General features: G+C 43.7%; 3 protein-coding genes across 4 annotated transcripts; all 3 read left to right on the top strand.

Annotated features, from left to right (window-relative positions):
* Positions 1 to 8,872: 8,872 nt before the first annotated feature.
* On the top strand, positions 8,873 to 14,109 carry chchd10 (coiled-coil-helix-coiled-coil-helix domain containing 10). The gene is made up of 4 exons (XM_044186295.1): positions 8,873 to 9,112; positions 10,209 to 10,428; positions 13,531 to 13,672; positions 13,900 to 14,109. Exons 1-4 carry the CDS (start codon positions 9,072 to 9,074, stop codon positions 13,917 to 13,919), a joined length of 423 nt encoding a protein of 140 aa, XP_044042230.1. The 5' UTR covers positions 8,873 to 9,071; the 3' UTR covers positions 13,920 to 14,109.
* Positions 14,110 to 15,678: 1,569 nt separating this feature from the next.
* On the top strand, positions 15,679 to 26,570 carry ddt (D-dopachrome tautomerase). Its single transcript, XM_044186310.1, has 3 exons — positions 15,679 to 15,881; positions 23,541 to 23,716; positions 26,105 to 26,570. Exons 1-3 carry the CDS (start codon positions 15,774 to 15,776, stop codon positions 26,175 to 26,177), a joined length of 357 nt encoding a protein of 118 aa, XP_044042245.1. The 5' UTR covers positions 15,679 to 15,773; the 3' UTR covers positions 26,178 to 26,570.
* Positions 26,571 to 29,562: 2,992 nt separating this feature from the next.
* gstt1b (glutathione S-transferase theta 1b) lies at positions 29,563 to 50,106 on the top strand. Of its 2 annotated transcripts, XM_044190043.1 has the most exons (5): positions 29,563 to 29,728; positions 31,629 to 31,716; positions 31,801 to 31,951; positions 43,295 to 43,471; positions 49,472 to 50,106. In XM_044190043.1, the coding sequence occupies exons 1-5, from the start codon at positions 29,617 to 29,619 to the stop codon at positions 49,664 to 49,666; spliced, it is 723 nt and encodes a 240-aa protein (XP_044045978.1). In that variant the 5' UTR covers positions 29,563 to 29,616; the 3' UTR covers positions 49,667 to 50,106. The 2 variants fall into 2 exon arrangements, 1 of the variants encoding a protein (XP_044045978.1); XR_006377434.1 differs by lacking the exons at positions 29,563 to 29,728; positions 31,629 to 31,716; positions 31,801 to 31,951; positions 49,472 to 50,106 and adding an exon at positions 36,456 to 39,234 and having other exon boundaries at positions 43,295 to 43,321.
* Positions 50,107 to 50,760: the final 654 nt, after the last annotated feature.

Genomic DNA, 50,760 nt, shown 5'->3' on the forward strand with positions numbered 1-50,760 from the left:
CCTGGGGGGTTTTCCAGAAGGCACCGAGACAGCAACAGGCTGAGGTGCCTGGCTTGCAGGCTGAGATGCTGACTGGAGACTAGCACGCAGGAGGTAAGCATGCAGGGATATGAACTGGGGACCAGCAGGCAGGGTTGCAGGCTGGGGTGTCTGGGTATGCAGGTAGTCCGTGAGCCACTCAGGGATGGCCTCCCTCAGGCCTCAATGTTGAAAGTTTTGTTTCTACCGAACATTTAATTGCCTCTCTGCGGGACTCATCGCTTATTTCCCCCCACATGTCCTTAAGGCACATCAAGTCACGGACCACTTGGTCCGCTTCCTCGGAATGGTCTGCTAGGTCCATGGTTGGTCGGATCATTCTGTCGTATGTGGTGTGGTATGTGGACCCAAATGCAGATGACCAGGAAGCTGTATGGAGTAGCCGGATGACTACAATGTTTATTGGGTTCAGTGGCTTACAGGCAGACAGACCGGTAAGCAGACAGGCAACAAACAGGTAACAGGCAAATGGGCAGATACAGGTCCAGGTACAAGAATAAGGGCTGACAGTGGTGGAAACAAGGAAGATAGTCCAATGACGCTAACCAAATCCAATAGGGAGCAGGCAAAGTTCAAAATCCAGAATCCAGACACGGTCCAAAGGGAGACAAAGAATCCAAAACAGAACTCACGGTAAGAATGCCGGAGAGCTGGGCACGGGAACCAGGTAAAACGAACAGTGCACCAACAGCTGTCAGCAGGTAGACACGGGACACAGAGGTTAGTACTGAGACGAGGGAGTTCATTCAAACAGCCAAGACAGAGAAAAGCAATGACAGGAGCTAAGCTAGGAAAGTCTATGGGTCTTATCTTGATGTAGCGCTGGTAGTAGGATCCACAGGAGGAGACGGGTGACAGGAAAGCCAGGAGCTGACGAAACACACAACGGAGAAGTCCAAAGTCCAAAAGGGGTTGTCAAGAGAAGCTGTGGTCAGGTTGAGTTCTCGTAAGAGGTTTGAGACCAAACAGTGAGTGAACCGGGAAAGTGAGACTATATAGTGTGGAGTAGATGATTAGTGGCAGGTGTGTAATCAATACTCAGGTGAGTGCGATCTGTTGATTGCAGTGGGTGGAGCTGGTGGTGTCTGTGTTGGCTCTCTGACAGTACCCCCTCCTCCAGGGGCGGCTCCTGACGCCCGCTGACGGCGACGGGGTCGGCCTCGGCCTCTGGGTGCAGGACGATCCGGATGAGCACTGTGAAAGTCCGTCAGTAACGCCGGGTCGAGGATGTCGTCTCGTGGAACCCAAGATCTTTCTTCGGGCCCGTATCCTTCCCAGTCCACCAAGTACTCTAGCCGGCTGCCCCGTCGCCTGGAATCCATAATGGCCTCCACCCGGTAGATTAGGGGTTCCTCGATCACATCTGGAGGAGGAGTTAGGGGTAGCTCCTCGGGTTCTGTGGAAGATGGAGACACAGGTTTTAGGAGGGAGACATGAAATGAAGGGTGAATGCGGTACCTTGGGGGGAGCTGGAGCCGGTAGGTGACGTCATTAATCTGCCTCTCGATGGGGAATGGACCTATGTAGCGGGGACTCAGCTTACGGCAAGGCTGACGGAGACGTAGATCCCGAGTGGAAAGCCAGACGCGATCCCCTGGATGATAGACCGGGGTAGGGGATCGGTGGGCATCAGCAAACTGCTTGTCTCCATACAGCATGCTGCAGGTGGATATGAGTCCCACACTCTCTCGCTCGCTCGAAACCAGTGGTCAATGGCTGGGACTTCAGAGGGTTCCTCTGTCCAGGGGAACAACGGGGGTTGGTAGCCGCACTGGAACGGGGTGAGACCCGTGGTGTTCTGCTTTAGCGAGTTTTGTGCGTACTCGGCCCACGGAAGGAAGCGGTTCCAGCTGGTTTGGGTGTTGTGACAGTAGGTCCGAAGATATCTCCCTATCTCATGTATCTTCTGCTCAGTCTGGCCGTTGGTCTGAGGGTGATAACCGGAGGAGAGTTTGACTGCTACTTGGAGGAGTTTGAAGAAAGCCTTCCACACACGTGAGGTGAACTGTGGTCCTCGGTCAGAGACGATTTCTTCCGGGATACCAAAGTTGCGGAATACCTGTTGGAAAAGGGCCTCTGCGGTTTCAAGAGTGGTAGGCAAGCCCTTCAAGGGAATGAGCCTGCAGGCCTTGGAGAAACGGTCCACCGCGACGAGTATGCAGGTGAAACCGTCTGATTTGGGTAAGTCTGTGACGAAATCGACTCCGACGTGGGACCAGGGTCTACGTGGTATCGGAAGGGGTACCAGTTTGCCAGCAGGAAGTTGACGTGGCGTGCGGGAGATGGTGCAGACTGAGCATCCTTCCACGAATTGGGAGACATCCCGGACCATACTGGGCCACCAGTAACGAGCCTGAAGGAGCGAGAGAGTACGCTGGCTGCCTGGGTGTCCAGAGCCCGGAGAAGCATGCGCTGAGCCCAGAAGGTCTTTACGTAGGCTGGTTGGGACGTAGATCTTACCCTCTGGGCCTACCGGCGGAGCAGGTTCCGAAACTGCAGCGGCCTGTATTTGGTCGTTCAGGTCCCACTGGATAGGGCTGACAAGTATGGCTGGAGGAAGGATGGGTTCTGGTGTGAGGGATTCCTCGGGAGCATGGATTCTGGAGAGGGAATCCACTTTCACGTTCTTGTCTCCGGGTCTATAGGTGATGGAGAAGTGGAAACGGGTGAAAAAGAGGGACCAGCGGGCTTGGCGAGGGTTCAATCTTTTAGCAGTACGGAGGTATTCCAGGTTCTTATGGTCGGTGATGACAGTGAATGGGTGATTTGCTCCCTCCAGCCAATGCCTCCACTCTTCTAATGCCAACTTTATAGCCAGCAACTCCCGGTTGCCGATGTCATAATTCTGCTCCGCCGGGGACAGCTTCTTAGAGAAGAAGGCACAAGGATGGAGTTGAGGAGGCTCTCCGTGGCGTTGGGATAGCACTGCTCCCGCGCGGTAGTGGAGGCGTCCACTTCTACCACGAAGGGGAGATCTGGATTAGGATGAGTGAGCACGGGAGCAGTGCAGAAGGCTCTCTTTAGCTCTTCAAACGCGGCTCGAGCTTCGGGGTTCCAGGACAGTGACTTGGGTTTACGATGGAGCAGGGAGGTGAGAGGAGAGGACATGAAACTGAAGCTCTTTATGAATCTGCGATAGAAGTTTGCAAACCCTAGGAAACGTTGGAGTTCCTTAACTGATTGAGGAAGTGGCCAGTTTTGGATGGCTTGGATCTTCCCCTGGTCCATATGAATGCCCTCTGCACTGACGATGTACCCAAGGAACTGGCCCGTGGGGTGATGGAACTCACACTTTTCACGTTTTAAGTAAAGCCGATGTTTCCGGAGCTGTTGGAGAACCTGCGTGACGTGGTGGCGATGTTCAGCCAAGTTCCGGGAGTAGATGAGGATGTCATCAATGTAGACGATCACAAAACGATGAAGAAACTCCCGGAATACCTCGTTCATGAAGCCCTGGAAGACCGCTGGAGCATTGGACAGCCCGTACGGCATCACCAGGTATTCGTAGTGGCCTGAAGGGGTGATGAACGCCGTCTTCCATTCGTCTCCCTCCCGGATTAGAACGAGGTTGTAGGCACTCCGCAAATCCAGCTTGGTGAAGATGCGAGCCCCACGGAGTTCCTCGAGGGCGGCAGGGACCAGAGGAAGCGGATAGGGGAGCTTGACAGTTTGGCTGTTGAGGGTCCGGTAGTCAATGCAAGGCCGCAAGCCACCATCCTTCTTTCCCACGAAGAAGAAGCTCGAGGCCACAGGTGAGGTAGAAGGTCGAATGAACTTCTGTTGGAGAGCCTCCTCGTTGTAGTCCTCCATAGCCGTGCGCTCTGGGATGGACAAAGGATACACGCGTCCTTTAGGCGGTGTAGCCCCAGGCAGCAGGTCAATGGCACAGTCCCATGGCCGATGTGGTGGTAAGAGGGTGGCTGCCTGTTTGCTGAAGACATCCTGGAACGCCACATAGTCAGATGGGACGTTGAGATCTGGCGGTGGATCCGGACTCTCCACACGAGTGGCATGTACCTGGACAGGAGAGTGACTGATCGGAGGTTTAGGAACCGAGGAGATGCACTGTTGAAGGCAGGCTGGACTCCATCGCAGAATCTCACTGGACTCCCATCTGACTTCCGGAGAGTGTTGAGCGAGCCTTGGGCATCCCAGGATGACGTCGACGGTGGGGTCCTCCAGTACCAGGAAGGAGATCTGTTCTTTGTGCAGGCAACCAACACGTAGGATGATGGGTGGTGTTTGATACTTCACTCTACCACGTCCCAGCGGTTTTCCCTGGATGGTTTCCACCTTGAGTTCAGCGTGAGGCAAAAAAGGTAACTCAAGTCGTTTTAATAACGACGGGGAGATGAAGTTGCCAGAGGAGCCCGAGTCGAGGAGGGCTCGTACTGCAACGACAGACTGAGGGGTGAGTAATTGAATTTCTAGAAGAGTTAATTTCGAAATTGCAGGAGAACTGGGAATGGTACTCACCGCAGGACGTGGAGGACGGGTTGGGCATGTCCTGATCTGATGCCCAGAGGCCCCGCAATACAGGCACCGGCCCTGGTTTAAACGGAGTACACGTTCCTGGGGAGAGAGTCGGTGAGAATCAACCTGCATGGGCTCTGGTACTGGAGGACAGGCTTCGGGTGAGAGCGGCAAATGAGCGGTTTCTTCTGGCTGGCATGCGGTAAGTAGCTGAGCGATTTTCACTGTTTTCTGCATGAAGTTCTCAAGTCCAATACTGTCTTCGTAGATTACCATCTTCTTACGGAGTTGGAAATTCAAACCCGTGGCTGTCATCAGTGCAGCCTCATTCCATCCACTAGCTGCCGCTAGCGTATGGAACTGTAGTGTGTAATCACTCGCCGATGAATTTCCCTGACGTAAGCAGAAGAGCTGGTCGGAGACCGCCAGTTCCCCGGTGGCGAGACCGAATACTTCCTGGCAGTGGGACGAGATGTTGGAGAAGGAGTTAATCATGTGAGATTGTGAGCTCCAAAGAGTCTGAGCCCATAGCAATGCTCTTCCGGAGAGGAGGGAAATGAGGAATGCCACTGTAGCTCGTTCGGTGTTGAATTTATGAGAATGCATCTCGATGTACAGAGAAACTTGCAGCAAAAAAACGCTACATCCTACCGCCTCACCCGAATAGCTGGGAGGAAGGGCCATGGGACTGGCAGAGGCAGATTGGGGTTGAGGATCCGGAGACAGAGCCGCACGAAGGGTGCTGACCAATCCTTCGTATGGATTCTCCGTGGGGGAAGCGGAGCGCTCCATCTCCAGATGTTTTAAAGGTCTGGTCTTCTGTCAGCAGGTAGACACGGGACACAGAGGTTAGTACTGAGACGAGGGAGTTTATTCAAACAGCCAGACAGAGAAAAGCAATGACAGGAGCTAAGCTAGGAAAGTCTATGGGTCTTATCTTGATGTAGCGCTGGTAGTAGGATCCACAGGAGGAGACGGTTGACAGGAAAGCCGGGAGCTGATGAAACACACAACGGAGAAGTCCAAAGTCCAAAAGGGGTTGTCAAGAGAAGCTGTGGTCGGGTTGAGTTCTCGTAAGAGGTTTGAGACCAGACAGTGAGTGAACCGGGGAAGTGAGACTATATAGTGTGGAGTAGATGATTAGTGGCAGGTGTGTAATCAATACTCAGGTGAGTGCAATCTGCTGATTGCAGTGGGTGGAGCTGGTGGTGTCTGTGTTGGCTCTCTGACAACGGCAATACACACAAATGTCGGCAATACACACAAATGTCGGCAATACACACAAGACAGGAATAACAATGACCCGACACTAAACAAAGAAAGAGACCCGCACTAAATACCCTAGGGGAGGTGAGCAGTTTGTTGGTGAAATGCAAAAATGTGGAGCAGAGAAATAAAGGGATGAAACTGCTAACATTGTGTAAAAAAGAAATAATAGAAAGAAGTATCGTTGGTGAGAGGAGAGGAGCTAGGGGAGTGATAACAGGAATCCCCATCGGAGAAAATTTGGAAGAACTAAGGAAAGTGCTGAAAGGAGGAAAAATCACAGGAGTTAGACGGCTGCAGGCCTTCAGGAACGGGGAAAAAGTGGAAAGTGAGTCAGTACAGTACAGTTCAATGATGAGGTGCTTCCTGGAAAAGTGATAGTAGGCTACATGAGCTTTAATGTAAGAGAATATGTTCCTCCTCCAATAAGATGTTATAAATGTCAGCGATATGGTCATACGGCCAATGTATGTAAAGGAAAACAAAGATGTGGAAGATGTGGAGGAGAATGTTAGATAAGAAAGTTAAATGCTGTAATTGCAGAGGAAACCACACAGCAGCGCATGGTGGTTGCACCGTCAGGAAGCCGGCAGTGGAGACATGGCTCAAGCCAAATCTGGAGTTCATTATTAATGGATATACATACGCAAAGATAGATACAAAGGAAATGGTGGAGGGTGTGCGAAATTTATTAAAGAAGGTATAAAATATAGACAGTTAAGTACAGTACAAGAAATGGAAGAAGTAGTTGTTGAAATATGGTGCAAGTATAAAAATATTAAACTTCTATAACCCATGCAAAAAAACAGAGAAAGTAAAACTAGAATAAATACTGGAACATTGGAGAGGTAATACCATCTGGTGTGGAGACTTCAATGCTCACAGCACAGCATGGGGCGAACAAGAAGATTTAAATGGAGAAATCTTAGAGGAGCTAATGGACGAAAAGGAACTGGTGTGTTTAAATAGATGGATCAGGCACACGGGTAAATTTGGTGAAGGGTACAGAGTCTGCAATAGATCTTACTTTGGTATCACGGTCTTTGGTCTGGGAAAGTAGTTGGGAAGTAATTAAAGGAAACACTATAGGGAGTGATCACTATCCTATATTCACAAGTATTGGAGTAGAATGGGAAGTAGAACAGGATGAGAGAGAAAGAAGATGGAAATTTGAAGAAGCAAATTGGAACAAGTATAGAATAATAACTGAAGGGAAATTAAAGGAGGTAAATATGAACCAGACAATTGATGACCTCAATGCAGAAATAAATTGTATTATATTAGGAGCAGCAAAAGAGTCAATACCAAAAAGAAACAGTAGGAAAGGGAAAAATATAGTTCCGTGGTGGACACAAGAATGCACTTCTGCAATTATAAAAAAAACAAAAAACGAAAGATTAAGGTTTCATATAGAGACAAAAGATCTGATAAAGAATTACCAAAGCGGATTTAGAAAAGGAAGAAGTACAACTGATCCAGCTCTGTGTTTAGAAAATGAAATTAGGAAAGCTCAAATGAATAAAGAGAGTTTAGTAGCTGTATTCTTTGATGTTGAGAAGGCGTATGACATGTTGTGGAAGGAAGGGTTAATGATCAGGTTACATCAAATGGGAATAAGAGGGAGAATGTGTAGATGGGTTAAAAACTTCTTAACAGCGAGGTGGACATCAGTAAGATTAGGGAAAGAATATAGTTCCAAGTATTTAGTGGAAAATGGAGAGAATCAGTCCAGTTATTTTCTCAGTTATGATAAATGAAATGTTTAGTAGTATAGATAGGTTGATTGGTGTTGCATTATTTGCAGATGACGGAGTTTTGTGGAAAAAGGGAAGGAATATAGATTATGTAGTCAGGAAAATGCAAGAGGCAATAAGGAAAGTAGAGGGCTGGGCAATGGAGTGGGGGTTTCGATTTTCAGTGGCAAAGACAAAGGCAGTATGGAGAAAGTTTAGAGAGAGTAGACTGTTTGAAGTATCTAGGTATCTGGTTCGACCAGAATCTTACTTGGACTACTCATATTGGAAAAACTGTTGAAAAGTGTAAAAAGGTTCTGAATATTTTAAGGTGTTTGAGGGGTAGAGAGTGGGGAGCAAGCAGGATTTCTCTGAAAACTGTATGTATTGGGTTAATCAGGGCAGTGCTAGACTATGGCAGCATAGTTTACCAATCAGCATCAAAAACATTATTAAAGAAGTTGGATACAATTCAATATCAGGCCTTTAGACTCTGCTGTGGTGCCATAAAAACTACCCCAGTATCAGCCCTGCAGGTGGAAATGAATGAAATGTCACTGGAAATCAGAAGAACCCAATTAGCACTAACATACTGGGCAAACTTAGAGGGCCACAAGGAAAATCTCCCTACGCAGAAGGTGTTAAAACCATGCCAAGAGAAAGAAAAATGGCAGAGCAAGAGCTTTGGCTGGACGATAGGAAACACAGCGAATGGAACAGGGATAGGGGAGATCATGTTAAGCCCCATGGTACCGTTCTCCGTAGTCCCACCTTGGTTATTAGGAGAGATAGTGGTGGACCTGCACCTTCTGGAAAGGAAGAAAGAGAGAAATACAGATAGGAACGAAGTCAACAGATATATAGAGGGAAATTACTCTGAGTATATTAAAATATACACTGATCATCAGCATCAATAGTAGATAATAACAGAGTAGGAGTTGCATTCATAATCCCAGATTTAAATGTAGTGTCAAATAAAAGAGTTAGTAACAACCTTTCAGTATTTGCAGGGGAAATGTTGGCTATTCTTTTAGTCCTTCACTGGACAGAAAGCATCAAACCAGGCAATTGTTAGGTTCAGAGTCTAGTAGTGTGTTAACCAGTTTCACGAGTTAACAGGCAGAAGACAGGACAAGATGCTGGAAATAGCTCAAAGTATCTGCAGAATTATTACAGCAGGAGTAACAGTGAGAACCATCTGGATTCCAGCACAGGGAATAGGGGTGGAGGGAAATGAACTGGCAGACAAATATGCAAAAGATGCAACTAAGAAAGTAGAAGGAAATATGACAATATATTTTTGTCTGACGTCTTAAAGACACGCCTGCACTCCAGTCCAGCAGGTGGCGGTGTGCCCACAGTTGCGATGCTCGGCCCAACAACCCACGACCCACGGCAGAAGCAAAGACCAGGAATTTTGGGATAGCGCGTTAAGTCTCGCGACATTTGTGTACATAGCAGGCATAGTAGCAAGCCAACAAGCCTCACAAGGTCAGCGGGACGTGCACGAGCTGCCGCTGCCAGCCATCCTGTGGTGACCCGAGCAGAGCGCCTCCTGAGATGGCCAGAGGAAGCCGCAGCCGTTCCTCAGCTCCAGCCAGGTAAATACATTTACACTAACTTTCCAACTGGCTCAGTCTGTGCTGTTGGATTATTGCAGATGGTGTTCTTTAAAGCGCAGGAAGTGGCGCTAATTCAGCCCATATTGAGTCTTCAAAACAGATATGATATTGACAGTAAAGCCAAGATAGTTGGACTGTAGTCATGCTAATAACTGCATCATACACCTGACGGCATATAGCCTAGTTATTGTTGTGTCATAAGTCACTGAGACCACTCAAGTCTAAAGTGAAGTTAGGTCTTGGCAAGGTCACGTTCCCGTCGAGCTGCGCAGGTTTGTCGTGGAGGCTGGAGATTTGAAGCCTCTGTGAGCTTATTCCCACATATGACACTCAGCTGTATGGAGATTACATCATGCCAAAGCCTCTGACAGTTGAATATGTTTTGGTTTTGCCTTATGACAATAAGTTAGTTCACTGAACATCTCTTATAATCGTCAAGGAACCACAATGCCGAGTTATTGGGTTGTGATTGGGGTGAAACAGAAATAACTTGCAACTCCCCAACACAAAATAGTGTAGTTTCACTGTGTACTTCTGGCCTAAATATCTATCTTATAATGTGACAAGTAAATGTCAGTGGGGGTTACTAATGTTAGAGAGCAACACTGACTCTATACATTTAATAAGTGAAATATAAAAAACTCTCCCAAAACTTTGAGAACTCAGAATTGGACTTTGTAAGCTTTTGTCTGAAGGCCATCCTACCTGCTTGGGTTGCACTCTGTCCCTCACCATCCATGCAGCTTGACTTGAGGTTTGCGACAGTTAGGTAACACTGTCTGGATAACTGATTAATTAGTCAATTAATCATTTAGTCTCTTGTGACAGTTTGGCATGTGATTTTTCTGTTTGAGGAATTTATCAACTAAATCATCAACATTAGCTGGTTCCCATTTCTCCAATGTGAACATCCCATAACAACTATAACTTTTGTTATTATAAAATGGTCCCTTGAGGTTTTACAGTAGCAATTGACATCATTAGATATCCTGTGATGGACATTTTAAATTTATTATTGTAAATATAATTCATAGTCTACATTTCTAGAAATGGACTGTTTTTGTTCTGTTTGTAGCCCAGCTCCATCCCATGCTCCGGCTCCCACTCATTCACCTCCTGCCGCCCTGGCCCCGGCTCCAGCTCAGTCCCAGGGGCCGGGCCTCATGGCCCAGATGGCTACCACAGCTGCTGGGGTGGCAGTAGGCTCAGCTGTGGGCCACGTCGTTGGCAACGCCCTCACAGGAGCGTTTAGTGGGGGCAGCAGCAGTTCAGAGCCAGCCAAGCCTTCATACCAGGTAAGAGGTGGAGTGTGATCAGACAGAGGATTAGGATGGCTGGATAACTGAACCTAGCTGGACTTAAACATGTCTTAACTTGCACTTGTGTGTTTTGAGTCTGACGTCTATTGGTGTTTTGTTCCCTCGCTTATCTGGAAATGTTCAAAGGCAGAATTTTCTCCACGTGGCCCATGGATTTGAAGTATAGAGCCCTTGCAGATCAGTTTACTAACTTTGATCTAGCATTATTATTATTCGAAAATAGAGATCACCCTACCTGCTTGGTTTGTTGCCTGCTGTGATCTTGGTTATCATTAGGACTGCATTAGTCTGTAAAGACACTGGTGCAGGTTTGGTTTGCTGCACAACTGACTGTATAGAGCCCCACTGACTTACAGTCTGATGATCAAACATTGGCAAAAGCCAGAGCATTAATACTAATGCATACCAGCCTGCACGAGGGTAGTTCCTCGTGCAGGCTGCTCCTTTTGTCATATGGTGTAGAATCCTCTAAAGCATTAGAACTCAAATTTAAAAACTGTGCACTGCCACCACAGAATGAGGAAGCTGCTTCTGTGCGCTGCTGCTTATAGCACTTGTCATGTATTATTTAGTAAAAATAAAATGATCTGATCTGAAATGATCTAATTCTTTGGAAAACGTGGCAAGGTTGACAAAATATTACAATGCATGACAGATTTTGGTCAATTTATTTATTCAGTGAGATATGAAAACAGTGAACCATGCTAGATGGATATGGGAATTTTGTCATCAAAGTTGACATTGAATGTCTAGTCAGATTCATAATCTTGTTTACTTATTATTATCAGTTGTTATTATCAGGTAGTTCCTGATTTTAAATGATCATATTGCCAATTTTAGACTGTATTTTATTAAGGGAAAGTTCTTGTACATCTGCTTGTGTTTCAACAAAATGTAACATTTGAGAACTTTGGTTTATTTTGTTAAATACATTTTTTTAATAGAAATATAAACTGAAAATAGGTTTATATTCCTCATCAGTAGTAAAAACTCAGATATTATATTGGCACTGGTATTGAAACTGGGAGTACGAATGGACACTAAGGGTTGAAATGTTTCTTTTTACAGGTACTTGGGACAAAGAAGTGATTCACCAAGTAGCTAATATTTGAAGACATTTTGAATATGCTTGTTGATTCAAAATAACACACAGACTGTTGCTTGTAAAATTGTGGCCAACCAGAAGTTGACCTCAACCACTAAACCCATTTCTAACTTTCTAGCAGCTCTGCTCTTGTGAAATGTGAGATTATAACTCAAATGTGTGATGTGTTTCTTTTCTTGACCTTTTAAATTACAAATGACCTTTTATTTGCATCAGACAATGGAATTGTCTCTGTACTTGTCTTGTTAGATCTTAGTGCTGCGTTCGACACCATTGACCATCACATCCTATTACAGAGACTGGAACATGTAATTGGCATTAATGGAGCCGCACTAAGTTGGTTTGAATCCTATCTATCAGATCGATCTCAGTTTGTACATGTTAATGGTGAGTCCTCCCTGCACGCCAAAGTTAGTCACGGAGTTCCACAAGGTTCTGTGCTTGGACCGATTCTATTCACCTTATATATGCTTCCTCTAGGCAATATTATTAGGAAACACTCCATAAACTTTCATTACTATGCAGATGATACCTAATTATATCCATCGATCAACCCAGATGAAACTAGTTAACTAAACTTCAAGCATGCCTTAAAGACATAAAGACCTGGATGACCTGCAACTTTCTGATGTTAAACTCTGACAAAACTGAAGTTATTGTACTTGGTCCCAAACACCTCCGAGACAAATGATCTAAAGATATAGTTACTGTAGATGGCATTGCCCTGGTCTCCAGCACCACCGTAAGGAACCTCTGAGTTATCTTTGATCAGGATTTATCCTTTAACTGCCACATGAAACAAACTTCAAGGACGTAACATTGCAAAAATCAGACACATCCTGTCTCAAAATGATGTTGAAAAATTAGTGCATGCATTTGTTACTTCTAGGCTGGACTGCTGCAATTCCTTATTATCCGGCTGCCCGAATAAGTCCCTTAAGACTCTCCAGTTGATCCAGAATGCTGCGGCACGTGTACTGACAAGAACTAGGAAAAGAGATCATATTTCTCCAATATTAGCTTCTCTGCACTGGCTCCCTGTGAAATCCAGAATAGAATTTAAAATCCTTCTCCTCACCTACAAAGCTCTTAATGGTCAGGCACCATCGTATCTTAAAGATCTCATAATACCATATTATCTGACTAGAACACTGCACTCTCAGAATGCAGGGTTACTTGTGGTTCCTAGAGTCTCCAAAAGTACAACGGGAGCCAGAGCCTTCAGTTATCAAGCTCCTCTCCTGTGGAATCAGATCCCAGTTTGGGTTCAGGAGGCAGACACCATCTTCGCATTTAAGAGTAGGCTTAAGACTTTCCTCTTTGATAAAGCTTCCCATGATGTGCCTCTTTCCTCTCTCCTCCTCTCCCTCTCCATCTGTATGCATTTTTATCCCATTACTGCATGTTACTAACTCGACATCTTCTCTCTCCCGTAGTTCTGTGCTTTCTCGTTTCTGTCCTCTCTCCTTCTGTCGCTTTCAGCAGGTATTTCTGCCTCCGGAGCTGCGGGGTCTGGATCTGTGGTTGTGGGCCACCTGCTGCCCCCATGTTCCTGCTCAACAACTGCTACTACAGTTGTTGTTATTCACTCTGTTACTAATACTGACATTATTTTTCCTATATTCCTTTTATTGCTAACTTATTAATATTAACACTACAATTACTATTCTATTTTAAAAAAAATAAATCTAAGTGGTCTTTGTATTGTGCCCCCCCCCTCTCACAGCAGCGGCGGATGGCCGCCCATCATTGAGTTTGGTTCTGTCCGAGGTTTCTGCCTCTTAAAGGAAGTTTTTCCTTGCCGCTGTGGCCAAATGCTTGCTAATGGTGGGATTTGTTGGGTCTCTGTAATTAATATTATAAAGAGTACGGTCTAGACCTGCTCTATAGGAAAAGTGCAATGAGATAACTTCTGTTATGAATTGGCACTATATAAATAAAATTGAATAACATTCTTGCTTATATAATTCCAGGAGCCCCCCCGGCCTGCTCCAGGCCAGCCAGGCCCCTGTCACTTTGAGGTCAAACAATTCCTGGACTGTGCCACCAACCAGACTGACCTGAGTTTATGTGAGGGCTTCAATGAAGCTCTCAAACAGTGCAAGTACTCCCACGGTGAGTCTGTGTGTGTGTGTGTGTGTGTGTGTGTGTGTGTGTGTGTGTGTGTGTGTGTATATATATATATATATATATATATATACACACTTGAACTACATTGTTGTTGTTGTCCCGGCATAACAAGCTTCGGCGACTTCTTGTAAGGAGCTACAGCAACTGCTTGCAACATAAGTTAAAAACAACGCAATATGATTTTAGTATTTATAACTTCTGTTTTTCTGTAGGTGTGACATCACTGGTGTGAAGGACGAGTGTCAGCTGTCATGGACATATTTCAATAATGAAACATACTGTAGACATGTTGTAGACACCACATAACCTCAGGCAGTGAGCATGTTGGGTTTTGTTTTTGTCAGTTGATGACTGTAAAGTATGAAATGTTTTTGGCAATGTACAGTGATAAACCTTTAATAAATAGCTGCTATCTACTTGCACATTCTCTCAGCATGTGTTGTCTTTATTTCTGCCATGTTTTCAACCACAAATTGATGTGAACGCTGTGAAAGCAACTTAACTAGTTCCACATTTGTCAACGTTGATACTTCATTCAAACATCAAACCATTCAACTCGATTAGGACATTATTGCTAGTCCTTTTATTGTTCATACCTTTCATACTTTGCGAAATATGCAACATTTTCTGGGAATTTGTCCCCATTAAAATGAATGACTGAAAATATTCAGAATTGACAGATTTGAGTGTTTATCAGAGTGTTGTTGAGTAATGGGAAACGTTAATTCCGTGGTAAACACGCCGACCTTCGGGCACAGCTCCGGATCTGGACCTGCCGGCGGCGGCGCTAGCGGTCTGCCAGGCTTGTGAGCTGACTAGTGTCAAGTGACCGGTCTCATAGAAAATAGGCTTTTGTTTCGCTGGATGCTTTAAATATCACAACACAAGCTTTTGCTTCACAACACAAGCTTTTGCTTCGGCATTTCATATTAACTATTACGTAGGATGCAACAAGCGGGAACAAAAACGTAAGCTGCCGTGACTCAGTTTTCTCTCTCCCTGTTGCAGCCAGCTCATTGCGGGGTCTGTGAGCGTGACTGGCCGGCTTGCTAGCGACCCCCGCAGGCACTTGCTTGCTGTCGCGTTTGTGGAGCTTCTCTCTGCTGTTTTGGTGCGGGAGAGACTTGACTCGTTATCAAAACACCCCACAGGAGAACAAGGCGGCAGATAATTACAGGTTCCCGTTAATATTATTCATTTTATAATGGACATGTGTGGTGTGATATTTAAACCATCCGTCAACAGGGAAATAAAAGTATCTTTTCTATGAGGTCGGTCACTTGAGAGCTCCAGCCAGCGCCGACATCGGCAAGTACCGGTCCGGGTCCGGAGGTGTGTTTACCGGGGAAACTGTTAACTCATTCCTTCAGAATTAACGTTTCCCATTTCATCATATTCGGTGCCCCCTGTCGCGATTTTCCAAGCATATATTTGTATTATTTGCCTACATACATTATTTGACAGTGTCGAAAAAAGGATTGGCCATGCTCACAGCAAGCCTCTGATCACAAGCACGCGTGCGTGTAACGAGTCAATCACAGTACAGTAGGGCGGGGCTTGACGAAAAGCGATTAGGGAAAAATAATGCGCTCCAGCTTGGTACCTTGCTCGAAGCTGCGTCAAGATAACTGCAGCTAGCTACATCCGGTTCTGCTTTCAAAATAAAAGTTGGAGAAAACTTGCACGCTTCAATTTCCAAAAGGGATTTACTTGTCCTCAGAAATAAGTGGTATTTTTATTTGTTCTTTAATTTTTTTATTCTTTACATAAATGATAATTAGGACTGTTGCTGTGTTTTTGTGTCCTATGACTAGAATAAGACTAATTGAAACACACTTCCAATTCTTTAGCATTCAAAATGAACATCCTAAAGTAGAAAATATTAATATCGCCCTTCATTACACATGAGCACAAGATACAAGCAGCAGCAATGTTTCATCATTCTAACGTACCGAACGTATTTTGAAAGTTACAAGCGGAAGAAGTAGGCTATATTTGCTGTCATATTACTGGTCTTTCGTTCTCGTCGTCTCCACCAAGTCTCTACACACAGTTGTCGGCAGACTTGATTCCAGTAGTCATTAAGATGCCTTTCATCGACGTACAGAGTAATTTACCAGCCAGCTCATTCTCTGAGGACTTTCTGAAGAAGCTGTGCTCCAGCGCCGCCGCTGCTCTGGGAAAACCCGAGGACGTGAGTAACATTTACAGTTCCAGCTAATCCCGCTTCTAACGCTACACTTGGGGTGCATCGAAGTCTCTTAATTGCATCCACGTTTCCCTCACTTGCGTCTTAGTCCCTCCCACCGCGGATGCATGGAGAGGCCGTGCGAGGAGCGAGGAAAGGAGGAAACATGTTTTAAGAGTAAAAAACTTTATTTAGAAGATAGTAGACACAGATACAGTGACAAACTCAGTGATGTACAATACAAGTGAGCCTCCTTTCAAAACCAGAATCACACCTGAAAAAAGGAGGTTTTCATAAAGTCCAAACTGTCAGATGTGTTGGATGTCTGTAAATATTATAAAGAGTTCGGTCTAGACCTGCTCTATAGGAAAAGTGCAATGAGATGACTTCTGTTATGAATGGGCGCTATATAAATATAATTGAATAGATACCCTTAGGCCTCAAATACTTATTTGAAGTAATAGCAAAAAAATTATAAGTGAACATTAGAGAGAAAAAATAGAATACATAACAAATACCTTCCACAGAACAAACAGGCTCGACTATTCAAGTAGTGCCACCACATGCATATACCAGTAGATGGTTGTGCAATTAACCTAGCACTAAACAAAAATAAGGAACTGAGCAAGGGGCTAGAAAAAGTTCTATTCAGACATAAGACTATAAAGTTTCTTGGCATGGGTGCTCTTAACCATTTTCACACATTTGTAAAGCAAAATAAAATCATTTTTTAGTACATTCCACACTGGGGGGATTAGGCAAATCAACATTTGTGTATATAGAATTTGGTTATGATGATTATATTATTAATTAGAAATTCAGTATCTTATAAATGTTCAATACTTTTTAAGTATTACTCCTAACTGGATAGTTTGGAAAGACAAAAAAATCCACATTTATGGATTTGGAGCTTAGCCAATCATGCAAGCATTTCCATATGTTTTTGATCGAGCCACAATCATAGAACAGGTCCTCTGTTGTCGCCACATGTTGTGTTTCATAGGTGACAATAATCTTACGTCAAACTTAAATCTTGTTCTGCTGAACACATTTGAAGGGTAAATTTCATTTACAGTTTTAAAGTGTATTTCTTTATGTTTTGGAAAAATTGGAAATTTTAGGAATTTTGTTCTAATAACCATTATTTAAATTTTGTTATTTTTTAGACTGTCTTCCTCAATAAACCAGGGCACATAGTGTTTACCAAGTATTGCCACAGAAATGTATTATTGTATCTTTTGTGTAAAAAGTTCACATCGTTTGTTTTAATATTTTGTAATTTAGGTATAGGTGTATTGTCTAGATTGTTTTTAATTACCTGAATAAGTTCTGTTGGAATGTTTTGTGTTACTTTTAATATAGTCTTTAACGGAGCAATTCAAGTTACCTACCTATTATTAAACTCCTCCAGTTTCAGTATATTCCCATTATCATCCATTAGATGCATGATTGACCATATTTTATTCTTCATCCAGTCATCCATAAATATATATTTTCTTTTACTTAATATGCCTGTTATTCCACAGTGGGACATTGTGGGGGCTGAAATTATGTTTATAAATAATTTTCCAGTATGAACTTGTTGGTGAAAGGCAGACAGTTTAACAGGCAATTTAAGTATGTCAAAGTCACATTTTGGCAAAAATTCAACCACACCTCTTTACCATTCCTCAGAAAAGATTGAAGCCATTTCATTTTTAACACTCCATTCATGACTGCAAAATCTATTGCTTTTATCCCGCCTTCTTCATAATTTTTAAGCAAATCTCCCTTTCTGATGTAATGGTGCTTATTCTTCCAAATTAAATTAAAGTTTAGTTTATTAATTTAGTGATAGAGCGGGTCGTCCACCAATCAGAAGATTGGCAGTTCGATCCCGGCTTCCCTCAGTCCACATGTCGACGTGTCCTTGGGCAAGACACTGAACCCCAAATTGCTCCAGAGGGCTGTGCCTTCGGTGTGTGAGTGTGTGTGAATGATTTGTTTCTTTGTTTGATCAGTTGAGCAGTTCTGCCATCAGTGTATGAATGTGTGTGAACGGGGTGAATGCGATATGTAGTGTGTGAAGCGCTTTGAGTGGTCGGAAGACTAGAAAGGTGCTATACAAGTACAGTCCATTTACCATTTATAACCTTGGGAGATTTAGCTAAGGAGTATGCCAGGTAGATCAGCCTAGAAATAGTTTCCATTTTGGTTAGCAGCTTTCTTCCAAACAATATCATGTTGCCAAATCCAAAGTGTTTGTGTGTCAAAGATAAATGTATGTTTTACTGAGTGAATGCTTTATAGAAATCCAAGAATAGCATAAAACCATCATCCTCAATTAGATGACCATAATCAATAAGGTCCAGGACCAAGCAGACATTATGGTGGATAGATCTTTTCCTTGAGGAATCCTAATAATTTTTGATATGCCTCTTTTTAATCTTACTGCCAAGACTGTTGTGAGAATCTTGTAGTGTGTGTTTAGAAGAGTCATAGGTCATAAGTTGTTTAAGTATCGTTTGTCTTTCCTGGGTTTAGTTATTAATTTTATCATGCCTTGTTTCATTGTTGTCATTAGTTTCTTTTTTTTATTAATGCATTCATTTATTGCCTGGAGTAGTAACATTTTGATTTCTTCCCATAAATGTTTGTAAAAGTTAGCTGTAATTCCATCTGGGCCCGGTGAACGTCAGAAGCTGTCTTCTTAAAAATACAATCAAATTCTCCAATTCTGAAGTCCTCCTCGCAGATCTCTCTAAAAGAATCATCGATTGCAGGAATCTTACTGTTTATTTTTTCAAAAAACAACTTAGCATTTTGTTCAGAGTATGCTGATGTATAAAGGTAGCTGTAAAAATTCAAAATTTCTTATTGAATCTGAGCATTCTTCCTCATTTATTCAATTTTTATATATATATATATATAAAAAACTTCGTCCTTCTCCCTCCGCGGGTGGTCTCATCTTTCGAGCTCGGGTCCTCTACCAGAGGCCTGGGAGCTTGAGGGTTCTGTGCAGTATCTTTGCTGTTCCTAGTACTGCACTTTTCTGGACCGAGATGTCTGGTGTTCTTCCAGGGATCTGCTGTAGCCACTCCTCCAGTTTGGGGGTCACTGCCCCGAGTGCTCCGATGACCACGGGCACCACTGTCGCCTTCACCTTCCAGGCCTTCTCCAGCTCTTCTCTGAGCCCTTGGTATTTCTCTAGTTTCTCATGTTCCTTTCTCCTGATGTTGCCATCACTTGGTATTGCCACGTCAACCACAACGGCTTTCCTCTGCTGTTTGTCCACCACCACAATGTCTGGTTGGTTCGCCATTACCATTCTGTCAGTCTGAATCTGGAAGTCCCACAGGATCTTGTCTCGGTCATTCTCTACCACCTTTGGAGTTGTTTCCCACTTTGACCTTGGGGTTTCCAGTCCATACTCCGTGCAGATGTTCCTCAAGCGTATAGCTTGATGTCATCCATGTAGAGGAGGTGACTGATGGTGGCCCCATTCCTGAGTCGGTATCCATAGCCAGTCTTGTTGATTATTTGGCTGAGGGGGTTCAGACCTATGCAGAACAGCAGTGGGGACAGAGCATCTCCTTGATCCATGTGTCCACTTATCTTAGCCGTGATGATGCCTGACATGAGCTTCCATGTTGTGGAGAGACAGGTTATTGGCCGATAGTTGGATGGGACTGTACCCTTTGCAGGATCCTTCAGGATCAGGATTGTACGCCCTTCGGTAAGCCATTCAGGGTGCGTCCCATCTCTTAGCAGCTGGTTCATTTGTGCTACTAGGTGCTCGTGGAGTGCAGTGAGCTTCTTTAGCCAGTAGGTGTGGATCCTGTCAGGTCCCGGTGCTGTCCAGTTCTTCATACCTGAGACTCTTTCTTGGATGTCTGCCACTGTGATGGTGACTGGATTCTGTTCAGGGAGGTTGCTGTGGCTCACTTCTCTCTGGGCCTCCTTGATTTTTGCCTCCAGCCTTCGTTTCCATGATGGGTACTGTTTCTCATGGCTCCCATGGTTGCTCTTGTAGCCAAGCATCTCGAGGATCACTGCTGCTGAGGCGTATATCAGCTCATTGGTTTCAGTGATGGTTGTGGTAGGGATCGCCCTCAATGCTGCATTCACATCTTCAGGTCAGTCGCTGCCTCGTTCAGTGTGATTGCACTTGGGGCTTCGTACCCAATCTATGGTTGGGGAGCCGCCGCTGGCTCCCCTCTGACCTGTTGTCCTGACTCCCCCTTGCCGTAGCATTTGTGTTGTATCTCATCAATCTCAAGTTGTGATAGCAGTTGCCGCTTGTGGATGTTGGAACACTGAGCTACTAGTTGCTTCGCTTACAGCGATTGTGGGTTTCGAAGTAACCATTCATCCCACATCCTTTGCATGTAACCCCTCTGACTAGGGTTACTGGAGTAGTAGCATTCCAACAGAACCTTGTTATCGCATCTCGCCCATCACCGTCTTGTTCCAGTAGCCCATTTGTCATCTTGATGCTCTGGTTCCCCAACACCTGATGCAGACCTTGTTTGGCCGGGATCTGATTCCACAGGAGAGGAGCTTGATAACTGAAGGCTCTGGCTCCCATTCTACTTTTGGAGACTCTAGGAACCACAAGTAACCCTGCATTCTGGGAGCGCAGTGTTCTAGTCGGGTAATACGGTATTATGAGCTCTTTAAGATATGATGGTGCCTGACCATTAAGAGGTTTGTAGGTGAGGAGAAGGATTCTATTCTGGATTTTACAGGGAGCCAGTGCAGAGAAGCTAATATTGGAGAAATAGGATCTCTTTTCCTAGTTCTCGTCAGTACACGTGCTGCAGCATTCTGGATCAACTGGAGATCCTTATGGGACTTATTCGGGCAGCCTTATAATAAGGAATTGCAATAGTCCAACCTAGAAGTAACAAATGCATGCACTAGTTTTTCGGCATCATTTTGAGACAGGATGTGCTTGATTTTTGCAACGTTGCGTAGGTGAAAGAAGGCAGTCCTTGAAGTTTGTTTCATGTGGGAGTTAAAGGATAAATCCTGATCAAAGATAACTCAGAGGTTCCTTACGGTGGTGCTGGAGGCCCGGGTAATGCCATCTAGAGTAACTATATCTTTAGATAATGTGTCTCAGAGGTGTTTGGACCAAGTACAATAACTTACAACTTACTTCAGTGTGTGAACACTGAACAACTTACTTACAATAACAATAACTTCAGTTTTGTCTGAGTTTAACACAGTGTAGTCCCTCATTCATCCAGGAGTGTTCTGTCATAGAAAAGGTTTCAGTCGTAGTCATCTAGACGTTTCGGCTCCCATCCGGAAGTCATTCTCAATTGAGAATGTCTTGATTCTGAAAACAGTGTCCAGATGACTACGACTGAAACCTTTTCTACGTCTGAGTTTAACATTAGATAATTGCAGGTCATCCATGGCTTGATCAATAGATATAATTGGGTATCATCCACATAACAATGAAAGTTTATGGAGTGTTTCCTAATAATATTGCCTAGAGGAAGCATGTATAAGGTGAATAGAATCGGTCCAAGCACAGAACCTTGTGGAACTCCGTGAGGACTCACCGTTAACATGTACAAACTGAGAATGATCTGATAGATAGGATTTAAACCGGCTTAGTGTGGTTCCTTTAATGCCAATTGAATGTTCCAGTCTCTGTAAGAGGATGTGATGGTCAATGGTGTCGAACGCAGCACTAAGATCTAACAAGACAAGTCCAGAGACAAGTCCATTGTCTGATGCAATTAAAAAGTAATTTGTAATTTTCACCAGTGCTGTCTCTTTGCTGTGATGCACTCTAAATCCTGACTGAAAATCCTAAAAATGAACTGTTATTTAGAAAGTCACACAACTGATTGGCGACAGCTTTCTCAAAGATCTTAGAGAGAAAGGGAAGGTTAGATATAGGTCTATAGCTGGCTGAAACCCCTGGATCAAGAGAGGGTTTTTTAAGAAGAGGTTTAATTATAGTTACTTTAAAGGATTGTGGTACATAGCCAGTTAATAAAGACAGATTGATCATATCCAGTAAAGAGGTGCTAACTAAGGGTAAAACGTCAATAGACTTTTAAAATAATATATGTTAGCTATGGTGGACCTGGTAGCCTGTGGGTGTGAGGGGTAGCTGCATCATATAAACAGGATAAAAAAAGCTTTGTGTGGTTCTTTGACCCCTCCTCATACATTACAATCATGGGATGTACAATTTATCGGTATTGTCCCTTACATATAACAGTAGGGCATAAGCATGCAGCAGTGGCATATATCAGTAAGGATCGTCATATGCCACTGGCAAGCTGTATGTGTCAGTGGACCATGAGTGACATACTGTTTATAAGTGCCATATGCCAATAGAGGAGCAGCATAACAGTGACAGACAGTACCACACATAATCTTCATATGCCACTAAAACAACCACTTTTTGATCTGTTTAATTTCTGTCCCTGAAGCTGGTGTTGGAAGACAGGACAGGCTTGTTACACACATGTATGTATGTGATATAGCTCATAACTAATGATTATTTTCATCGTTGATTAATCTGTCGATTATGTTTGGATTAAATGATTAGTTGTATAGTCTATAAAGTGTCCATCAAAATTTCTCCAACTCCAAGGTGATGTCTTAAAATGTCTTGTTTTGTCCCCAAGAGATTCAGAAGAAAGCCAGCAAATATTCAACATTTGGAAGCTGGAACCAGTTAACCCGTTAATTTTCTGTTGATCGACTAATCGATTGATCCAGTAATTGTCTCAGCTCTAATTTACTATACGTGTATATACATGTTTAAACCCACTTCATGTAACACAACACACACCCACATATGCAGCATATATTGGCCTCCTTCTAATGTCCTTTAAGCCATACTCCTATCACCTAAAAACGTACAAGGTTTGAGTGACTGAAGTAACGTTCATTTAGCAGGTTACTCACGGTTTGATGTCCAGTGCAGTCCAGTTGATGAATGAAAGGCAACTTGTGTGTGTGTTAAACCAAAATAAACTAACCAAATAAACTATGCTGTGGCAACCCAAAGTAAAGAAAGAAAATAAACTTAAACTTCCACATGAACTGGTAACTTAATTAAACCTGTTGAAAAACCATTTTGCTCTTGGCGTCCTGAAGCTGCATGCGCTGTGCACAGTTGGTACATTTAACTTGTCTGTTTAATATTTGGCTCCTACACATGTGACAATCTCATACAATGATGTGGACACACATATTCACAGTTGTATGTACATGAATACATTCTTAGGATATATATTGTTATCATACAAACTTCATACCTGTATTGTATCTGCTTCACCTCTCACCTGTCTGTGAGAATATCCAGGCTGCAGGTCTATAACAATGGCTAATGGCAGACTAGAGTTACGCACACAGTTAGCATAAACATTGGTTCTGTTTTGAATAACTGGATTTGATCTTTTAAGATTCAGTCCCTCACATGGTGAGCATAGAGTTCAGTGTGTTGCTCAAGCACACTTGGGCAGGCCTCGACACACAGGAGAACGAACTCTGACCTTGTGGAGGGGAAATGTGCTCACTGTGTCTTTGTTTCATAGATATAGCTTTCAAATGAAGAATTGTGCACTGTTGCTCACTCCTCCCTCTCTGTCCTGTTGATCCATATTTAACTGCTGTACCCTCACTAATGTTCGTCATGGTGGTTGTTTTCAGAGGATGAACGTGGTGGTGAAGCCTGGATTGCCAATGCTGATAGCTGGCTCTTGCTCTCCGTGTGTGATGCTGTCAGTGTCTGCAATTGGTGTGACTGACACTGCTGACAAGAACAAGGAGCACAGTGCCAAGATCTTTGAGTTTCTGACCAGAGAACTTGGTCTGACTGAAGAAAGGTGAGCTCTTAGTAGTGATGTTAAGTTTACGAACGATGCGATTCTTTTCAACGGCTCTTTGGTACGTACGAAGGGAATTGAGTCGTACTTGGTGAGAGCCGTTCTTTTTATCGTTGTGCCTAAATTCCACTGCCTGCCCTAAACCCACTCCCCTTTACTTGAACGGTGTACCAGTAATGTTACCACTCACAAACACAAACTGTCTGCGACTCACAGCGCCATAGTGGGTCCACCTGATTACTATCCCAGTGTATGCTGGTATCGCATCAGCTGGGCGGAGTTAAAAAGTTTTCTAATATTAAGTGTTGCATGAATTCAAGATAAGGGAACTCATATAAGGGAATTTATATAACACATTTCATACAGAGGATAAATTCAAAGAAGTAAATTCACTGACAAAGCAGAGGGACATAGCCTCAAAGCAAGTTAGTGCTGCTAAACCTAGCCCATACCTGCGAAATGAAATTGTATTGGTGGGATACCCTATCATTATCCTAGTGATTATTTCGCAGATAAACCTAGTAACCCCCGCCCCCTAAAGAAAAAAGAACGATGAGACGGCTCTCGGAAAGGAACTGAGCCATAAGATCCAGCTCCCTTCAAAGAGCCTGCCTGCTCACATATCATCATCATTGCATAACAATGTGAAGACATACTGGAGTAGTACAGGCACAGTCTGCAGAGTTGTTTTAGAATAACAAGGCCTGCACTTAATCCAGACTTTTTCCTATGACTACCTTCAATCACCCCCACACACAAATTCAGTAGATTTTTATTTATTTTTTTATTCAAAAATGGGACTGGTGGAATTCTTTTACTGAGCAACAGACCCAAATTAGAAAGAATCTGAGGGAATATTCTCTAATACAATCAGTAATTAGAAATTTGAAAGTAACTTAAAGGGATCCTTAAATGTGGTTTTCACTTTACCAGGTATTCCCCTTTGCTGTAAAGATTTTACGTTTTTCAAGGACTGTGCTTCTTCACTGATAACCTTGTTACAGTACAAGCAGACAACCTAGCAAGGCTACTGAAAACTAGCCTACTGATGCCTTTGACTCTGTCACCCTCACCTGGCAGGTCATAGAGGTCCCTAGAGAGTCTCCCCACTCACTATGCGGTATTTTAATACAGTTAATTCAAGAAAACATATTTGTACCATCCATTCCTGTCTGATGACTGACTGCAGATCTCATTATACCTTATTACCCGACTAGAACACTGCGCTCCCAGAATGCAGGATTACTTGTGGTTCCTAGAGTCTCCAAAAGTAGAATGGGAGCCAGAGCCTTCAGTTATCAAGCTCCTCTCCTGTGGAATCAGATCCCAGTTTGGGTTCAGGAGGCAGACACCATCTCCACATTTAAGAGTAGGCTAAAGACCTCCTCTTTGACAAAGCTTATAGTTAGGGCTGGCTTGGGTGAGTCCTGAACCATCCTTTAGTTATGCTGCTATAGGCTTAGACTGCCAGGAGACTTCCCATGATACACCTCTCTCCTTCTCTCTCTCTCATTTGCATTTTTATCCCATTACTGCATGTTACTAACTCGACATCTTCTCTCTCCCGTAGTCCTGTGCTTTGTCGTTTCTCTCCTCTCTCCTTCTGTCGCTTTCAGCAGGTATTTCTGCCTCCAGAGCTGCAGAGTCTGGATCTGTGGTTGTGGGCCACCTGCTGCCCCAGTGTTCCTGCTTGACCACTGCTACCACAGTTGTTGTTATTGGCTCTGTTACTAATACTGTCATTATTTTTCCTGCTATTTTTTTAGCTGTCATTCATATTATTACTAATGTATTAATATTAACACTACAATTACATTTCTACTATTTTAAAAATTCTAGGTAGTATTTGCATGATGCGTCCCTCTTGATGATAATAATATGGTATAAAGTAATAGTGCATGAACTGTCAAGTTAAGTGTAGCTTAATAAGATTATAATGAGACAGCATATTGCACAGCAGTAATAGAGGTATGAATAAATATCAATATCAAATAGGGAATTTTAAACTGAAAAGGGTATATTGCACTGGAGTATTAACACAGGATATTGCACAATTATCTCAAGTATTGCAGAGATGTAATGATCAATGTCCAATTTAGTGACTTTGGGTCATACAGACTAACCCTTAGAGGGAAGATTTAAAGAGTTTGATGGCCACAGGCAGGAATGACTTCCTGTGGCGCTTTGTGGTGCTTTTTGGGGGGATGAGTCTAACGCGAACTAACTCTTGAAGACTGAGAGCAGCACTCCTTTAGTCCTTGAAACAGCACCCAGCAGCTGAGGGATTTAGAGCTGCACTTTAACCCACCAAACTGTGTTCTTTTCATATTTGAATGATTGCACTGGGTAAATGATTGACAGCTCTGTTCGGATTGTTCTGATTCACAGGATTGTTATTCAGTTCCATGCACTGCAGCCTCACCAGGTTGGGAAGAAGGGAACCGTCATGAGCTTCTTGTGAAGGATGCATCCCACAATCTCATTCCTAAAAGAAGAAGACAGATTAGATCAGCATTAATCACACACTGAAGTAGATCGATAGTCATTTTAAGGCCACTTACTGTATTTTCATGTCACATCCAGGTGCACTGTCTGAACCATGTTTTACACATCTGTAGTTGTTCCTAAAACTGTAAAACATGATGTTTAATGTTTTATTTTTAATGATTAAAAGACCTGTGACTGTTAGCATCCTGAAATCACTTGTAATACATACTATTGAAGGCCATAGTAGAAGCATATGTAATAAAAGAAATTGACTTTAAATCTCAGAACTTTGTCATGTGGCCTTATCCTTTTCTGTACAGAGGACTGCAATTAAATATGTTTTCACTAAAGAAATGGATGAGATGAACTGGACTCTGTCTCTTCTGTGAATCTTGTAGCCTCCAGGAATGGAATGGTGTGGGTGATGGATTTTTTTTTTTTTTTTGAAAGGATCCACACTGAGTTTTACTTTGCTGTCAGACGAGAATTTGTAATGCAGCAGAAGAGCTCACATTCTTCACTTAGTGGATATCTCAGTTTGGGAACAAAGTTGCTGTTTTAGCTATTAAATCTGGATGAAATAAAGACAGCTTGTGTTTTTGCTTACCTTTACTTTTGGTACTGCAGTAAATGAATAATATCCAATCTAATAGTACTTTTAATACATCTAAAGGTTTACATCTACTTTTATCTTCTGAAGTCAAAAAGTTTGAATGCAGGACTATTTTTCCATCATGATAGTGCCACTTTCACTCAAGTTAATAATGACAGAACACTGAAAGACAAACGTAAATAGTAGTAAATGACGATCATTCAGTTGGGACTGATGTTTTTATAAAGTGATTCTATCAAAAAGAAATGCTCTCTTCAATAGAACAGACAAAAGAAGAGAGTCCTCATAGCATATTTTGTATTGGAAAGTTCAAAATGGTCAACGATAGACCTGCTGTATGTTTGCTCATTCAAAGTTCTCCTGGAAGCACCTTCAACCTCTTCCTGAACCTGAACAATTCATCATGACAACAAGCTTCTTCGAGCTAGATTCAAACTAGCGACCTAAGGATGACGGTACAGCAACGTCTACCAACTGAGCTAACAGAGGGACAGAGAGACAGTACAGCATACAGACTGCAGGGGTCGCCATGTCTCATAAACCCTGGAACATGATAGCGAGGGTTTAATGATTGCTATTCTGCCTGTTGCTGCCACCATGCTCCATGACTGTACACGTATCACTTTATCCACGTTTGCCTTCCGTTTACCATGCCACTTTTTCTGGCGTGGTGTCGGCCTGTTTCTTGCCTCAGAGGGCCAGTTCCGGAGAAATACACTGGCATTTAAATACCCTGTTCGGAGATTATTCCATGTTTTTTATGTCATAAAAATGTCATACAATAATCAATCAGTGCAGTTAGATTAAATTCATATGTTGTTTTTGTTTGAAATCGTTTGTTACAGTAGATTATGTAACATAGTATTAAACAGCAGGAACCTTCTGAGTTATATAAACTGTTACTGTTAGTCTGTCACCTTCCACCCAGTGCTCTAATCTACAGTATCATGTCTCATGACATGATTACTGGTTAGACTTTTCACTGCTGGAGACAGATCAGAGAGTACAGAGATGAAACAAGAGGATTCACTCTATTACTTTCACTGAATTCCTGTCGGCCAGACAAATTCCCAACTCTATTCTCTCAGTTGAACGTTCATATTACTAGCGCCCTCTAGCAGCAGTAAGAGAAAACAAGAGAAAATGACTTGGGCCAGAAGGCTGAAGTCACATGAAACTGATATGTAATCCCCATGTGTTTGTAGTTTTGACACATGCTGTTCATCAAAATGCTATGGTTTGTGCAACTCTTGTTTTATGACACATCCTTGCTAACTCAGTGGCTAACCAACAGCTATTGGTAAAGCAGACCATGGACATTAAAATATGTTACAAACTCACTCAGTGCTCTGTGATGACGTTTAGCTTTAAGCAGTGAAAATAACACCCTACTAGTGAAATATTATGGTTAATAAATAATTACACAACACTATAATATGAAAAAAAAATTTCTGTTCTGTTCAAAAGTGTCATTTGTTCATTGTCATGCATTTCTTTTTCCGCGGGGGTTTGGCGCTCAGATGGGAGCCGGCTCGTAGAGCCAACTCGTTCGCGACTGACACATCAAACAACGAACAAACCTGCATACTGGACTCGACCTGACTGGACTCGGCTGCTGCTGGTACCAGGAGCACGTTCAATCTGAAAATGGCACTTGGCGGCACAGGAGATCATTCCTGCCGGTGGCCATCAAACCGTTTAACTCATCCCCCTCTGTCGCAGTGTGGACATCATTAGACTGGGAGGCTCCATCCATCCATCTTATTGCTTCACTTCCACTTGATACCCACACATCATGTTAGTGTGCCTTGCACTCTGTGGAGTAATAGGTGTAATACTTGAAATGCTTGACTCTAGAGGTCCAGAAGTGGGTATACCGAGGCAACATAGCACTCAAACCTTGGTCGACCTTGACTCGATCCTCTGACTTTTCATCTAGCGCCATCATCAGGTTAAATTTTTAATTTGTCCAATACTTTGGTTTAGGACCAAATACCTGCAGAACTAATGACAGTGTGGCTCATTTAAAAGTCTAGTGTGTAAGATTTAGTGGCATCTAGTGGTGAAATTGCAGTTTGCAACCATTTGAATATCGCTCGCCTCACCCTCCCCTTCCAAGTGTGTAGGAGAAACTACGGTGGCCACGAAACTCGCAAAAAGACGTGAAAGGCCATATCTAGAGCCAGTGATTGGTTTGTCCTTTCTGGGCTACTGTAGAAACATGGTGGTGCAACATGGTCACCTCTGTGCAAGGGAACCCGCTCCCTCTGAAGATAAAAATGGCTGATTCTAAGGTAATGAAAACACAATGATTATTATTTTGAGTTGATTATACACTAATGAAAACATACTTATGAATATTATATTCCATTTCTGCCAATAGCTTCTCCTAAATGTTACACACTGGACCTTTAAATCTTGTGCCAGTTTAACCACCGTCCTAAAAGCCAACAACTGCCATTATTAGGCTTATGCTATTAAAACTTTATTGTGGTAAATTGTTGTTTTATCGGGATTAAAATGGTGAGGTGCTCAAATTGACTTTCCAGTACAGTAGTGATTATCATTTATCATTTATGGAGAAATCATCCGTTATCAGAAAGGCAGATGAGAAAGCTTGTATGAGGAAACACTTTGTCTAGCTGAGGTTCAAGCTAGTAGCACTTGTCCCCTACAGTCTGTCGCTGGAATAGGAGGGACGTGAACTATCTTAGTCAAATAAATGCTCTTTGGTGCTAACTTGCAGAACTGCCATCAGACCGTGACCGAGGGAAGACCCCGGCCTCTTACAGAAGCACTAATGGCGTTAGAGCTGTATTTGGACCTTTTCTCTCAGCCATGTCGCTCAGTTTATATCTTCGCCAAGAAGAACAACATCCCCTTCGAATTCAAAAAACTTTCTCTGCTGGACGGTGAGTTCAAGTTCACACACAGACGAAGGAAAACTATCCTTTTCTGAATCAGAAATTAGACGGAACCGTGACACTGTTTGGAGTTCAGAACAGAGCTCGATAAACACGTAGAATTATGACCTGCAAGTCATAATTCTAATTCAGAGGATAGAGAAACTGTCATGTCACAATCTGCTGGATTATAAAGTAGAGACAAAGTCAGAAAGCAGTTTTCATTGTCACAACAGTAACTACTGATCAGCTCAGGTGTTTTCTATTCACGTCTCTTCATGTTTTATCAGTAATATCACAGAAATGCATTATTATGTTACAAACAATTTCGCCCATGTAGTAAGTCTTGTGTTTCTGAATCTATAACAGCAGGGATGGGTATCATTTGAAAGTTTCTGTTACCCTTGCTAAAAGGGCCTTTCAGTAAGACACTGCTATTTTGATATCTAATTTACTTTTTACTTAACAAAACTCTTCTTTTCATTTAACAAAGCAGCCATTCATGAGGACAGGGTATGAAATTAACAAAATTCGCATTTAAAATAGGAAGTAGGCCTATCTGATCCAAATATAAGTAGGTTAAGTAACCAGTTTGAGCCGCTGTCTCTTTACTCCTCTAAAGGAAATTTTTGGTTTTATGAAACCTTCAGCTTGTCCCACAGATGTTGTCCCCCATCGCCTTTTTAAAGAGGTTTGTGAAATTATTGGACCAAATGTCCAAATAACTTTAAACAGCAGTCTCACCTCAGGTGTTGTACCAGCATGATTCAATCACAATCAAAAAATCCAACCTGGACACCTCAGTCCTCTCCAACTTTAGACCGATTTCTGAACTCCACTTTCTTTCAAAAATCTTAGAGAAAGCTGTACTCATGCATTGCAATCTTTTTTAGACCCACATGGCACTCTTGAGATGTTCCAGTCTTTTTTAAAGCACTTCACAGCCCTGAATCTGCACTTTTAAAAGTTTTTAACAATATTTTATTAACCACTGAGTCTGGGGATTCCACCATTCTCATGCTTTTAGATCTCCTCATCCAACTTTCCAACTGAGGCTGTATTCCAGGTTGTGCAATGAGATAACTTCTGTTATGAATTGGCGCTATATAAATACATTTAATTGAATTGAAATTCCAAGGTCAAGTCCTTTTCATAATTTAGTGATTTTGAAAAGGTTATCCATGCTTTATTTAGACCCGACTTGACTGCTGTAATGCCCTCTATGTTGGTATTAGCCAGGCCTCTTTCACGCTTGCAGTTGGTCCAGAATGCTGCAGCTCGTCTTTTAACAGGCAAGCGAGAGCACATTTTCCCCGTACTGGCTCCCTGTACGTTTTAGGACTGATTTTAAGATTTTATTGTTTACCTATAAATCATTAAATGGGCTTGCTCCATCCTATCTCGCTGACCTTCTACAACGTTATGTCCCAACAAGGTCACTCAGGTCAGCTGAACATTTACTCTTCGTCGTCCCAAGAACAAGGCTGAAGCACAGCGGTAATCGTGCCCCCAAACTCTGGAATAAGTTGCCTCTGTATCTCAGGCTAGCCCCTACAATGCCTGCTTTGAAACCCCGTCTTAAAACCCATTTGTTCTGGCTTTTAACTCACTATGAGAGTAGCCTTTCTTTATTACTGTCCTTTTGAACTCGTCTTTTAAATTGTGCTTTGTGTTTTTACCGTGTCAGTAACAAACATGTACTGAGGTTGGAGTCCCGTCCCTAAGTGTAAGTAAATAAGACTAGGAATCTGAAGTAGTCAGTGCTCAAAAAATTGAGGTTTCAGCTCTATCTGTCGGTAGCTACATATGTAGACCAGCAAGTAGTGTCTTTGTGAATAGCTATAGATAGTTCCAGACTAAAATCGTATTACTGCTGCTGATTTGACCCAGGTGTGTGTGTTGGTTTCAGGTGAACAGTATGCTGAAGAGTTTGGGAAGATCAGCTTGATAAGAAAAGTCCCTGCTCTGCGAGATGGGGACTTCTGCCTGGCTGAAAGGTGATTATTTAAATGTTCCTCGACATAAATCATTGCACAGTAATAAACCTATACAAACCCATGTCATTATGTTTGCCTCTGCAGCATTGCCATCCTGCTGTATCTGGCAGAGAAGTTTAAGACTCCAGACTTCTGGTACCCTGCTGACCTCCAGCAGCGTGCTCGCATCAATGAGTATCTGTCATGGCAGCACACGGCCATCCGTTGGCATGGGTCCAAGATGTTCTGGCTCCGGGTACGTTCACTGACACCTGTCGTGGTCTCCTGCTTGTTAAACTGTAGGCTTTTACCTCCAGCTTTTCTCCAGACTGAGACACTGAGGAGTGAAGTCAGCTGGAAGGAAAACACCAGGTTCTAAGTTAGAGCCACTGATGGAGGTTTCCTGCTGCTTTCCACTGTTCTGCTGGTGTGTGCACTTAGATGTCACCCTTCACTGCCACTGATCCCCATACTGTGAGAGAGATAACCCATTACTAGAAACACAAAGCTTTAAACTGGCTTAAACGGGACGTTTCTGTTGTATCCTATTTCATTTTCTTTTCATACTGTAACAGTGTGACAGTAATTGTGCTCTGCTTTCTGTAAATGACCTAGAAGTAAAGGGCGGAGATTATTCCAGCAGAAACATACCAACAGAAGAGTTTTACATGGAACATAGAGAAACCTCCCTGTATACATGACTCTAACTTTATCCAGGTTTCTGATGGTCTGTTCTGTGCCTCCAGCTGCTCTCTGTTTCTGCACAAACAGAGTGAGATCAGCAGTAACAGTAAGACAAAAGCATCAATGTAATACATTCTTTGCATGACCAGTCTTAGACTTTGATTTCAGCAGGTAGATCATTTTACATCATTTAAAACAACCTTCTGGCCTGTGGCCGGTTTGTATATGTCTATTATTTTGAGCAGTTGCCCTAAAGAAGTCTCTGCAAAATATCTCACGAGGGGAAAAAAAGCAAAGATTAGAGAAAAGTCTAGAAAATGAGTTTGTGTGGTAGAATGATCATTTTCTTCTGTCCTGTCCAAGGAACCCCTCACCTTTCTCTTGTGACCTCTGACTTCAAGTTATATTTGCTGGAGCAGCACACATCTCTCAAGCATAAAATTCACTTGTGAATGTATATAAATGCCTATATTTATGAGCAATTGACTTCAAATGAATATTTAATGATGTATTTCATATGTTACTGACTTCATCTTAACACATAGGCCTATGCAGCACAAGCAGAGAGAAAGAGTGAGGGAGGGAGAACAGTTTTCCTGTTGTTACATATCTTTTCTCTTGACAAATGCCAGAATAAATATACTGTATAAAATATAAATACTATAACAATAATAATAATAATAATAATAATAATAATAATAATAATACTATTAATGATGAACTTAATGTTTAAAATGTGTGATCACAGACAGTTTTCAGCCCTGACCCTCAGGCAGGCATACATCGTCGTTTTGCCAAAGCTCTGTTTCAGGTGATTAAAAACACTGGTCTAGTGAGGACAGAGGGCCAAGAAAAATGTGCTTTTATGCATTTTACCGGCTGAATGTGGACGTACTCTATTAGTCAGGAGATACAGATAGACAGTGTGGGGTAGTACAATCGTTAAACCCAGTAAAGGACAAGCACAAAGCACCTGTTACCATCTAAATAAGCTACATACGTGTATTTAATAGGCTTGTACAACACAAACAAAAGTCACTCCACTTCTAGACCACTTCTCGTGGACATTGGAACCACGACAGAGCCGTAAATCAACCAGAACACGTCACAGCCGGATCCTGTAGACATAAAGTGTTAGGCTCTGATCAGACACCTGGATAAGGTGGTAATACAGTATGATAAAGTTTCCCAGTTTGCTCCGACTAGCATATTCAGGTTTCTCAAAACCACAATAAGGTTTTGTTCAGACCAGCATTAGCTCTTTGTGAAAAAATCCAGCCACCTCATTAATTTCAGTGAACCTGTACCAACATGCAGGGCTCCAGCAAAAAAGAAAAAGTCAGAGTCATCCAGCAAAAAAGTTGAACCAGGCTCAACTGCACCACAAAGCAATCTGACACCATCTGGCATTACACTGTGTTGGCCAATCAAATACCGGCAAGTGCACATGAAGACAACATAGAAGGAAGTTGTATCTTTACACACAAAATCCCCACATATAGACCCCTTTTCACAAACATTTTCATGGTCCTAAGAATGAATCCACATCGCCATTTTGGCATCTCAAAAAGGCAACAAATTGCAACCTTTGCTTGCCATACTTGTCATATATCAGTGTTACAGACACGCCAGGCTCCACCTCATCACAGCCACACCGCACTCCCTCACCGGAATACTAATTCCCAACACCTGTCACCCATCACACACCTGCACTTAATCAGCCACTCTACTCCCTATAAAACCCAGCTCCTCACCTCAGTCAGTGTCCGGTCTCGTTTATACTAAGGACAGATCAGAGCAGTCTTCCTGTATATGCTTCACGGACTCACCACTAAGATTATTGGATCTTTCTCCCTGAGAACTCTGAACCCCAGCTTCTGTCGATCTACAGTCTCCAGATTGTGCCGCTCTATCTCCCGGCTCCAGTCCATCTCGTATCTCCTGAGTGTGCCGCTCCGAATCCTGGCTCCCGTCTGTCTCCTGTGTCCGGAGCTCCTGTGTGTTCCCCGTCTTCGGTGTGTGGCGCCCCAGTGCCCACACACCTCTGCCATCAGTAAGAGAAAGGACAGTATCTATTCTTCTCTATAATACTTCTGTGTTTGCAATAAACTCTCAGTATCCTTACCACTCGCCTCCGGTTGTTCTGTTCGTAACAGAAGACCGGACCAAGAAAAACAACTATACACAGCATGAGTACCTCGGATCCAGTACAGGAGTTATTGGAGATTCTACGCCGGGGTCTCATCGCTTCCTCACCATCTACCTCCACCTCCGATGCTTCGCGCTCCGCTCCGGTCACTCCAGCAGTTCCGCCATGTCCCAGTCCCATGGCCAAACCAGCGCCATTCTCTGGCCTGGCGGAGGACTGCAATGGATTTATTCTACAATGTTCCCTGGTCCTGGAGATGCAATCTTCCTTGTATCCCACTGAGCGCTCCAAAGTGGCTTTCGTCATCTCTCAGCTACAGGGGAGAGCGTTGCAGTGGGCCGAGTCTATCTGGTCCCAAAACGGTTCTGTCACTCAATCCCTGACGAGTTTCCTGGAGCACTTCCGCGAGGTGTTCGGAAGACCAGCTGGAGACTCCTCGGCCGGAGAAAAGTTATATCAACTAAAACAAGGTCAGCGGTCGATCCAGGACTACGCCCTGGAATTCCGAACCCTCGCGGCAGCCAGTGGATGGAACGAGCAGTCCCTGATCACCACCTTCCGTCAGGGATTGGAACCCTGGGTAAGATTGCATCTCGCTGCATACGAGGACACCATCGGCCTCGAACGGTTTATCCAGTTAGCCATCCGGGTGGCTACTCGTATGCAGACGTGTTTCTCAGAACACCAGGACCAGCCATCACTCACGCGCAACCTCCGTCAGCCAGAGAAACTCCGCCCTCCAGAACCAGAACCCGAACCCATGCAGTTGGACTCCTACCGACTAACCTCGACGGAGCGGCAGAGACGGCTGACCCGAGGATTGTGCTTGTACTGTGGAGCTTCTGGACATAATAGGGCCACCTGTCCAGTGAGACCACCACGTCCCATGGTGAGTGTAATTCTTCCTAGTCTCCCATGCAGTAAACCCCTGTCTACCGAAATAACTCTGGTGACCCAAAATTTTTCCATTCCAGTACAAGCCCTCATTGATTCCGGGTCAGCCGGCAATTTCATCTCCGGTTCCCTCTGCCGTCAACTCGGCATCAAGACATCCGTCACACCCACCAGTTACCAGGTCCGAGCCATAACCGGGAAAGCCATCAGTCGCCGCGGCATTCAGAGGGCTACCTATCCTGTCACCGTCCGGGTAGGCCTACTGCATGAGGAACAACAGCACTTAATGGTTCTGGAGGGCGCCCATGGTTGGAACAACATGACCCCATCATTTCCTGGGCTACAGGTGAAGTGCTGAAATGGGGTAAGTCCTGTTTCCCTGGCTGTTTCCCTCGTCGACCCAAACCATCGTCATCCCACCTTCATAGGCTTCACTTGTGCACCACCTCCATCGAAAGTCCCAGAGAGAAGCAGTCAGTGGAAATCCCACCATGCTACGCCGCCTATAAGGATGTCTTCTGCCCTAAGAGAGCCTCTCAGTTACCTCCGCACCGGCCATGGGACTGCGCAATAGACCTCATCCCGGGTGAACCAGTGCCCCATGGAAAGATCTATCCGTTATCCATTCCTGAACAGAAAGCCATGGGGGAGTACATTGAGGAGGCCCTTGCCCAGGGCTACATCAGACCATCCACTTCTCCAGCAGACTCAAGCTTCTTCTTCGTGGCCAAAAAGGACGGAGGCTTGCGGCCCTGTGTGGATTACTGAGCCCTCAACAAGATTACTGTCAAATTTCGGTATCCACTTCCCCTTGTCCCTGCTGCGCTGGAACAACTTCGTGGTGCCACTATCTACACCAAGTTGGACCTCCGCAGCGCCTACAACCTGATCCGGATACGTGAGGGGGACGAATGGAAGACGGCATTCGTAACACCTACGGGCCATTATGAGTACCTGGTAATGCCCTACGGTCTGGCCAACGCCCCCTCCGTCTTCCAAGACTTCATTCATGAGGTACTCCGGGAGTTCCTTCATAAATTGTAATCGTATACATTGACGACATACTGATCTACTCCCGGAACCTAGAGGACCATCACCTACATGTTGCGGAGGTCCTAGAACGCCTGAGAAGTCATCACCTCTTCCTCAAAGCCGAGAAATGCGAATTCCATCAAACCTCTGTGCAGTTCCTTGGTTATGTCATCAGTGGTAGTGGCATCCAGATGGACGAGGGGAAGGTGGATTCCATCCGGAATTGGCCCACTCCAACCACTGTAAAAGAACTGCAACGATTTCTGGGGTTCGCAAACTTTTACCGTTGCTTCATCCGCAACTACAGCAGGATAGTCCATCCCTTAACCAACCTCCTTCACAATAAGCCCAAGTCTCTGTCCTGGCCACCAGCTGCTCAAGAAGCATTTGACCTCCTCAAGAGGACCTTCACCAGCGCACCGCTCCTTACCCATCCTGATCCTGAGAAACCATTTACAGTCGAGGTGGACGCCTCTACTACTGGGGTAGGAGCGGTGCTATCTCAACCTCATGGAAACCCAGCTAAACTCCACCCATGTGCTTTCTTCTCCCGGAAACTCAGCCCGGCGGAGATGAACTACGACATCGGTGACCGAGAACTGCTGGCCGTGAAGTTGGCCTTAGAGGAATGGAGGCATTGGTTGGAGGGCGCCCAGCACCCCTTTACTGTGTTAACTGACCATAAGAATCTGGAGTATATCAAACAGGCCAAACGTCTTAACCCACGGCAGGCACGCTGGGCTCTGTTTTTCACCAGATTTCACTTCCATATCTCTTACCGTCCCGGTTCTAAGAACATAAAGGCAGACGCTTTATCCCGGCTACACGCTCCCGAAATCACTACAGATGACCCTGAACCTATTATACCTCAGCACGTGTTCGTCAACCCCATTCAATGGTCCGATAACTCAGTTCCCTCCTCCAATGTCTCCACCAGTACTCCGCCGGGCTGTCCCCCCGGTCTACAGTACGTTCCGAGAACCCAGCGTAATCAACTCATCCATACTTCTCATACCTCGTTGGGCACTGGTCACCCAGGGGCCAATGGAACCCTCTCGCTGCTACGGGAACACTTCTGGTGGCCAAGCATGGCAAGGGATGTGAGAAGGTACATCCAGGGTTGTACTGAATGTGCCATGTCTAAATCTCCACGTCATCTTCCCGCAGGCAAACTATGTCCCCTGGCGACGCCCAATAGACCCTGGTCACACCTAGGAGTGGACTTCATCACAGATCTCCCTCCTTCAGACAACAACACCTGTGTCCTTGTGGTCGTGGACCGGTTCTCGAAGTCCTGCCGCCTCATCCCACTTCGAGGACTACCCACGGCTATGGAAACAGCTAAGTGCATCTTTAACCATGTCTTTCGGTACTACGGATTACCGGAGGATATAGTTTCAGATCGAGGACCACAATTCATCTCCCGGTTCTGGAAAGCCTTCTTTTCACTCCTGGGTGTGACCGTCAGCCTCTCCTCTGGCTATCATCCCCAAAGCAACGGTCAGACGGAGAGGAAGATTCAGGACATTGGGCGTTTTCTACGTACCTTCTGCCATGACCACCTGGACTCTTGGAACCAGTTCCTGGGCTGGGCCGAGTACGCCCAGAACTCTCTACGTCAACCATCCACTGGACTCACTCCCTTCCAGTGCGTACTCGGTTACCAGCCCCCTCTCTTCCCATGGTCTGGGGAACCCTCGGAAGTTCCTGCCGTGGACCACTGGTTCCGAGAGAGCGAGAGGGTCTGGGACGCAGCTCATCATCAACTCCGGAGGGCACTCTGCAGGCGCAGGCTGACGGCCGATCATAGGAGATCCACGACTCCTAGATACCTGCCCGGCCAGAAGGTCTGGTTATCCACCCGTGACATCAGGATGCGCCTGCCCTGCAGAAAGCTAAGTCCCAGATTCATTGGCCCCTTTACCATAATCGAACAAATCAACCCTGTCACATATAAACTCCAGTTACCAGCCCAGTACAAGATCCATCCTACTTTCCATGTCTCACTACTTAAACCGTTTTATCCTTCTGTTCCTGTCTCCACAGAGCCTGGCGAAACGACAGATACCCCCTTACCGCTTCTCTTAGAGGATGGTACCGCTTACCAGGTCCGCGAGATCTTGGACTCCCGACGCCGTGGTGGCCTTCTGGAATATTTGGTGGATTGGGAGGGTACGGTCCAGAGGAGAGGTCATGGGTTCCCGACATGACATTCTCGACCCTTCTCTTCTGACAGAATTCCACGCTGACCATCCGGATCGTCCAGCCCCCCGAGGAAGAGGACGGCCGCCACGACGTCGGGGTCCCCGGTCCTCAGGAGTGGACCGTGAGGGGGGGGGTACTGTTACAGACACGCCAGGCTCCACCTCATCACAGCCACACCGCACTCCCTCACCGGAATACTAATTCCCAACACCTGTCACCCATCACACACCTGCACTTAATCAGCCACTCTACTCCCTATAAAACCCAGCTCCTCACCTCAGTCAGTGTCCGGTCTCGTTTATACTAAGGACAGATCAGAGCAGTCTTCCTGTATATGCTTCACGGACTCACCACTAAGATTATTGGATCTTTCTCCCTGAGAACTCTGAACCCCAGCTTCTGTCGATCTACAGTCTCCAGATTGTGCCGCTCTATCTCCCGGCTCCAGTCCATCTCGTATCTCCTGAGTGTGCCGCTCCGAATCCTGGCTCCCGTCTGTCTCCTGTGTCCGGAGCTCCTGTGTGTTCCCCGTCTTCGGTGTGTGGCGCCCCAGTGCCCACACACCTCTGCCATCAGTAAGAGAAAGGACAGTATCTATTCTTCTCTATAATACTTCTGTGTTTGCAATAAACTCTCAGTATCCTTACCACTCGCCTCCGGTTGTTCTGTCCGTAACAATCAGATTCTGTTTATGTTAGAGCCCCTGAAATTTGGTATAACAATCAAATACTGTATTTTTAGCCAGAAGTATGGAAACGTCCATATGTATATACTTTGGGGGACTGCCTGGAGCCTGGGGCCAAAACCACCCATTTTGCACTTTTTTCCATTTTCAAGGGCCAGTGAAGAAAAACTGAGTGGCAAACTATGACATTTTCAATTTAATTTTATTTATATAGCGCCAATTCATAACAGAAGTTATCATATTGCACTTTTCCGAGAGAGAGAGAGAGAGAGACAGAGAGGGTTTGGGGGGGACGCACAATGCAAATACCACCTAAAATTTTTAAAATAGTTATAATGTAATGGTAGTGTTAACATTATTAATAAATTAATAATAATAGGAATGACAGCTATAGAAAAATAATGTCAGTATTAGTAACAGAGCCAATAACAACAACTGTAATAGCAGTTGTTGAGCAGGAACACTGGGGCAGCAGGTGGCCCACAACCACAGATCCAGACTCTGCAGCTCTGGAGGCAGAAATACCTGCTGAAAGCGACAGAAGGAGAGAGGAGAGAAATGAGAAAGCACAGAACTACAGGAGAGAAGATGTCGAGTTAGTAACATGCAGTAATGGGATAAAAACGCGTACAGATGGAGAGGGAGAGGAGGAGAGAGGTGCATCATGGGAAGTGTCCTGGCAGTCTAGGCCTATAGCAGCATAACTAAAGGATAGGTCAGGGCTCACCCAAGCCAGCCCTAACTATAAGCTTTATCAAAGAGGAAAGTCTTAAGCCTACTCTTAAATGTGGAGATGGTGCCTGCCTCCCGAACCCAAACTGGGATCTGATTCCACAGGAGAGGAGCTTATATATATATATATATATATATATATATATATATATATATATATATATATATATATATATATATATATATATATAAATAAATAAAGGTTTGAACAAAATCTAAAATGCAAACAAAAACCCCATCTGATTTGACACGGAATGACCCTTGGGTCAATCTCCAGAAATACTGGGTCCTACATTTCCCATAATTCAACTCAATAGCGTCTTTTATTAGAGCCTCCCTGCCTGATAAATGCCCACATCTTTCAAACTTCACTTCAGTTTGTAGCACAGACTTAACTCTGCTGAGATAACCCTGATGACATCACTATGACATCATCAGAGTTATTTTTTCAGACTTGACATAATACCACTGTTTTCAGAGGCGTACTCCTCATGACGTGTAAAATTTGTGGAGTGGCCCTTTTAAAATACATACCATGTGCATTGTATCACCCCCCCCCCTCAAAACCTAACACGGCAGCGGCGGATGGCCGCCCACCATTGAGTCTGGTTCTGTCCAAGGTTTCTGCCTCTTAAGTTTTTCCTTGCCACAGTCGCCAAATGCTTGCTCATGGTGGGATTTGTTGGGTCTCTGTTAATAATATTATAAAGAGTACGGTCTAGACCTGCTCTATAGGAAAAGCGCAATGAGATAACTTCTGTTATGAATCGCCGCTACATAAATAAAATTGAAATGAATTGAATTTCATGTAAAAATAGTAAACTATTGTTTATTGTCTGAAGGTTTGTGATCATAATGTCCTGAGTTTGAATCTTAATTGGCTTTAAACTGGCATGTGAGGAAAGAGTTAACCTTTTTCCTCCCCGGCACTATGAGAGAAGAGAGGAAGACTATGTGCTCACAAGCTGAACCCTCTGACCTTTGTTTTCCTCATGCTGTCTCGGAGTGTTATGAGGTAAAATGCTGCATATTTTCTGGCCGTCTTTCAGGAAAAACATCTTCTTGACATGATCTGCTCAGTCATTGTATATACTTTCATCTCTTCCTGAAAAGTGTTAATTTAATTTAATTTATTGGTTTATTTAAAACACGGACAGTGTACAATAAATGTATTGTACAAGATTCTAATTTCCATCTGTTGTCCCTGGGCATGTATACAATGCACATATAACAATATAAAAATGATAATTCCATATAACACTAATAAATACACTTGTAGGACAGACCAGTGCGAATACATTCAGAGGGCATTATCAGACCTTAATGACAACATGACTATCTTTCAACCATATTTTAACATTAGTTTTAAACTGATTAAAACTATTACACTCTCTAATATTTGTAGGGATAGCATTCCATTGTTTTGTTGCTGTTGTTGAAAAAGCAGTTTGAGCAAATTTTGTCAAGCAATGTTTTATATAACGGTCTCTCCTCGATGATCCTGTTTGTCTTATTTCACCATGAGCTGTTAGAATGAATTGTTTAAAGGGCAGAGGCGCTAAACCATGCAGTATCTTATAAAATAAACAAACATTGATCATAAAAAAAATTGTTTATGATCAAAGTTCAATAAGTTGTATTTTTCAACAATATTGCAATAGTCGTATGAGTTTGTTTTTTTTTGTCCAGTGGTTTAAGAGCCTAGCTTATAAAGTGGTTGTATTGTTGTTGTACAGGCCTGTGACCAGGAGGTGGCACAGTGAGACAGAAGTGATAATATCAAAGAGTGCATGTACATCATAGCTGCACCTTTTTTAAGTTATTGTGAATACATTTGAAATTTATTAAACTATGTTTGATTTTCCCTGAGATAAACTTGAAGTTAGCTATTATTTTCATGAAGTCCTGTTCACTCAAAGAGAAGATAGGGTATAAAGAATCTGGAATGTAACCCAGCGTCTCTTGATCTGAATGTTGTTGCCGGGTCTTACTTTTGCATTTTGTGTTACTTCATTGTCAATTCTCAGTTCAGGATGCTGAGGACCCTTTTTTTCCATTCCAGTCAGAGTATTGATGTGTTTCCAAAGCAAATGACTATTACCTTTTTACTTGCAAAATAAGATTAATAAAAAAAGTTTGGACTTCCTTAGTTAATTTACAGTTTTTAGTTTTAATTTACAAAGATTTTTAAAAACAAGCATATCAGTATTGAGACCTGACTTTCATTGATGTTTTAGAGCATAATCCCTTTACTCAGTTCGCCTGGGAAGGTTGGCCTTTTTATGTCTTTTACTACACACTTTAATGTATTTATTCTTTATATTGTTTATTTTGTCCAGAAAGGTTTTACAGTAGGCCTCTGAGTTACAGTGGTGTGAAAAAGTGTTTGCCCCCTTCCTGATTTCTTATTTTTTTTGCATGTTTGTCACACTTTAATGTTTGAGATCATCAAACAAATTTAAATATGATAACACAAGTAAACACAAAATGTTTTTAAATGAAGGTTGTTATTATTAAGGGAAAACAAAACAAAAAACAAAAACAAAACCCTAAACCTAATAACTGGTTGGGCCACCAGCGTTTACGATAACTTGCAATGAGTCTTACAGCGCTGTGGAGGAATGCCACATTGGGGGGGTTTCAGGCATGAACTGCCTTTTTAAGGTCATGCCACAGCATCTCAATATGATTCAGGTCAGGACTTTGACTAGGCTACTCCAAAGTCTTCCTTTTGTTCTTCTTCAGGTTTAACACCAGGTCAATTTGTGATTTTGTTGTGTTGGTGATTCTTGTGCGTCTGTTTATCATTTGATTAAATTCAAATATGCTTGCTATATCCTTTAGTTTTTTCTTAGTTTTCTTGTCAGCTCAGTTTAAGTTAAAATCCCCTAAAATTATCACCTCTTTACCCAAGTTGTTCAGTTCCTTTAACATAGCTTTAAGGTCATCATAAAAACTTTCATCACAAGATGGCGGACGATAAATTCTCACAACAACATCTTTGGAGACAAAGTAATCATTACTATAAGATATTCTATATCTGACTTACACTGAAATTGGAGTTCAGATTGACAATAACGAAACTGTTTTTTTTTTTGTTCAACAAGGCATTCAAATATCATTTTATATCAAGAACAAGCTCATTAACAGAGTTGAATAGTGTGTTATTCATCTGCACTTCCTGGAGATTAAAATCAAAATCTTTGTTTGGGCTGTAGCTTTTGATTCCCAAGGTTCTGGGCGTGGACGTCCCGCAGGACAAGCTGGACGCAGCCTTGGAGGACCTGAACAGCTCACTGAAACTCATCGAAGAAAAGTTCATCCAGGACAGGCCCTTCATCGCAGGAGATCACATCTCATTGGCCGACCTAGTTGCCATTGTGGAGGTCATGCAGGTGAGCAGAAAGATTTTTCCACAGTCAATATGGTCCAAATTCAGAGGATTGATAAAGCGCCATGCCAGTGTCTTTGCACATTTAGGCCATTTATATTAGTGCCAACTGGTTTCTTAAGAATATCACAATGTATTAGATGTTTAAATGGATTATTCCTACTTTTTACTTGTTTCACTCTATGAGACAGGTAGTCCTTTGTGTCTGAGTTTTAGGGTCGGTATCATTTGAAATTTCTATACTAGTGCCAGTATACTACAGAGTATCTGTAACCCTGACATTGAACTGTTAGCTGTGGGACTCCGGCCATATTATCTGCCACGTGAATTCTCATATGCCATTGTTGTGGCTGTCTCCATCCCCCCCTCTGCTAACCCGGCATTGGCGTGCAACGCCATTCACACCGCCATAGCACAACTCCAGACTCAACACCCGAGTGCACTCATTAATCTCGAGTGACTTCAACCATGTCAGTGTTTCAACAACACTGACTAATTTCACCCAGTATGCGAGTTGTCAACAACAACAGCTCTTCCCCCTCCCCCCTTTGGGTAGGTCAGACCACAACCTGGTTCACCTCAAACCCTGCTATGTGCCTCTGGTTAAAAGGCATCCTGCGACCACGAGGACAGTGAGGACATGGTCAGAGGAGGCCTATGAGACACTTCAGGGATGTTTTGAGGTGACAAACTGGGATGTACTCTGTGAGCCTCATGGAGAGGACATTGACGGGCTTACTGAGTGCATCACTGGCTACATTAACTTCTGTGTGGACTGCACTGTTCCAACTAAGATTGTCCATTGTTTTCCAAATAACAAACCGGGGGTAACAAAGGACATCAAAGACATCCTGAATGCCAAGAGGAGGGCCTTTACCGATGGAACAACATGAGAGAGGTCTGAAGCAGCACGAAGAGCATCACTGGCTTCAGATCGACTGGCAGCAGAGGAGTTGAAGGCAGCTTGGACAGGGCCAACAAACTTAATCTGTCTGCAACCTCTGCTGTGTGCTTGACTGTGGACCAGGTGAGAAGACAGCTGATGAAACTCCATTCAAACGAGGCTGCAGGCCCCGATGGCGTTTGCCTCAGGGTGCTAAAAGCCTGTGCCCCCCAGCTATGTGCAGTCCTTCAACATGAGCCTGAGTCGTCAAAGGGTCCCTATTCTGTGGAAGACATCTTGCTTCGTTCCCCTCCTGAAGACGCCGCATCCCAGTGGCTCCAAGGACTACAGACTGGTGGCACTGACCTGCCCACATAATGACCTGTCCACAACCCTGGAGAGACTGGTGCTGGAACAGCTGCGGCCCATGGTCAGACCCCTCCTGCACCCCCTTCAGTTCGCCTACCAGCCCCGGCTGGGAGTTGAGGACGCCATCATCTTCCTGCTGAACCACATGTACACCCACCTGGACAAGCACGGTGAGGATCATGTTTTTTGACTTCTCCAGTGCTTTCACCACCATCCAGCCCTGCTGGGCGAGAAGCTGGCAGCGATGCAGGTGGATGCCCCCCTTGTGTCCTGGATTGTTGACTATCTGACTGGCAGACCACAGCACGTGCATCTGCAGCACTGTGTCACACAGCGTGGTCAGCAACACTGGGGCCCCTCAGGGGACTGTCCTCTCTCCCTTCCTCTTCACCATCTACACCACAGACTTCAGCTACCACACAGTGTTCTGCCACCTTCAGAAGTTTTCTGATGACTCTGCTGTGGTGGGATGTATCAGCGGTGGTGATGAGACTGAGTACAGGGCTGTGGTGGGTAACTTTGTCTCATGGAGTCTAAGTCTAAGGAGCTGGTTGTAGATCTACGAAGGGCCAAGGCACCAGTGACCCGGTTTCCATCCAGGGGGTCAGTGTGGATATTGTAGAGGATTACAAGTACCTGGGAGTACACATGGACAATAATCTGGACCGGGCAAAGAACACTCAAGCTCTTTACAGGAAGAGCCAGAACCGCCTCTATTTTCTGAGGAGGCTGAGGTCCTTCAACATCTGCTGGACAATGCTGAAGATGTTTTATGAGTCTGTGGTGGCCAGTGCTATCCTGTATGCCGTTGCATGCTGGGGCAGCAGGTTGAGGGTAGTGGACGCTAACAGACTCAACAAACTGATCCGTAAGGCCAGTGACAGTGTTGAGGTGGAGCTGGACTCACTGTCCAAGATGGCATGCAGTTTGGCCAGCATCCTCCTCTCTGACACCACCGACAGAGTCTCCCACTCACTCCATGACGTGCTGGCTAAACAAAGGAGTACCTTCAGCGAAAGACTCATCCTCCCAAAATGCACCACAGAGCACCACAGGAAGTCATTCCTGCCTGTGGCCATCAAACTCTTTAACTCCTCCCTCTAAGTTCTTGTTGGAACTCCCTGACTTTTTATCCAGTCTTGTTTTAATTTATGATAGAATTGTTCATTGTGGTGATTTTAATATTCATGTTGATGACTCCTCTAATGCCCTTGCTGCTGATTTTTTAACTCAAAACTAAAACTAAATTCTTTTTAACTTTCAACAACATGTGTCTGGCCAAACTCATTCCTGTGGCCACACCATAGACCTAGTCATTACTTTGGGCCTGAAAACTCCACCTGTGGAAATCAGGGACATGTTTGTATCTGATCACCTATGCATTGTTTTTAACTGTGAATTAGAGGCTGCTAGTACTGTCTTATCCCACTCTAAGTACACACGCATCCTTAATGAGCATAGTGCCTCAAAATTCTGTAAACTGTTCAATTCTCCTGGCAGTGTGTTTCCCGATTCCTTCAACACCAACGATTTGGTTGTTTCTTTTAACTACATGTGTTCTTCAACCTTAGATCTCATAGCTCCTCTGAAAAATAGACCAAACCCAAAGACTAGAAAACAGCCATGGTTAAATAACAGTATTCAAAGCTGTAAAAGGAAATGCAGAAGAGTAGAACGCAGATGGAAGAAATCAGGTCTCCAGGTCCACTTTGTGGCTATGAAAGAGTTAAATGGTAAATGGACTGTACTTACATAGCGCCTTTCTAGTCTTTCTGACCACTCAAAGCGCTGCTTTAGTAGTCAGTTATTACTAGTTATTACTCCTTTATAATAGGATGGTGAAGGATGCAAGAACATGTCATTTCTCTGCACTTATTTCTGCCCATCAGCACAACCCTAGATTCCTATTTAAGACTGTGGATCAGTTAGTTAACCCAGCCTCTCCTTGTGCCACTGCTGATTGTGATGCTGATTGTGAAAAGTTTCTTTTGCACTTTGCTAGTAAGGTGGAGTTAATAAGATCTGATATCACCCCCAATCCTGCCTTTTTAGATGTGGATCACCCGCTCAGGGATTCTTTGAGCAATTCTTCTGCTGTTACTCTGCCTGAACTCGCAGACATCATGTCTCTTATGAGAGTATCCTCCAGCCCTCTGGACAAAATCACAACTAAGTTTTTATTGGAAGTTGTATGGATTGTATTGCCCCCCTTTTGCTAATTATTTTTAACAGCTCGCTGTCTACTGGCTGCGTCCCAGATTACTTTAAAACTGCTTGTGTTCAGCCAGTCTTTCTATTTCTATTTGATTAGTACTTCTATTCCTGTGTGCATTGACGTGATAGTGAGCAGCTGTAATGAAAGAGTTTCCCCTCGGTATCAATAAAGTATTTCTGATTCTCAATACAATATCTGAGATTAGGTGCCAATACCAAAACAGTACATTTTTCAATACCTTACGTTGAAATATATAAATATAATATAAACATGTTTTTCTACAAAAGCAAAAGTTCTTAAAGTTCTCATAAAATGTTCTCTAAATACAAGCAGCCATTAAAACAGTCTAAGTGCAGGTTCACATCAGCCTTGTTTAGTCCAGTTGAACCAAACCCTGGAGCGTTTACCCCTTGGTGTGGTTCGTTTGGGTCGGTGTGAACGGCGGACTCCAACTCTGGTGCAGACCAAACAACCGCTCTCTGGTCCGCCTCGAAGGGGTGGTCTTGTACCACTTTCAAGTGAACTCTGGAGTGGTTATTTCTGGTGTGAACCAATCACAGGAAGCGTACCATTATATGTGTCCTTTCATTGGTTAAAAAAGTTTTCTCTTCCTGTTTTGATGACATGTTTGCAATTGTGGCCCACTTTACCTTACTGGTCCACCTTATATGGCAAATGCAAACAAGTCATGGTAGGATCTCATCAGAACCAGCTGTCTTCTATGATAAGACCATCTGATGGCAGATCGTCTCCTCGAAAAGCCTACATTACTAAATGATTTAATACCCGCTGTCTTGCAAGACGTTCATATGTGCCGTCTTCTACAGTCTGCTGATATGCGCTCCAGATCAACATCAACATGAACAGAACCTGACGGTACTCCATGATTTATGATATCCAGGTAGACATTTGTAGGGGTTTGTTGTCTTTTTACCTGCAGACTGTATGACCAATAATCAAAAGGCATTTCCACCACATGGCTTTTGTTTACAGTTTCTGCATTATTTGAGTGTTGAAAATTGAAACAATGTATCATTCTCGCATTGGTTCGATTGAGGGAACGGACCTTTATGTGTGAACGTGCCCTCGCCAAATTGATTTTTAAGCTGCATTAATATATTTTAAGTTGATATGGCAAACAGTTGCTGATTTCCACATCCAGCAGACACAAGCAATATTTGGAGCAATATTTGGAGTGGTGTTTGTGTCAACTGATATATGTTGAATGAAAGAATATTCTCTCTTTTAGCTCCGTTTTTGGTCTCCACCAACTCCTGAGGGAAATATCTGACTCTTTAGCTGCTAAATGCTCCACTATGTTCACCAGCTGGTCTTTAACTGTGTCTGTCTGCTTAGCAGGTAGTGTACAGTGGCTTTATCAGAGCTTTTTCTTTGAAAACGGCTGCCTGCTACTGGAAACAAGCTTGATGAGAGCCATGAGACTCGACTAGAACAGTTAAGTTGTTGTCCGTAAAACCAAAACAGTGAGCTGAACGATGCTATAAAGTTTCGTATTGCTGAGGAGAACTGCAAAGTCAGACGATGAGTCTGTGGGTTGGACACTACAAGGACACCTTTCATGTAGTTATTTGATCCATTATTAATATAAAAATATTGATTACTGGAGCTTTAAATCGGGAACTATCTGATCAAATAATAAGTAAACAAGATTATGAATCTGAGCAGACAACATTCGTAGTTGACAGTTTTCAATACCCAGTGCTACAGACACTAAGGTTTAATACTCAGCCCTACAGTTTTTCTTGTGGTTAGGGTTACAGGGCTCACCCAGTCTGCACTCATAATCGACCCTTTGCTAAGCTCCCGCCCCCTGTACTTATTGTTGTTATGTCTGTCAAACTGGTCTATCTCGCACGGCATATATACAGTTAACAATGATAACAGTGGTAGATTTACCATTGAAGTCCATAGTACTTTTTGAGAAAATGGGTCCTTGATTTTTCATTTCAAACTGGTGACTGTCAGCTGAAATGACAACTATCACTTGCAGATTTTATCAGCTAGCTAGCTATTACAGTTAGCGCCACTATTTGGTTGAAAACTCTGTCTCTGATTGCCTTTTTAGTGTTTCCAGCTGACTCGTGTTAAAATGAGAAGCCTGTGAAATATCGGGCTAACAGAGAGGTAATTATCAGGAGGTACATGCATAGCTATAGATTTTTGCAGTAAGCTTCACAAACAAAACGAAAAAAGGACTCACACACTGCTATCAGGTTCCCAGTTCTTCTTTCATTCTGTGTGGTTTGTGTAGTAGTGTAGTTTGTAAAGCTATATGTCCCAGGCAAAAAGTCATCATCCTCACCAGCTGGTGATCCATGTAGAAGACATGAAAATAAAACACTGCAGCACATTTTGATAAATGATGTAAATAGTATTTGCTTCATACTAAAGGGACTGGTATTGATAGAATCCATTTCACCATTGATAAGGGATGATTAGTAGTCACAGGAGATGGTTGAAGAGTTGAACTGTTCGACATTAACAGGTCGTCTTCTCTGTGATCCTCTCACTGACAGCCTGTGGGCTCCGGCCTGGACGTGTTTGAAGGGAGACCCAAGCTGAGCGCCTGGCGGGACAGAGTCCAGGCCGCCATTGGAAAGGAGCTGTTTGATGACGTCCACCAGAACATCCTGGGAGCCAAGGAGAGTGTGAAGCTGATGGACGCCAGCAAGATGCAATTCTTCAAGCCCAAGATCAAGTTATTTATGTGAAGAGGAGAACACTGGTTCTGGCCAAACTAGCTTAGCAAAGTTTCCTTCTGTACCTGACAATACAGAGAAAACACATAACATCTCGACATTACGGTCATTGCTTATAGACTAGAAAATACACAGTATGCATTCCAAGCTTCTTGTATGATGAAATCCTGCTGTTTGAAAGTAAAAGCACTAGAATGTTTGACATTAGTATGACAGCATGTGATGTACAGGACTGGGCCACGGAGGCAGTCAGACACAGTTCTGGACTTATTATGTGGCATAGAAGGACAACTGCTTCTCTCTGAGAGCTGCAGCATGTCTGTGTCCACAAACAGTCATCAAGCCATTTCCCTAATGCTTCACATAGTAAATGCAGTTCATCAGCTGTGCTCCATGTCAGGAGACATGTTAATGCTCTTTCACGCTTGAATAAATAGTGTTTTTGCATCAAACTCTGCTCTCTGTTGTGTATTTCATTGTCTGGCTCCTGCAGTGGGAGATAGTGTGATATGTGTTGGCAGCTGCGGTGTCACTCTTTAAATTAAGTTACATTAAGATCCTACATGAAAGTACGATTCTAAATATCTCTGGAACGCTGCATGCTAGAGACTCACTTTTTTTGCCCATAAGCTGTTGCGCCGTTGCAATGAGGCTCCGTGTGATCGTATCCCCTTCAGTGGCAGCTCAGATCCAGATCCCAGTTGCAGTCACGACTTCTTATTATTCTTTACCAGCTTAGAGGTGAGTTATATAATAAATACTGTATAATGAGTCAGTATCAGTGGGGGTCCCGGGCCTTTTTGTGGTGTGAGGTTTTGGTCCAGATGGACCGCAGCCTCCTGCCGGAGGGGAGTGTCTAAAATAGTTTGTGTCCGGGGTGGGAGGGGTCAACCACAATCTTTCCTGCACGCATCAGGGTCCTGTAGGGAAGGTAGATTGCAGGTGAGGATGGACTTGATGATGGCAGTGTAGAAGTGCACCATCAGTGTCTTTGGCAGGTTGAACTTCAACTGTGATCCTCCTGCAGGTGTAGTCAGGCACACTCAGCTGGGAGAGCTTGTCCTGCAGCAGAGCCGGGATGATGGTGTTGAAGGCAGAGCTGAAAT

Source organism: Siniperca chuatsi, linkage group LG3 (assembly GCF_020085105.1).
Source record: "Siniperca chuatsi isolate FFG_IHB_CAS linkage group LG3, ASM2008510v1, whole genome shotgun sequence".
In the NCBI taxonomy this organism is placed as follows: domain Eukaryota; kingdom Metazoa; phylum Chordata; class Actinopteri; order Centrarchiformes; family Sinipercidae; genus Siniperca; species Siniperca chuatsi.

Coding starts and splice junctions, on each gene's coding strand:
- chchd10 (XM_044186295.1), top strand. CDS start 9,072: ATGGCCAGAGGAAGCCGCAGCCGTTCCTCAGCTCCAGCCAG. Junction 10,429..13,530: donor CAGCCAAGCCTTCATACCAG/GTAAGAGGTGGA, acceptor ATATAATTCCAG/GAGCCCCCCCGGCCTGCTCC. Junction 13,673..13,899: donor ACAGTGCAAGTACTCCCACG/GTGAGTCTGTGT, acceptor GTTTTTCTGTAG/GTGTGACATCACTGGTGTGA.
- ddt (XM_044186310.1), top strand. CDS start 15,774: ATGCCTTTCATCGACGTACAGAGTAATTTACCAGCCAGCTCATTCTCT. Junction 15,882..23,540: donor CTCTGGGAAAACCCGAGGAC/GTGAGTAACATT, acceptor GGTTGTTTTCAG/AGGATGAACGTGGTGGTGAA. Junction 23,717..26,104: donor CTTGGTCTGACTGAAGAAAG/GTGAGCTCTTAG, acceptor TCTGATTCACAG/GATTGTTATTCAGTTCCATG.
- gstt1b (XM_044190043.1), top strand. CDS start 29,617: ATGGCGTTAGAGCTGTATTTGGACCTTTTCTCTCAGCCATGTCGCTCA. Junction 29,729..31,628: donor AAAACTTTCTCTGCTGGACG/GTGAGTTCAAGT, acceptor TGTTGGTTTCAG/GTGAACAGTATGCTGAAGAG. Junction 31,952..43,294: donor CCAAGATGTTCTGGCTCCGG/GTACGTTCACTG, acceptor TTTGGGCTGTAG/CTTTTGATTCCCAAGGTTCT.